Source organism: Pangasianodon hypophthalmus, chromosome 8, assembly GCF_027358585.1.
Source record: "Pangasianodon hypophthalmus isolate fPanHyp1 chromosome 8, fPanHyp1.pri, whole genome shotgun sequence".
NCBI classification, from domain to species: Eukaryota; Metazoa; Chordata; class Actinopteri; order Siluriformes; family Pangasiidae; genus Pangasianodon; species Pangasianodon hypophthalmus.
The window spans coordinates 25018393-25076504 of NC_069717.1; the positions used below are offsets into that span (position 1 = coordinate 25018393).

At 39.4% G+C, this 58112-nt stretch overlaps 4 protein-coding genes across 7 annotated transcripts; 3 read left to right on the forward strand and 1 right to left on the reverse strand.

Moving 5' to 3' along the window:
* The first annotated feature begins 16472 nt into the window (after positions 1-16472).
* On the forward strand, positions 16473-24586 carry kctd9a (potassium channel tetramerization domain containing 9a). The gene is made up of 12 exons (XM_026925926.3): positions 16473-16674; positions 17860-17981; positions 18438-18481; positions 18645-18741; positions 19669-19727; positions 19849-19977; positions 20163-20230; positions 20311-20406; positions 20490-20639; positions 21637-21742; positions 22143-22276; positions 22774-24586. Exons 1-12 carry the CDS (start codon positions 16627-16629, stop codon positions 22888-22890), a joined length of 1170 nt encoding a protein of 389 aa, XP_026781727.1. The 5' UTR covers positions 16473-16626; the 3' UTR covers positions 22891-24586.
* Positions 24587-25655: 1069 nt separating this feature from the next.
* On the forward strand, positions 25656-27201 carry LOC113533115 (progonadoliberin-1). The gene is made up of 4 exons (XM_026924976.3): positions 25656-25823; positions 26713-26830; positions 26947-27039; positions 27126-27201. Exons 2-4 carry the CDS (start codon positions 26714-26716, stop codon positions 27156-27158), a joined length of 243 nt encoding a protein of 80 aa, XP_026780777.1. The 5' UTR covers positions 25656-25823; position 26713; the 3' UTR covers positions 27159-27201.
* Positions 27202-27237: 36 nt separating this feature from the next.
* Positions 27238-47039, reverse strand: LOC113533113 (fibroblast growth factor receptor 1-A). The gene is made up of 13 exons (XM_026924975.3): positions 46803-47039; positions 45130-45276; positions 43009-43181; positions 41749-41872; positions 41084-41274; positions 40621-40765; positions 37196-37330; positions 36975-37064; positions 35638-35810; positions 34755-34878; positions 32655-32845; positions 30600-30744; positions 27238-28992 (listed from the first exon to the last, which is right to left on the reverse strand). Exons 2-13 carry the CDS (start codon positions 45266-45268, stop codon positions 28988-28990), a joined length of 1635 nt encoding a protein of 544 aa, XP_026780776.3. The 5' UTR covers positions 45269-45276; positions 46803-47039; the 3' UTR covers positions 27238-28987.
* A 2224-nt stretch (positions 47040-49263) lies between these two features.
* ankrd39 (ankyrin repeat domain 39) lies at positions 49264-56084 on the forward strand. 4 transcript variants are annotated; one of them, XM_034306325.2, is made up of 5 exons: positions 49264-49598; positions 50154-50282; positions 50367-50470; positions 50810-51013; positions 51222-56084. In XM_034306325.2, the coding sequence occupies exons 2-5, from the start codon at positions 50192-50194 to the stop codon at positions 51369-51371; spliced, it is 549 nt and encodes a 182-aa protein (XP_034162216.1). In that variant the 5' UTR covers positions 49264-49598; positions 50154-50191; the 3' UTR covers positions 51372-56084. The 4 variants fall into 4 exon arrangements, with proteins under 4 accessions (XP_034162216.1, XP_026781432.1, XP_026781430.1 ...); XM_026925631.3 differs by having other exon boundaries at positions 50165-50282; positions 51222-56083; XM_026925629.3 differs by having other exon boundaries at positions 50181-50282; positions 51222-56083.
* The last annotated feature ends 2028 nt before the right edge of the window (positions 56085-58112 follow it).

The window sequence follows — 58112 nt, forward strand, 5'->3', positions numbered from 1 at the left end:
CTAATGCTGTGTTCAACTAAAACTCGTAACTCAGAATTTCCAACCCAAAGATACACACCCTGAACTCGGAATTCCTACTCAGAAAATCAAGCAGGTCTCCTCAACCCCGAGTTCAGGAAGTGACGTCAAATAAACATGGCTGCTAAGTTATACTGTATATACAAGTATTTGTTTTAGAAGAAATCAACATACAGACATAATAGCTTGTTAAATCTATAACACTGACTGTATAGTTTGCTGGTTTGAAGAGATAAATATATGTCACTCATCACAGTTAGCTGGCTAGATTGTTGCTAACAAAAGACGAACACCAAGGTGTCCATGTGATTTCCCGGTTTGTAACTCATGGTCGGAAATGATGTAAGTTTTCTGAGTTTTGACTTCCCACTTGAGTTAAATTGAACGCAGCATTAATCCCACTGGCATCACTATCGGCAGGCATTCAAAAGGTATTGTGGGTAATGTAGGAAACTGTTTAAAAAATGATGTCAATTTCATCCATCCAAGAATTCCATCCATCCATTTTCCAAGGCACAAGGCAGGGGACACCCTGGACAATCAGCCTACAACGCATGTCTTTGGACTGGGGGAGGAAACCAGAGGAAACCCCTGAAGGAAACCCCTGAAGCACAAGGAGAACATGCAAGCTCCTCAAGCGCAGGGCAGTGGCAGGATTCGAACCCCCAACCAGAGGTGCGACGTACTGGACACCATCGAAGATTAAAGATTAACATGCAAGTTGTTCAGGGTGAGCACACACACACACACACAAAAATTGGGCTTATGCGCAAACTGTCATCAGGCAGAGGCGAACATGTTTTGAAGTGAACGCTCGCTCCTGATGAGTGTGAAGACGGCCTTGGCAATCCACTGCAAACGACCGGCGCAGCAATCAGACACAGCCTCGTGAGATGATACAGAGATTCGCTAACACAGAAACAGTAATGTGTGATGAATTAATCAAGTCTTGTGTCGTCCCACTCTCTCCCTCTCCCTCTCTTCCTCTCCCTCTCTCTCTCTCTCTCTCTCTCTCTCTCTGGCTGTCCTCAGCTTCTGCCTACTGCCCGTCTGTCTGCCTGCATCTCTCTTTTTCTCTCCTTTCCTTTCCTTTCCTTTCCTTCTCGCACCATTTGCTCTCACTCTCATCAAAGTCATTTCAGTGTGCATTTATCCTCGTTGTCAAATTTCCCTCAGCCATAAAGAAAGCATGTTTCAATAACACACAAATCTATGATGTGTACTGAGCATGCTCTGATAATAAAGAACAGAAGTTTATTCCTATTTATCGTTAACCTTAAATGTTCTCCAGGTATTTATCAAAGTGTCAGGATTATCACCTGCTATTAAAAGTCACAATGATGGATTTGAGATACAAACACAGTAAAGTGATTATCTGATCGAATGGGCAAAGGTTTTTTTTTTTCCTATTACATTTGCATGGCTTCCTTGAACTTATCTGCTGTAAAGTCTATGTGTCGGCTCAGAACATACAGTATATCTGACAGGAATTGCTTATCATAATCTCATTTATAAAAATTCCATGCTGTTTTTTTTTCTTGCTTTGTTTCTTTTATCAGAATCAAAGGACGATGTTTACTAATGTTTTCTTCAGGCTATAGGAAAGCTCGGTTCATTTAAATGTGTGTGTGTGTGTGTGTGTGTGTGTGTGTGTGTTTTCTTCATGATAAAATGAAAGAGTGATGCAATGGTAGGCTTCTCTAACAGCACAGTTCAGCAGTTATGTGAGCAAAAACCAAGCTGGCTAATGCTAATACAGCAAAAATAAAAAATAAAAAAAGGCTGAGGCTAAAAATTAGTGTGAAAAACAGACCCATAAACATCACAGAAAGATTAAACATGCAATTCTCCCTCTCTCCAACGGCTAAAATAATCATATTGTTGCACTGCTCTTGGTAACTAAGCTCTCTTCATTTTGCATACGATTATGCAAACTAGCTAATTTTCTTCACATCCTCACTGAAGGCAAACCAAAATGAACACAAGGCAAGGCTAAATCATGAACACAAACAGAACACATACGTCAAACTGGATGAGGGACATTTTCCCAGGAGCAGTATAATTCATAGAGCAAGCTAGTATAAAAAACATATAAACATTGTTAACTGAAAGAGACTATATGTTTATATATCTAGGAAACGTTTAAACATGTAATGCAGCTAGCATAAGTCTAAATATTGATACTGCAGCTAGCATAAGTTTAAACATTGATACTGTAGCTAGCATAAGTATAAATAATGCTAATACAGCTAGCATAAGTTCAAACATTGATACTGTAGCTAGCATAAGTTTTAACATTGATACTGCAGCTAGCATAAGTTCAAACATTGATACTGCAACTAGCGTAAGTTTAAACATTGATACTGTAGCTGGCATAAGTTTAAATATTGATAATACAGCTAGCATAAATTCAAACATTGATACTGTAGCTAGCATAAGTTCAAACATTGATACTGTAGCTACCATATGTTTAAAAATTGCTAATGCAGCGAATATAAGTTCAAACATTGATACTGTAGCTAGCATATGTTTAAAAATTGCTAATGCAGCGAATATAAGTTTAAACATTGCCAATGCAGCTAATACAAGTTTTTAATTTAACCACAATATTCATATAGTAACTATGATGAAACACTAAAAAAAAGAATTAATGATAGCTGTAACATTATGCCACTCGATTTTTGTCAGTTATAGCAAGAAGTTGTAGCAGTTTCAAAGGGCTTGATGCCTTTCATCAGCACAGTTACGGGTTCAGGCTGTGATCAGTGATATGTGATAAAGCTCTATCATAGTGTCGAATAAGTCAAATAAATAATACAAATACAATTAAAAATGTGAAAATAAAAGCATAAAAAATGACAAAGCCTCCAAAATATACGTTGTAGAGCCAAGTGCTTTTGAGGATGGAGAGTAAAAATAGTACTTCCACCTGGACACAATTTCCGTAGCATGGTTACATAACTGTGCTTAGTGAAGAAGAAGCTCTTGAATGTGATTAATTAATAATGTAGCTCTACATCTAGCACTCTTCATCTAACAGTTCTTCAGTTTGTCTCTTTGGAATAACCATTTAAAGAACCCTCTGAGAGAAGACTTCTCTTTCAGGAAAAAGTAGAAGACTGTTAACCCTTTCATGCTTAGTGTCCACACTTATGGACAATCAATTTTAGGCTCTTTTTTATGTTTTAGGAAAATATAAGATGTAAATCTACTTTTAATTACTTGACAGCATGAATGTAAATTAACATAAACTTCTGTAGCTCTCTAGACTGTTTGTTGTTCTCAGTCTTTATTAACTTTCTACATAAAATTTAAAAAAATATAAAATAAATAACAGAAAAATTAAAGTGTTAGTTTAAAAAAAAAATTAAATCTTAATTAGTGTTGTTTTTGGGAAGACGAGCTTGCTTCACACAACAGTCTTCAGCATTACATATTTTAAGACCTGAAAGTTAAAAAATTTTGGACAAGATAAGATTTATTTTTTAATATGAGTAATACAAAATTCATACATCATGCAATTTGTAGTAAAACAAAAAAAAAAAGAGAAAATATAAAAGAATCTGGATATGCATATACATAATTGATGCTAAAACCATTAAGCTTTAAAGAACCAGTGAGGAAATATTATTTACATATGTGTATTTGTTGATTACAGTTTTAATTTTATGTCCCTTTTGTGATATGTCCTTCCACTTTTTTGTCCATGTTTTCTGCTCGGATTGAAGAAAATGCCCAAGATGTTGTCTTCAGCGGATACAACACTTGCTGCTCTTAATTATTATCAAAACTCTGATTTTACTTTGATATTTCCTGGTATTTTTGTTGCTGTTTTATTAGAAGCAGTCTACCCTGTATTAATAAATGTGTAGCATATTTAAAAGCAATATTAAAAGTTTTTATTAATGCGCTTTCACTAATGTATTATCTTTTCTAAATTAACAGTTAATTCACAATGTCTTGTATTTTTTTTGCACCAACTCTGTCGTTGATTATTTCTTCTCTAACAGCATGACCCTTCATGTTTTATTCTTTACTTGTGGCATCATCTATATGAGAATAAATAGAACTATTTTAGTCATACTAAAATGTCGTCTAACACTAAGATGCATCAAGCAGTTTCTTGTTTCTACTGTTCTTTCTTTGGGCCCTTGTTATAAGAACTTAGTCTGGCTGTGATATTAAATATTCATCAGAAGTCTGTGACACTGCATGGGGTGCCGCATTCAGCCGATTTGCTGAAATCCCAATTAGTCAGTTGGGATATGAAATGAGGTTGTTTTTTTTATAACGAATGGTCTAAAAAAGGATATTTTGGACTAATGACTGGATTTGTTTTGAGTCTACAATTGACCTATAACCCCCCAAGAGCTCTTTTTTCTAACTATAGACCATATTCTGGAAAAAGTTTGCTATTGATTGCTGCATGTCATGAAAGGGTAATGTCATCTCTCATCTCTCACACATTCACTCATAAAAAATGTCATTGTCAAAAATGACAATTTCCTTGCTTTCCACAGTTTCAGCTAATCCATTTAGGGCTTTCTACTGTGTCTCACCTGACAGGCTGAATTTAACATTTCTTATCTTGAGTGTATTCTCAGGAGAGAGACATGACCTGGGGATTTAGTTCTCTGCCCAGAATACCAATCCAGGCATTACAAATGCCAAAAGCAATCTGCTGAATTTGAAAATCTCCCGTTGCCTTCAATCCTCATGGTTCAAACCATACCCACTTATTAAACTGACATTTATTTTGAACCTCCCTGTGCAAAAATGATTTTTTACATGACGCTGTAGAAGTGTAAAGGTGTGGAGCGCATTTTGTGAGCTTGGTATTATAAGGTTCTCTTCTGGTTTTTGAGATATCAGATATCATCTCAACTCGGGTAATCCTAGGATAATAATGCCTCTTGCTTTTGCCCTTCACTTTTAGAACGAGTGCAATATAAATAATATAAATAATGATATAAACCTTGCAGGAGGGAACTATTGTCAGAGCTGCTGCTATAGAAAATTAACCAACACCTTCTGACCAATCAGTGCTGTGGTATGACAGCTTTTAAAAAATGGGTAAAACAAAACTAGGATTAGATGCACCATGTTTAAATCAATAATCTAATATTAGAAGTAGAAATCCCAGTAGGTGGGATAGGAATATGAAGAGAGAGTTATAGTGTCGTATAGTATTAATAGCATTATTTAATATCTTGGCCGTGTTGTTGATTAGGAGCAGCCCGTTCTTGACAGATGTTTTGGAAAATGAAGATAAGAGAAGGAGAGACGAACTGGGATCATTTATCTCTGGAGGCATTCATCTGTAGCTGACGGTTTGCACATTGGATAAGATGGATGGAATTATTTGGCTTGTAAGATTAGGGATGAATTCTTGAAGATGGTTAAACGTCAGCCTATTGTAATTTATTTGAACCACTGTGCAAAATACTGGACTTAGTCTCAGTTTTACAAGTAAATCTTTATTTATCTTGCAAAATCCCCAGATGACACTGCTATTGTGACTAGCATTCAGATTTTTGGAAAGGAGTGTATTTGTTCACTGAGATTTCAAGGTTGAACGCTTCACAGGGTTATCCATTAGGGCTGTATAGAAACTGTCACACGGAAATATGGCTCAGAATTTGGATTCCGCGCAAGCTATGTCAATACTTCCTTGTAAATATACTTGAAAAATATGCTCCATGACCTTGCAAATGACCACTACAATCACGCAGGCCCTGGCTGAGTTCCCACCACGAGGTGTGTGACACCACACCTTCCAATTTTATTGCCCCCCTTTCCACGCTTACTCTATATAAAAGCAATAAAAGGAAAATAAAGGCCCTTTGATTTACGATGTGCATGGTGGAAGAGAAAACAAATCTTCCAAAACATACAGTTTTATGGTCGTGGGCTGTTTATGGGTATTACATGAACTATGTTTTGTGTATTAATAATAACAATGACGCAGCTTATTTGTCGAAATTCTAAAGAAAGAGGATTTTGTAAGAAAATCTAATACTGTTAGATTTAGAAACTGTTAGAAACTCAGCCCTCACCCTACTATAAACTCAGCCCTTCACCCTACTGTAAATATTTGTAACATTCCATGCTGCATTGGTTGGTGTTAATTCTTATGAATTTATAATAGTGAGACTATGTACTAATTTCCGGTTCTGATAAAATCCTTGCAGGAATCTCTACAGCCTTAATACATCTACAGCCTTAATGAGTGCCAGAGTTGTAGGACATTGTGCATTAAAGTCAATAATAATAAAGGAATAAAGTCAATAGCAATAAAATCAATAACAATAAAGGAATAAAACACTATGAGACATGCTGTTATAGGAAAATATAACACATAAATTAGCTATTAAAATTTTTTTTATTTACTAAAGAAAGGCATGTTGTACTTTTTTAAATCATTTTGTACTTACATTTAATCAAGGATTGAAAAATACTTATAAGTATTATTTTGCTGCATTTATACTTTAATTGAGTTATTGAAAATTAATACATGTACTCTTACGTTATTATCTTTCCAAGAAAAAAAGCATACATTTTACTCTTTACATTTTTATTTAAACTTGTATGTCATACTCAAAGGTTTCTTCTTCTCTCCTAAAGCCAGTGACTGTATGCTATACATAGAATACTGATTTTATTTACATTTCAGCTTAAAGCATTCAATCAAGTTCATCAGTGAAGAAAAAAGATCAAGAATAGTTGACAATTCTTCAACTGCAGTGAGCGTCTCTTGCTGGACCATGTAGTTAGCGCTATAGCTAGCCGTGTGTGTTTGATTATGGAGAAGCCACCAGACTGCAGTGTGGAACGTGAGGATGAGCGCCCCGGCCCTATCTCATGTGCTGGACTAAACAAAGTGTCGCATTAAAACGGTGTCTCCTTTGCCTCCCTGAAGGCATGAACTCCATCTCATTTGAAAAAGCACGCTGAGGGAAGTTTCGCTAAATTTGCTAACATTAACTGGCTTTATTTAAATAAGTTAGTCTGTTTTCTTTGCTAATGGCGGGTTAAACAAGTTAACTATTCCAGTAGCTAATATAATTGGCTAGGCAGCAAGTCAGATACTAGTTAATGGTAAATATTGGATATTTACATGATATTTTACGTTTGATTAACTCATTAGCAGAATAAGTAGGATTAGTCATGCATATGACCAGCAAGCTTGAGATTGAATAATGTTTTCAGGCAAAATGGCGAAGTTGCTTTTCGCATGAAAACATGACATTAACTTAATTTCATGAGCTAAAAAGCTACTTTTTACTTTCTAATACTTAAGTATGACATTTATGCCCCTACGGTCTTAGCTATAGTCAGGGACAAACTGTCTTGTCTTATATCACCGATTGACTAGCGACTGCTGTAGTATTTCTTTCTTTACCTTTTTCTGACAGATGGGAGATGTGTGAGCAGTGTAGATTTTCTCTCAGCTCCCATCCCTAAGGCAAGGTGAGATACCTGAAATATTGATCGTTGTCTCTAGCTGACAGGGCAAACAGGCCTGACAGGGAAGATGAGACATAGAAAAGATCCAAACATTGTTTAATGTGAATGAGTGAATAATAGCCAATGTATTAGCCTTAATTACTGTCATTTCAGCAGTTGATTACCAGGTTGCAAACCAGCTTGTGTTAACATTTTACTAGCAAATTATAGTTGTTTGTTGTTTTCAGAAAGGTTAGGCCCAAACCTTTCTGAACAGCATTGATTTTTTTTATAGTGTTGACCTTTACACAGTGCTCAAAAAAATCATACATTTTTCATTCACCGTCAGTAAGCTCTTTATCCTGCAAGGCAGGGAGGGATGCTGGATGCTGGATGGGACGCCAGTCCATTATAGCGCATCACACGCACACATACACACACATTTTCACACTCATTCACACTTATACAGGCATTTTACAGTCACCAATCCATGTACCAGCATGTTTTACGGAGGAAAACAGACAACCCAGAGGAAACATGTGGGATGGGGTGTAACACAATGCCACTATCTATATCAGGTTAAGTGTTTCAAATATCCATATCTTATCTGTATTCAGATTTAAACCTGAAGTGGGTGTGGTCTAAACTGAAAGATTTTTTTTTCTTTCCTTTTCCCTTCCACTATACCACTAGAAACCCTGTAAAACTCAGAGGTAGAAAGCATTTTCAGCATGGTGTGTGATTTCTGCCTGTGGCAGTTCCTCAACCTCAACTACATCACTCAAGTTCATAATTCATCTCAGCTGTAGATGTGGACTGGTTTTTAATGCAGTTAGTATTTCTGTTTGTACATGTCCGCAATACAGGATGTCCCAAAAGTTTATATTACATTTTTTTTCAGATAAACTTTAAGAATGCCTTTGAGAAAAGATGAACGTATTGAAATCATTCTAACGGCTGGATCGGGAAGCTGTCGCAAGTTTGCGATGGACTTTAACAGGAAACATGACAAGCACATCACACACAACACTGTTGCCAAACTTATTAACAAATTCATAAAGACTGGAAGTGTTGCAGACCAACTGAGAAGTGGACGTCGACGAACATCCACTGACGAAGGCACAACCAACGTGGTGCTGGCAAACATAGTCCCATGTGTATGGAGACTTTTGGGACACTCTGTATTTTCGAATGAATTGATTGGTATTTTAATGATGCCTTTAACAATCGTTACTTTTATTTCTGACAAATATAAACAAAATTAGTAGCTTAATTTAAACTAAGGATGAATGAACAAACACTGTAAATGCATTATGCAGGTTATTATGTTAATAAACGTCTTTCTTTGTCTTATGAGCTTCATTTCAGACCGCTCACTTGGCCCTCATGAAAGTAAAATTCTCATATTCAAGCAGCATTTTTGGCCTGATGCACACCTCCAGACTCAACTAAATGATGTGTGAACCTGTGAAAAAAAGAAATCGTTTGCCTCCCATTTCTATCTGTATTTGTATCTGTTCACACCAAATATTCAAGTATTCATATTGCCTAAAGTAGACTTGCACAACAACAGTAAATTGAGATCATGATCGAACCCCAGACCCTGGACCCACCCCACCCTGCCTCAAAGATCAACACTTATAACAATTTGTTGTGTATGATCACAATGACATTGTTTGCAAGACATTTTGAATATATTTTTAAAAACAGTGATGCAATGTTTGTCAAAAACCTTTTGAATAAGTGATCATGGTCTGGTGCCCTTTCTGATATCACTTTCTCTCTGTCTGTCTTTCCTATCTCTCCATTTATTTCCTCTATCATGTATTCTCCTTCTCCTCTCTCTCTGTCTTTCTCTGGACATGTACCCAATTTCCACACTTCTCACCTAACTGAGTCGTTGCATCTATTATTTATCCACTTTGTTTTATTTCACAGAGTCCTAAAAAAGGAAGCAGCGGCCTCCCTGATGCTTTATTCATAAAGCTGTGGTTTGCTATCATCGATGTTTCTAGTCATGGAAGACCAGCTGCTGGATTGGGGGCTGCCCCACATGCCATTTCACACTCTCTGAATATTGTAGAGAAGCTGCACTGTGACTTTTCCCATCAGCTGCCTAATATTGTTGCTTTATCTGATTAAAAAGTCAATGAGGTGTTTGACTTTTATCGCTTTGTTTCAGCCGTACACATACAGTTGCCTAGTAACAACTTATACCAGACGGCACACACTCCAAACACCTGGTTAACACTCCACGCTTCGCCCGCTAGAATCCTCCATGTTGCATAAATGATAAGGCAGTGAGAACATACTTCGAGCTCTATCATGAAACTCCAGGACGTATGTCTGTCTATAGAGTGTTTCATTACTGTTTTTAGCATTAACATTTCCTCATAATGTCAACAAAATCATGTTAATGACGCTAAAATGATTTTTCACTTGGCGGAAAAAAGTCTAGCTTAAGCAATTGCCAAGCCAATTTGAATTGTTTGTTCTTGTAGAAAATGTAAGGATGGAACCGAATCTGAATTCATTATTTGGAATGACCAGATAATGGATTCTAAACATATATAAATACTACGCTTTTTTTTTTTTTTTTTTATTTCATGCAGGTTTTGTTCAGTATAACTAGCAAGACTCATTCTGATTACATAAAACACCATATGTTTATGCGTGTGTATGTGTGTGTGACTATCTGTGTGACTTCTTGTATATGCAGAAATTGATATCAAAATGTTCCCAAGTGAATTTGGTGTGCTCTAGGGAGCAAGGAGGTATTATTGCTGCAATACGGTTTCTCGCTCACAATCTTTCTCATCTCCCAGAGACAAATTGAAAGAAGCAGAGACATTTCAGTTTTATGACTGTAGTCGAAAAGAGATCTCTCACACCAGCTGTCAAACTCAATCTTTATCAAAGTAACAGTTATTGGTTTTGGCATTTTCTCTCCAATATATTAACTAGGGGTATGACATGATGACATTCCATGCTAAAGTACTGATAATTAAGTCCCAAAAATATCATCTCGTGTGCTCTGCATGTAGATTTTGGTGAAAATCAAAGTCTTTTTTTAAAAAGAAAAACATTCAAGCAGTTTCTACAAGTGACTACATGCAGAGATTGTCATTTATCTTCATTCTTTTAATGATAATATAAAAATATGAAAAGCAGATACTGTGAAATCCTGTAAAGTGTAGTCTTGGGTGAAACAATTCAACTCTAATATCAACCCACACACTTTCAATAGGCTCTCTAAACTCGCTAGAACACTCTTGTTGAATAGTGATTTTGTGTTGGCCAGAGTAGACCTAAATTAAAGGCCCCATGTTTAACCAGACACAGACGAGGCTGAGACACATGCCATCTTGTGAGCTACAACCTGACTCCAGTACAGCAGGGCATCAAGAGCCCAATCCAGATGTTCTTCTGACTGAAGGCTTCTTAGCGAGCCCTCTTCTCAGTGCTGAGTTGAATGGATTATTCAGAATGGCTGTTAACCCCTCCACATTGTTTGGCATGGTCTGGGTTTATAAGATCCCTTGCCATTCAAAAGCTCTCTCCGTAAGCCCTGACATCAAGATGAAAACCATATCATTTGCAGAAAGTGTGTTCACCAGATGCTCGCTTAATAAGATAACCAATCAACAACTCGGGTCTCTTTTTAATCTAGAATCTAGGCCAGTATCTCTTGAGATGCTGTAAAACTCCATTGCACGATCCTCTGCGCAACACACAGTCTTCCATAACACACGGAAGCAAGAGAGATAGTCCTTATTCAGAATTTATTAGTAATCAGCACAAGGAAACAGGCAGAGGTCCTAAAATGTGCAAATAAAGCATTGCACGGATTCCAGAAATGAATAGACTAAGGGAGGCAAAAATTGGCAGAAAAAAAAAACCACACACAGAACAAAGAAGGTTAAATAGCAGAAGGCAAATCAGGGCTTTGCAAAGAAGAACAGAATCAAAACTGTTTAAACACAACAAGAAAGACCACAAATTTATTAAAAATTAATTAGAACTAATTCCAAATAAGGAAATTAGATGGCCAAGTAGGTCAAAAAAATAAATAAAATAAGGCATGCTGAACTTGGGAAGCCATGAGAGTAAAAACATTGGGTTTTTAAACTTGCTAGGTGAAACGTTCTCTGAGTTATCTCATTGAAATACTGCGCTTTTTAGTCCATTGATCATTTGAATACCTGTTTTCCAACACTAATCATGGCATAAAGAAGAACTCCTCTTTAAATACAGTGAAATGCCACAGCTGGCAATATGAACATGCATTTTTGTTAATATACAGCTACTGTATAATACAATCAGTTCAAGAATTATTGGAACCATTCATTAAAACCAGCAGACCAGCAAATACATCATTTATATTTTTGTATAAAAAAATAATTCTCATGAGAATTTTTTTCACACCTAAACAGTTATCATGAAGGAATTCTGTGTTTTTTTGTTTTTTTTTTAGCTCAATGTTCAGTTTGCTCAATGCCCAAAAAGGTCTGTTGTTGTCTTTACCAGGTAACAGGCTTGGCATAAACTGGGCACCTCTAAGGCAGATTTATGGTATAATGTAGGTATCATTTATGGAAAGAAGATTTGTTAACTCTAAATCTGGTTACCTCTGCCAAAAGGCTGCGCTATAGATGGGTCTTCCAACATGATAATTAACCAAACCATAACAAAGAAATGGTTAAAAGAACACAATATCAGAGTTTTGCAATGATCATCTAAAAACCTCTGGATTTTAACCTGTGATCTGAAATGAAGAGAGAGGTCCACATGCAAACACCAACAATATTAGAAAGCTTAAAATGCTCTGCATGGAGGAATTCAATATCCCTCTACGAGTGTCTTAAACCTTCACAGACATTGAGGAAGAGACGCAATGCTTTTATTCTCTTTAAGGGAGAGTTCACTAGATATTCATTGTGGGGTGCCAATAATTTTGAACACAGTTTTTTTTTTCCCTGAAAATACTAAATACTTGAAGACACAATTTATTTTTTAAGTAATGTTTAAGTGTTTAAATAAAACTATACAGCCTCCTCATATTTTCATAATATAACTCACTGAATGTGTTCATATATTCATTTTTGCTCATTTACATAAAGGGTTTTATTTACATTTAATGATTTTAGAACTGAAAGTAGATGGAGTGAGTAGGTTAAGTTATTTGAAAGTTTTTTCGGATGAAACATGCCTTCTTAAGACTAGCAGTGTGATAGTATGATGAATTCTCCGCAACCCAGTGTTTGACCAATATATACAAACATTGTCATTTTTTGCTAACAGGATTGTTCTAAGCCTTAATATGCTTATTATATAAGCTCAAAAGAGCATAGAATTGCAGTTTTCTCTGATTTTTATCTGGTATATTTGTTCTCACCGTGAGAACACAATCGGCACAGTGAAGCACGGTGATGGAAGGATCATTCTGATAGTTACCCTTGGCCTCTTGGTTGCTTCTCTGGCTAATGCTCTCTTCACCTGTTCACTCGTTTGTTTTGGTATGCTCTCTAGCAAACTCTGAGTATACTGAGATCATGTGACACTTAAATTACACACTGGTGAACTCCATTAAACCAATTATCTGACTTCTGATTGCAACTCGCTTCACCAGGATGAATTTATGGGGTTCACAACAATGGGGGGTTTAATACTTATGCAATCACCACTTATTTTATTTGTAAAATATGAATTTTTTCCTCCCACTTCAAAATAAACAGGTATTTGTAGATTTCTAACATGTTATCATACCTCTAGTTTTGATTACAGGACTTCCAAATGGTCCTTAAATATGTTCCAGTGTTTCTCATATCCTTTAAAGGTTTTATTCGCTTATATTGAAGCTATGCTCTATCTCCCCACTCAGGTAGATAACATGTCATATTTTGGTATGTGTATTTATTTAATATAAAAGTTTGTTTAAGAAGAAGACCTGGTTTTATTGGAATAGATTCATTAGATTCAGCCAGGGCCATTTCAGTGTTTGGCTGAGCGTGGGAGCCATGGGGAGGGAGGGCCATCAACATGCCAGGAATTCACGTATGCACCCTTATCTGCTCTGATAATTGCTATAAACTGTTTCGAAAAGCATTATGAAGCAGATGTTCCAAGATGAATTTTTTTATTACGGTAATTTCTACACGAATATTGAATTCATGCAAAATCAAATGTTGTTCCAGGTTGTTCTAAACTCTAAGCTCATTTATGCCAATGGAAAAAAAAAAGTGATAAATGATTCATGAAGACAATTTACTCCATGCTGAGTTACCATGGTCTTAAAGGAAGAGTTAATCAACAATGCAGTGTTTTGCGGTTTAACAAACGATTTTTAAGACCGTTTGAGAGATTCAGCACTAAACACAGCTTGCAAACAGGTCAGTCAGAAGCCTTTCTCCCTCCTGGACTCTGTATCAAAAACAAAGTGCACACCATTTGTCCATGGATCACCTTATCTAATTTATTCTTCAAGAACATAATACTCAGCCCTCGTTACCCAAACATGGAGACATGTACAATGGGAAACTTCCCTACATCTGGTGGCCAAATTGTCAACAATGTACACTGAGATGTGTGATTATCGGCTCCCTGTGTTTGCAGACCATGTGAGCTGTTACAGACATGAACTGACATTTTGAAAAACAGCATTTTTTTGGCAGAAGATAAGATTATGGTCACTATGTAAGACTCACTCAGCTGTAAACAGGATATTATCACTCGTTGCCTGTTTAAAGTCTTTCATTAACTCTAATTCAGTTTGTCAAAAAAGGGGAAAAAAGCCAGCGTGAGTGCAAACAGTCTTGTTTGACATTTAATTAGGTTATTAGTTGTGGCTTATCTGGACCATGTTATTAGGCCAAATGGCCATGGGTAATGGGGAACTACACCTGGAGGCAGAAGTGCAGTCGTGGGTGGAATTGTGTAAAAATGGCAGCACTTTAAAGTCTCATGATTTACATCATGCTTTGAAAATATTAGAGTTTAATGATTTATGCAGAAATGAATTTTCCTCTATCATATTATTATGCAATCAGTTTCTTTCTTCATTTGAGCAATAAATTCATAATCTGTGTTTTATTACTTTTGTATCACTAAACCCGTAGACTTGCAGTGCTGGAAGTGATCAATTAGATGCCGTTTACCTTTATTTATTTAACAATACCCCGGCATTTTGTATTCACATACGCTTTCATGAAAACTCTAGCCTAGCTGTAAACTTCATAATGATTTATGGGCCGTTTAAAAAAAAATCAGCCTATGCACAAAGACTATGTGGACAAAATGCAATGTTTAACTAAGCAAAGATAACACGTTTTTCTTCCTTTGGCAATGAATAACAAAAATGGGATGTTTCACTGAGAATTTATGGTGAGACTGAACAGTACCCTAAGCCTTTTCTAGTTCTTTATATCCTCTTCCCTGTATGTGTTAAAGCCTTTCCTGCTCTAAAACACTTCATTTAACTCATCAAGTCTGTTTCAAGCCCTTCATGAGGATAAAATAGGCTGTGCAATATGAGCAGGAAGGTTTGGAAATATCATTTTCCCATCTGCCATCTAGTGGAGAAAACCCCCGTTTTGCTAGATGTCTATTAGTACTAAGGAAGTTGACTGGGTAATTATATCATTATTATACCATTATTATATTTTTCTATACAGAGCTGTTGAATTCTCAAATCTGTTTGGTCAGAAAGCGTTGATTAATTTTCTATAACAGCAGTAGTTCCAGCTGCAATGTTTATATTAATGTACTCATTCTAACATGTTATCAGTCTAATGGTAATAATAAATAGATTTTTTTGTAGAACATGTAAAGTCCTCTGTCTTGACGACTTAACTGTGCTGGAAAACTTACTGACTGTTACAAATCAAGCACATAACAAGCCAGTTTTTTTTTTTTTTTTTTTTGTCTTATTAACTTCAAGAGAGCAAAAAAGGTGAGGCTGGTGAGGTAACTATTGTTTATAGCTCCTATAATAACTGAACAAGTGATAACAGAAACAGAATTATTTAGCAGATGTTCCACGATATTAGATGCAGGGGCACCGCTATGATTTTTGGGCCCCCTGACAAATTTCTACAGCCTTGACTCCCCAATTATCTGATGAAAGTATGGGCTTGTGCTGGGCCCCCTATCTGACCAGGGCCCTTAGAATCGTCCCAGCCTTCCCCCCTGTTACGGCGCCCCTGATTAAATGTAACTATAAATGGATAAAAAAGCCAATATGTCATTCATTAATACATTTTTTAAAAATGTCAAAATTGCTGTGGTGTAAGAGGAATAAACCCTTTTGGGACGTGCTGTTAGTGGAAAAGAATCAGTTTCGGGGTAACAGTAACTCAAGCATCACTCCACCATGTAGCTGATTATTTTCCTACAACAACACACCCCCCAAAGTGTTTTATTCCTTACTTATGCCTGAAAATCTTCATAGCTGTTACTGAGTCATGCTCTCGTAAGTCATTCAACATATTCAGTGTCTTGTTTTTATTAGATGTAGGGATGCTGCTATGATTTTTGGGCCCCCTGACAAATCCCTACTCCGGGCTCCAAGCCCTGGCCCCCAATTATCTGATGAAAGTATGGGGATCTGCTGGGCCCCCTGTCTGACCAGGGCCCTTAGAATCGTATATACCTATGTTTATACCTATGTTTCACTCTTCAAGAAAAAAAAAGGACTCATAACTTGGGTTGGTTTTCTTAATGGTGCCTTTACCCCAATCAGGCTTATTATTTTAATATTCTTCTTCTTTGAACTTCTTCTCCCACGCTTCTCATTTGCCATTAAATATTCACGCAGCATTGCGAAACAGAGGAGCAACCCTCTGAAGCACCACTCCCACACTGAATACACTATTTCCCTTGCAAATTCCTCATGAGTGAAGTTATCCCACAATTGTCTCTGATTGGTTAGCGTAGCACTTCCGGCAGCGTGATGGTGCATTGTGATTGGTGCACCGTTTACCTTGGTAACAATGCGAGCGCGCTGATTGGACAGCCGCTTCGTAATCGGAATACAATGTAGGTTGTTGCTGTGAAATTTTCGTCTTCACTTTAACAGGGATGAGTTTGCAGTAGTGAGCTCAGAGATAAGAAATTGTCTGTGAATTGTAAAAGTAGCAGTGTAAATCATTATATTTCACGCAAATAATGCGAAGGGTTACGCTTTTTGTCAATGGGACCTCCAAAAACGGCAAGGTGAGTTAGCTGGAAGTTTCAGTTCATTCGTAGCGGTGGCTCTCTGTTAGCTTAGCTAAGCTAGCACGTCTGTGTCTGGTTATGTACATACTGAAACGCACCGGCTTTTTTAAAATTATTTCTATTATAGGTGTGAATACGGTTTATTTTTTCCAGTTCGCCTGTTTGGGAAAATGACCCGCTGAATGCTGGCTAAAGTAATGGCACCTTCAGTGGCTAACTGGCTGTCATGTGATGATGATGAAGCCTGTCAGCGTAACTAATGCGCGTGACTTTTCAAAATGACTCCAAAATGTCTCCACTGTCTTCCAAATTAAACCAGCTAAAACCAGTTACATGTCTGCTTTTTTGTTCTGTCTGGTTCATACCTGTTAGCTAGCTAGACTATAGGCGAGAACTCATTTTTGTCAAATCTCGCGAGATGTAAATATATACATATATTGCCCGAGATTCACGTTACTATAGCAACAAATTCCTTTCATTTATATGGTTTACGCCTTGATGCATACTTCTATACTAAATAGTACTCTTCTACTAGAGTGCAGATGCTCCATATTTGTTTAACATTTTTGGAAGGAGTCTCCAGTGTCAGTGCTTTGTAACACTCAACTTTAAGTCTTCAGGATGGAAGGCTTCGAGGGTTTTTCTTTTTGTTCTAACCTAAAGAGAGAAAAGAGAGGCTGATGTTTACAGAGAACAGATGTTTATAGCCAATGTAACGTATGTGATAACAGGAACTAACTTGTTTTGCGTACAATGTTTTGTTCTTTAATAAATAAAAAGTGTTATGGTTTGACATGCTGTTTTAGGAAAACTTCGGGGTGATAACATCAACTCGCTTCTCATTGATTACTACCACGTCGTTGATTATTTTCCTGTAACATCCTGTCCTGTCGTCTTTCACTCCTTACGTACAGTACAGCGCTGTCTTAAGAAAGGAAATCAAATGACTTATTTATCAAAGCGAGCTAAAATTCAGCTGGAAGGGATTCTTATATCATTAGCTTTTTCAACTTTGTTATAACAATAATGTTTCACATCCATAGCTACAATTACTTCAAGGTAAGAACAATTTTTGGACAAAACCCTTGAAGGCGTCGTGAGATTTAAGTTTATCTGTGCAGCTCGGACTGATGACGTTATCCTCCTCTTTGTTTTTGATGCAAACTTCTCTCTTTCCCACAGGTTGTAGCAGTGTACGGGACTCTGTCTGATCTCTTATCCGTTGCCAGCAATAAACTGGGAATCAGGGCCACTAATCTGTACAATGGGAAGGGCGGCCTGATCGATGACATCGCCCTAATTAGGTAAGAACCTTAGCTGGAAGACTAACCAAACTTTTCTGCTCTCCTCATAAGGTTAAAGAAAAAAAAAAGTCCTAATCTTCGTAATTTTTTACACTACAGCTCTGTATATCTGTTTTTTTTAAACATATTCTATTTATGCATATTCATATTCTACATTTTCATTCCTCTAAAGGCTGCTAAACCTTTTTACATAATAGTCTACTAGTTTTTAATTTTATTTTATTATATTCTGTTTTTATTATGTATCATTGTTGCACTGTGGGATGAGGCACTAAGGAAAAACATTTCACTACATCACATGTATGTGACAAAAAGAACCTTGAAGCTTATCATCTGCTCTACTTCTTAACAGATATGACTGTATTATAAGCTTATAAATAAATTTTAACTTCTGAGAGTTTCGTTTGTCAGCTAAACCTGAACAGTGTGTGTTTTTATTGTTATTTTGCTTTACAGAGATGATGATGTGTTGTACGTGTCAGAGGGAGATGCCTTCGTGGGTAAGTCGTTGTGATTAATGTCTCCTGTTCCTGTTTTAATCATCTTCCTCCTTTTGTATAACCCTGAAACCACAACGGGTCCACTGAAAGCACTCAAAGTGCCATTTATAGAATTGTTGTCCTAATGTCTGGATGTTCTTGTTTATGTGTTTGTACATTTCAGATCCTCAGAGTGAGGGAAGGGCTGCTGATGACCGCTCAGGTTCCCAGAGCGACTGGCTGACTCTGAATATCGGCGGGCGGCTCTTCACAACCACACGGTACAGAGTTTATTCCTAACAATATGTAAGGAATTTTTTTAAAAAACAGCAGGATGTGCTGTTATAGGAACAATGGGGTAGTATGATGTGGCCCAGTGCAAAGCGCAGTTGCGGTTACCAGCCCAGAGTTGATTATTTTCCAATAACAGCATGCCCCGAAGTATTCTTCTCATACCGTTTCAAATTTTTTTTTATTAAACAGCGTCATACTTGTCTTTCATTTGTAGTTACAGTTTAATGTTGAGGAATGTCTTCTTAAAAGTAATAAGACAGAAAAATGCAGCTTGTGTCAGTAGACTTTTCTATGGCAGATTAAAGTTACAGCTTTACCTGTAGCTGTTATGAAGTGCTGACACTGGAGACTCCTTCCAAAAATGTTAAATAAATATCTCCTCATAGAAAGTTTCACCATATCATTGATTTTTCTTTTTTCTTTGTTGAATAACAACTTTCTATCTACAAGTTCCAATGAATTAGCTGTTAGTGTAGAAACAATAATGTATTAGAATGTGCTCATTTATATAAACCTGTGATAGAAAATTAATCAACACCTTCTGACCAATCAGATTTGAGAATTAAGCAGCGTTGTTGTATAACAGATTCAGATTTAGAATAAGATTCACATAAGCTGGAAAGATAGACGCAGTTAGATAGAGATTAACGTTGGGACTCAATGATTGAGGATAAAAAGCCCAAAGCAAAAAAAAAAGTCCTCCTTGATAAATAATTTTGGATCTGACTGTCAGTTTTCGGTAATTCGGCCGCAGATAAGCCCCAGATATGTCACAATGATGAGATTTTGCAAGAAACAGAGAATTGTGTTTCTGTGTCAGTTCCTCCACTGGGTAATAATCTAAAGGCCTTTATATAGTGCTTGAGGTTTATTGCTAATAATGTTACTGTGTTGATCCATTTTGCTCACTTCAGGAGTACGCTTGTGAGTAAGGAGCCTGACAGCATGCTGGCCCACATGTTTAGAGGGAACGGTAAGGCTTTCATACACACTTCATTAAGCCCCTTGTATGGAATTATCAATTTATTATATTATTTTATGGAGTTCACACACATACAGTTGTCACTGTGCTTCGCTCCTCTGCGCTGTTGTAGATGTGTGGGGTAACAAGCGAGATGAGCGAGGCGCTTACCTCATCGACCGCAGTCCTGAGTACTTTGAGCCCATCCTGAACTACCTGCGACACGGCCAGCTTATTGTCAATGAAGGAATTAACTTACTAGGTAAGTGTGTGTGTTCTGAATACTGAATCATGTCATAAACCTATTTTTGTTGGGATTGGTGTCTTCTGCTCCATGTGATGCCATGTGATGCACTAGTCATAGTTGTTTAAATGGTGGTGCTGATGCATTGAGTATTTTTTGTGTTGTTAATTCGGAATGTGTTTTTGTGTGTGTGTGTCTCACAGGTGTACTGGAAGAAGCTCGTTTCTTTGGAATCGAGCAACTCGCTGAGCAGATAGAAGTTGCCATTAAGGTAAAGACATAATCTGGATGATCGAGAGCCTTGTCAGTTCGTCTCTTTGAGTGTGTATTTATGAGTTTGCATCCTCACAGAACTCCCATCCCCCCGAGGACCACTCGCCCATCTCTCGGAAAGAGTTCGTACGGTTTCTGCTCGCCACGCCGACCAAGTCAGAGCTGCGCTGTCAGGTACAGGCATTTCCACCAGGTTGTGTGTAACAACCTTAGAAAGAATTGTCTAAGCCGCCTTTCCATCTCTCGTGTACACCCAGGGGCTGAATTTCAGCGGGGCAGACCTGTCTCGACTGGACCTGCGCTACATCAATTTCAAGATGGCCAACTTGAGCCGCTGCAACCTCACCTGCGCCAACCTGTGCTGCTCGAACCTGGAGAGGGCTGACCTCTCTGGGGCCAACCTGGATGTACGTATCTCGCTTTAGTTTAACTTAGCCTTGAAACCACACCCTGTTCATTATTTCTTTTTTTCTTAGATGTGCTAGTGCAAGTCATGAATAATTAATGAGTGTGTGTGACTTCATCCAATCACAGCACACCAAGTGCTCGTGCCTTAAGCCAAAGGTTTCTGATGTTCATTTAAAGGTGCAAGAGTCAGGTTGTTATTCCTTAGGTGTGCAAATAACCATGGAAGATGGAAGTCATGGCCTTAGCAAAAGTGTATTAAGTTGCTGAGGAAAAACTGAATGGAAAATGTTTGGAAAAGTGAAATCCAATCTGGAATTGTTGTTTGTGTTTGGATGCACCTCCTGTCAGTCATTTTACTGATGCTATACGAGCCGCCGTAGATCCTGGGGATGGAACTTTGTGAATATGGAAGAGAATCATTCATCTTACCCACCTGACCTGTTAGAGACCTTATCTTGGGGAATAAAAAAAGCTAACCTTACCTAATGCACCTTTGAATGGCAAACCTTCACAATGTAAATATGAGCATATGACTAAATTCAAGGGTGAATCCTAACCTTTAACAGATTATATAGCTGTCATTCTTTTCTCATTTTACTATTTAATACTATAGTTTGCTCACTTGCTAACATCTCAGAGGACAGAACCAGCACACTTGCATTGCGATGACTTGCTCTGTGATTGAATAAAGCTATTCACATATTCCCAACAATTTCCCATCTCCCATTTTTCATCCTGAGAAAAAAACATATAGGGTTATTCTGTGTCTAAAAAAGGCACTGTGCATCATGGGTACCCTATAGTCACTAGGCTTTATTGAGTCCACGAGTCAGTGTTTGTTCTCCACTGCATGGCAGACCTTCAGTTTAGTGAACTGAACTCTTAACAATGCCAGACTTGGGTTGTTACACACACACACCACACTCTCATTGTTCCTGTCTGATCTGTGTAATGTGTTAAATTGCCTGACTGTTCAGTGTATTTTTTTTTTTTCAGGGTGCAAACCTGCAGGGCGTTAAGATGCTGTGCTCTAATGCCGAGGGAGCCTCACTGAGAGGCTGTAACTTCGAAGATCCATCAGGACTCAAAGCCAACTTGGAGGGTATATACATTTTTACAGCATGTACCTTTCTTTCAAAATGAGCTTGACATTATTCTTTACTTGTGCGTCCTGAGTCCTGGACTGTTAATGAGTTAGAAGTGTTTGGGGCCAAAATGTTATGTTGAGTCACTTCCCCTTATTCCCAAATCTGATTGTGTGTTTCTGGAGGCAAAATCAAACCCTAGTAAACACTCAGGAAATACTGCAGAGCCTGATCATGTCTACATGCTCTGGTTGCCTACATACTATATTAATATTTCTACAAAAATGGTGCTCTATGGATATTACATAAGGCATAAAACATGACCGGATGTGCTGTGATGGGAAAATACCCCCGAAGACAGCGCTGTGATATAACTGGTCTTATTTTAAGTGTCATAATTCAGTGTGTATGTGGTAGGTGCCAATCTGAAGGGTGTGGATATGGAGGGCAGTCAGATGACGGGGATAAACCTGCGCGTGGCTACGCTGAAGAACGCCAAGCTGAAGAATTGTAACCTGCGAGGAGCAACGCTAGCAGGCACTGATCTGGAGGTGAGGGGTGCTTAAACAAGCCCGGAATATTGAAGTGTGGGGAGAAATCAAATCAGTTTGCAAAATCATTTACAAATAAAGACGTAAAAGTTGTGATTGCATAAGTATTCATCCCCAATGCTGTGAAACCCCTAAATTAGTTCTGTTGCAACCAGTTGCTATCTGGCTCATCCCATATTCATCCCCTCTTTACCTCTTTTTATAAATTTATTACAATATATAATGTAATATATTCCTTTAGCAGCTATTTGTTAATAATAACTTATTCTAGAATAATAAATTCTACAAAATAAGTGTAGTTGTTTAAATTAAATCATGTAACGTAACATAACAGTTCTTAGTTATTAACACTCTTTGATACCTACTGTAGGTGTTAGTATTTTGTTATTCATACTTACTTAAAATTGTATTAAAATCTGGGCCATGGCTCATGGCATTATCTACCTGAATAGCAGCTTCATCTTTATAAACTTTGCATCCTTATTTTTTCACGTCAGAACTGTGATTTATCCGGCTGTGACCTCCAAGAAGCCAACCTCCGTGGTTCGAACGTGAAGGGAGCCATCTTCGAGGAGATGTTGACTCCGCTGCACATGTCCCAGAGCGTGAGATAGCCAATCACGTGGCTCCCGCCTGGGCAGCCTTTCGCAGCTGCTCCGTTACGAATGTTAACCGCTCCCATTGGACCCATATGCAATATCGGCATTCCATGTCCTCACCCCACAGCTTTACTCTCTTGCACTAGTGCACATGCAGGGTGTTTATTTAGCACAGGTCTCTTGTAGGATTACAAGTACACATACATCATTGTCCATTTTGACCAATTTGTTATACCAAACCTTATGTTTATGTATGTGTATTTATATTTATGTTGGATTTAATCCACAATAAGTGTTGGCTTCCCGTATCAGTGCTAATGCGCTGCTGCTGAAAATCCTGTGTAGTCTGGAGGCTTCAATTATATCTGGGGATACGGATCCCAAGTGAGTGAAGTTTAGTGAATGTATACGTTTCTTATCATTAGATGTGGAAGTCACGAAGGTGAATGCAACCAAATACGTGTTATATTTGAGTTTATAACTCTGTCTCAGAGGGTTGGGGTGTAAACAGTAGCCTCTTAAGAATATGTGTGCAGAAGCCTGGGAAAACCCTTTACGTGGTGAAACTGGATTTCTTTGATTTCTTCAGTCTCAGCGACTCAGTTTTTCCAGGCCGACACACAAATATGAAGAGGTTTCTGCTATGGTAATTGCAGGAATTGCTAGAGTTTGACTCTGAAATCTGAAGGAGGAGTTACTTTTAAAGCTCTTGTGCTTTGCTTTAGCTTTTCCGCACCATATCGTATCACGTATGCATGCTTAACACGACAAACGTATTGCTACCCATATACCATATATAATAGCTGACAAGCTTATCAAACTATTTTAAGGTTAGGTATAAAATTACATATGCAATATAAATGTATGTTTATTAGCTCCCTGTGTGCACTGTTCAAACAGAAACAGGATTTTTATTTCAGATCTACCTCCCACACAAAACTGACTTTCGCTCTCGTCAGTCCTTTGGATTTCTTTCAAATCCTCATGAGAAGGCTTGAATAGATAGAAATGGGGATGTTGAATGAAAGACGGTTTACCAAAATGCAGTCGTGCCTAACACAGTGGGTTTTTTTTTTTGTTTGTTTTTTTAAAAAGATTGTGTACAACCAGTAGCAAAATCACACTGGTTTGAATTCGTTCATTGTATTATTGTGCGATTGTTCATCATCAAACATCTCACGATTCCTTTTTGTTATTCATTTTTTGGAAATTGTTTGACACCAAAAAGGGTTAAAAGGGTGCTTTACTTCATCCAGTGCTTCCCTATGCATTAGTGTATATATACAAGCTGTCGTTCCCTACTTAGCACTTTTATGTATCGCTTCTTTGTTGTAGTACAACATAACAGCCCCCATTTCATGTGTTGCCTGTATCATTAATATCGACCCAGATTATTGCTGCGTGGTCAAACACTTGACCGGTTCAGCTGGAAATAATTTCTGACATGAGCTTAAAGCTAATGATATACAATATGCTGTTATGTCTCTTAGATGTAATCATAGGTACTTATTAAATGAAGGCAATCAGAAGCAGACTTTTGCACTTTTGAGTGCGATTCTCTGATTATCAGACCCTCACAGAAAGGGCACACGCTATTTATTTATGTATGTAAGCAGGCTGTGTTTATGTAAGGTGTAAGAGAAGAGACGTCTTCTCCTCTCGCCTCACTGTTACGGAACTATATTTCCATAAACAGACTGTTATAAACAAATCGAGTTGTTCTGTGTGGTTGATTTTGTTGCATTTATTTCATATTGTACACACATTTTAGAAGACATCTGCACAAGACCTAGGGATGCTTTACCACCATGCGGACCCATTCAGGAAATGTTTTAGCAAATTTATGGATTTTCTGTTTTCAATGTGAAAGAGACTCGAGACGCTAAATGCACAGCTCTGCAACAAATGTGAGCCAGGGTCTATCTGAATCCTGGTTGCGTGCATGTGTTGCTTTCTTCTGATCCCATAACTCTACCTGCTGAAGTAGGAGTTTGGAGGTAATCGGGTGGTGAATTGATGGGATCAAGTGGTGAAATAGTACTTGATTAAAAAAAGGGGGGGGGGGGGGGGGGGGGGGTGTACAGGCATCTCTCGAGCTTTTTGGCTCTAGGGACCTCTGTAACTAACCTAAATTTCACACTCCCTCAGTACCGAATTATTTTATAAACAATATTATTCAATTTATCATTCAAATAGTAGCTTTATGATTTAAATGATACAATAATATTCTGACTATTAATTAGCGCTTTAGAGTTTTTATTCCTGATCTTTCCACTAATGTAATACATTACATCCAATTTTACATTATTTTTACGTTATTGAGCTCTGTGACCAGTAAAGCAGGCTTATAACTAAGAATTCAATAATAAAAATAATAACTTTGAAAAAGGTGGGTTGTAAGTCTCCCCCCCACCACCACCACACACACACACACACACACACACACACACACACACACACACACACACACACACACACACACACCGGCCGTCCAACTTTGAGAACCACTGTTTTAATCTTTAGTGGATCTTTAGTGAGCAATCTTTCACTTATTGGCTACTCAGGCACCCAAAACAGCAAAGTGTGCCAATACTTTAATCTTTTTAGCTTAGCTTTTGAAAGCATTAGTGACACTTAAAGCTCACTAAATCCCCCTTCTCATCTTTTAATACACACACATGGCGTTCACCGACTTAACAGATTAATGTGTGTAAATAAGTGGTAAAGATGCTCAGCAGGGGAGTGTCTGAGTGTCCTCTCATTCTGCTCTTAGTGTCCTGTAGTGCAGAGTTGGACAAAGGTGTGTGTGTGTGTGTGTGTGAGAGAGCGAGAGAGAGAGGGAGAAGCTGGAGTGCTATAAGAGGCCTGCTGTTGAGAGCAAATGCATCAGATTGTAGAGCTCATCACTGTGAAGAGCAGAAGAACTGTCTGCAGGGTGACTGATCAAGGTAGGCACATGCAAGTTATGGAACATCTTTTGTTAATATTTTCAGACTTGTGTTCGGTTTTCAGTGAGCACGAGAAATGATTTTCTGAGAGGAAGTAGCCAAGTGCTGTGTGTAATGGAATGGATGAGTAACCTGAATGTAACCCAGATGGATTAAACAGTGACAGAGAAAGAGAGGGAGGGAGATAGAAACAGGTTAAGACAGAAAGAGAGAGGAACAGAAGCAAAGAGAAACAGTAAGAGAGAAAAAGAAATGAGAGAGACAAAAATGAGAAGAGAGAGAAAAATAGAGAGCGACAAAAACATAAGCATAGAGAACGATGCAGAAACAGAGAGTGAGAGAAAGAAAGAGAAAGGAGAGATGCAGATAGAGGGACAAAAATAGGTAGAGACAGAAAGAGAGAGAGACATTAACAAACAGGGTGAAACAGAGAGTGAGAGACAATCTCTGAGAACGTCTCTCCAGGGTCGCTGGTTCGATCCTGAGCTTGGATTACTGTCTATGTGGAGTTTCACGTTCTCCCCTTGTCCATGTGGGTTTGCTCTGGGTTCTCCGGTTTCCTCCCACCTTCCAGTAACATGCCAGTGGGTAGACTGGCTCTGCTAAAGTGTGAATGAGTGTATGTCCTGCGATCTACTTGCAACCCATTCCTGCTTCATGCACAGTGTTCCCAGGATTGGCTCCAGATCTACTGCACCCCTGACCAGGATAAAGTGCTTACCGAAGAAGAATAAATGAATGTTGTAATATATCACAATATAGTTCTGTTCAGCCTTCTGACTCACCTCACGGGGTGTGAATCCAGGATTTACTGCTCAACTTTTACTGGATAATACTATTTTTGTGCCTAAGGTAGCTATGAAAGCTGTCTGTTTTCCTATTTCTTTAGGATGTGTGTAAAGCGAGCACTCTGGTGGATGGTGGTGTGTGTTGTGGTGCTGCAGGTGAGCTCTCAGCACTGGTCTCATGGCCTCAATCCTGGAGGAAAGCGTGCAGCGTTACAGGAGGTAAAGTCCACTAAACTAAACGATGTCTAAACTAAATGATAGCGTTCTGCTACGCTGAGCTAGAAAAGCTATACACTTTGTTCCTTTTAAATATGTGTTTGACTTTTTTTTTTCAGACTGTTGAAGAAATGCCAAGGACCTCTGGCTACGTGTGCGATTATGTAGACGTTTCACCTCGGAATAAACTCTACAGACTGAAAGATCTGTTGGTGCGCAGCTCATAGTTTTCTTTTTGCTCATAAACAGACTAACTGAAGCCAGTGTCTTGATGATTATCTTTTGTCTTCTCTTATAGACCAGCGTTGCTGAGAGAGAAATTGGACAGTAAGATGAATAACAAAACTGATCTTCAATAAAATGCTTCGCCTTTATGTTGTGTGGGTTTTTTTAACTACCAAAACACATCCACTTTTTATGTACTGCTTTTAAGTAGCTCATTGTTATTCACACCATCTCTTGAACAATACAATTATATTGTAATAATAAAGTGTTAATAAAATGTGTTATAATTAAGTAATACCACATGCACAAGCATGCTGTTGTACTGAATATCAGCACCGCTGTGATTCGGCAGCAGGTAATCAAGGTGGGAGTTAGGACTGGGACTCTCATGCAGGCGTGAGCAGACAGTCATTATTTCTCATCCCCCTGTTGTCTTCATCCTAATCCTTATGTCCATCCCTATCCTCGCTCCATCCCCATCTTCATCCGCATCCTCATTCCCATACTCATCCCTATCCTCACTCCATCCATATCCCCATCACAACCCCATCCTCATTCCCATCACCGTCTGCATCCCCATTCCCAAACTCATCCCTTTCCTCACTCCATCCATATCCCCATCATCATCCCCATCTTCATCACATCCCTATCTCCATCCTTATCCTCATCTTCAACCCCATCCCCATCCTCATGCCTAACCTCATCACCAGCATATTCTTCATTTTCATTCTCATCTCCATAATTCTCTTTTCTGCTGACACAAGTGATCATATGTATGTGATATTAACAAGGACAGGGATGTGAGGGATGTTGTAAGATGTTCCTAGTCATTTTGCACCAGCATGTATCATCTGAGCCATCACTGTGATTAAGTATTAACTCATTGTATTGAATTCCAAAACGACATGGAAAAGACTTTCCTGAAGCTGTTATAATTCATGTTACGTTTAGAATTAGAAAAGACTTCCAAATAGAAAAGTGGAAGTACTTTCTAAACCAAAAATTTTCTGAACATATCAATAACAACTTCATAATAGATGTCATGGCTGAGTATTTTTAAATATAAAAATTATATCTACATTCTATACAGCACGTTTTATATAAATAACATTATTTTGTGTTTGTGAGCCTATTGAAAAATGGGAATTGATGGGAAGCACAGGTAGCTGGCATTGCATCCTGACTGTGGCTGAGTGTGTGTGTGTGTGTGTGTGTGTGTGTCATGCCATGATGCTCCTGCAGCCTAATATGCAAGAGTGGTTTCTTTCTGGTAGATTCTGGAATGAGAATAAAAATAGATTGTGGTTTGCCACAAGAAGGATTTGTTTTTTTCTGGCTCTTTCGATTCACATCCTACAAAATGCTCTTCTTCAATTGGAATTCTTCTACGTTGAGCTATGGCCAAGAAACTTGAAATGGCTCTGGGACCTCAGCAATATGAAATACAAATATCTCTGCAATGCCGCAGCAGACCAGCGCCAAATTTAACCACTTAACTTGCTCTTTGCCTGAAACTCCAAAGCATGAAATTTTATCTGAATGTAGTGCAGTTATTGGACTATTGAATCAAACGAGACTGGCCATGTTGCTCTACAACAGTCAGGATGGGAGAAATACTGTACATGGCAGACCCCACGTCTCCTGGCTTTTTATTCTGGAAGCCTGTTTTGCTGAGGGCCCACTAGATGGAGTCAAGAGACCACAGATAAGTGTAGAAATGCTGAGAAAATGGCTGTAATTTGTTCACAGCTCACAAGGACACAGTTAAATTAAATCCACCTAATTTGCTGGCCATAAAATTTGCCATTTTATTTTAAAATACTACTTTGACTTCTTCTTCTTCTCTCTTTGTTGATGGCAGCAGGTTTTGTGAAGGTGATACCAGATACACAGGCTGGGCAGTGTTAAATGTTGATGGATCAACTGTCTTCTGGGTCACCCTAGGGTGGAAGAACACAAGTTGCAGAGTTAATAATGCTACAAAGATACATTACAAAAACCCTATCAGATCCCAATCTAACATATATATACAGTTAGGTCTGGAATTATTTGGACTATGACAGAGTTTTTGTGATTTTGCCTTTATATACCACCACAATGGATTTGAAATAAAACAATCAAGATGTGATCGAAGTGTAGACTTTCAGCTTTATTTTAAGAGGTTCCATAAAAATATGGCATTTACCATTTAGGAATTACAGCCATTTTCAACAAAGTACCTCCACTTTCAGGGGCTCAAAGGTATTTGGACAAAGTGACAATTGTAAATATAACCATAATTTTAATACTTGGATGAAAATCCTTTGCAGTCAATGACTGCCTGAAGTCTGGTGCCCATGTTTTCAAAACTCAAATTCTGAGTTTCCTCCCTGGAGATGCTTTGCCAGGCCTTCACTGCAGCCACCTTCAGGTGCTGCTTGTTTGTGGGTCTTTCTGCCTTCAGTCTTGTCTTCAGTAAGTGAAAAGCATGCTCTATTGGGTTGAGATCAGGTGACTGACTTGGCCATTGAAGAATATTCCATTTCTTTGCCTTCAAAAAGTCTTGAGTTGCTTTCGCAGTATGTTTAGGGTCATTATCCACCTGCACTGTGAAGCTTTGTTTCTTCAGTTTTGTAGCATTTGGCTGAATGTGAGCAGAAAGTATAGCCCTATACACCTGAGAATTCATCTCGCTACTTCTGTCAGCAGTCACATCATCAATAAACACCAGTGAGCCCATTCCACTGGCAGCCATACATGCCCATGCCATAACACTGCCTCCACCATGTTTGACACATGATGTGGTATACTTTGGATCATGAGCTGGTCCTTTCTTTCACCATACTTTTTTCTTCCCATCACTCTGGTACAAGTTAATCTTGGTTTCATCAGTCCAAAGAATCTTATTCCCGAACATGGGAGGCTTTTTTAGATGTTTTCTGGCAAAGTCTAATCTGGTTTTCCTGTTCTTGAATGTTACCAGTGGTTTGCACCTTGTTGTAAACTCTCTGTATTTACATTCATGAAGGTGTCTCTTGATTGTAGATTTTGACAATGATATGCCTACCTTCTCCAGAGTATTCTTGACTTCTGTAGATGTTGTGAAGGGGTTTTTCCTTCACCAAGGGAAGGATTCTGCAATCATCCACCTTAGTTGTCTTCCAAGGTCTTCCAGGCCTTTCGATGTTGTTGAGCTCACCAGTGCCTTCTTTCTTTTTAAGAATGTACCCAACTGTTGATTTGGCCACACCTAAGGTTTCTGCTATCTCTCTTATAGATTTAAGCCTAATAATGGCCTCCTTCACTTGCATTGAGATCTGCTTGGACTTTGGCACCACAGAACCCAGTGGGTGTGTGTCTGTCTGTCTCTGGCTCACAGCCCCTACTGAAAGGGGCTGTGTAAGTAGCTTAAACACAGTGGCTTCTGGTTGTATCCTGCCAATTGCAACAAATCCTGAATGTGTATTTAATTACAGGTGAGACTGGAGTGGTGTAGCTGAACGTTACCCTTTGTGCGAATGTGAGAGGGAAAAAACAAAAAATAAAGCACCAAAAGAACCATAGATACCTTCACAGACAGTCAGCCATGCAGAGTGATAGGAATGGCCGACAGAGTTGCCAGCCAAGCATATGTACTCCCCAGCATCCTCTAAAGACACATTCTTGAGCTGCAGCACCTCCATCTCCTTATCCATGGTTTTGAGCACTGATGTCTACAGAAAAAATCATAGGATAAGGCACCAGAATAAGTAAATCCACATGACTGTTCTTTAAAGAATAAACAGTTTGCAGCTCCAATGATGACCCTGCTGATTAACTGCTGATTAGATGATTACGTTAGGATAGGTTAGCTTCAACTTTATTTTTATTGTCAGAGAACGAGTACAGAGACATTGAAATGCCGTTAGCATCCCACCAGTAGTGCAAATAGCAAATAAAATGAGGTAAAAAGGTTATGGTGCAAAATAAGTTAACAGTGTACAGTGGTAAACAGTATGGTGCATACCAGTAATGCAAATGGCAATTCAATTAAATGGAATGAATAAGAATTATGGTGCATGTAGTTGAAATAGACAGTATACAGGTAGTGGTAAGCAGCATGATGCATGCAATATGATGCAGTGTGTACATACAGTGGATAAAATGTAGATGTGCAAAATGGCAATATGTGCAAATAACAGCCTGAATATAAGTAATAGTAATAATAACAATGACAGATAGTGCAGTAAAGTGCAAGTACTTGCAAATAATTGCAGAGAACAGTAGTGTTTAATTTTAATGTGTAGTGAGTCTTTTTGTGCGATAATGCAGACTTCTGTAGTGTTTTCCTGATGGGAGACGCACAAACAGTTCATGGTGGGGATGGGAGATGTCCTTGATAAAACCTCTCGCTCTCTGCTAGCAATGCTTTTGGTAAATGTCTGAAATGTTGGGCAACTGTGTTCCAATGATGTGCTGGGCAGATTTCACTACCTGCTGTAGTGACTTCTGGTCAGACACTGTGCAGTCGTTGTACCATACTGTGGTGCAGTTTGTAAGGATGCTCTCAATGGTACAGTGATAGAAGTTCGCCATGATCTGAGGAGCAAGGTGACCTTTCTTCAGTCTTCTCAAAAAGTATAGGCTTTTTGAGAAGAGAGGAGGTGTTGAGGTTCCAGGAAAGGTCAGCAGAGATGTGGTCATCCAGAAACTTAAGGCTTTTGACCCGCTCTACCTCTGACCCATTAACAAGGATAGGGGTGTGTTTGTGGCTCATTGAGGACTTCTGGTAGTCCACAATCAGTTCTTTGGTTTTCTGTGTGTTAAGGTTGAGGTTGTTATTGGCACACCATGTTACCAGATGATGCACCTCTTCCCTGTAGGCTGTCTCGTCCTCATCTCTGATCAGGCCGAACAACGTAGTGTCATTTGCGAACTTGATTACTGAGTTGGAGCTGTGCACACGTATGCAGTCGGAGGTGAAGAGGGAGTAGAGGAGAGGACTCAGCATGCAGCCTTGTGGTACGCCGGTGTTTAGGACGATAGTGGAGGAGGAGTTGTTGCCAACTTTAACAGACTGGGTTCTGTTGGTCAAAAAGTCCAGAGTCCAGTTGCGGAGAGCGGGACTGATACCAAGACTGGAGAGTTTGGTGATCAGCTTGGATGGAATGGACAGCATTAGCATATGGGAGCATAGCGGCTGTGGCCCTACACAATACATTTACAGTGTTCATTTATTAATCCATATCTGCTTTATCCTGGTTAGCTGGAACACTAGTGTACATGAAAAGAAAGAATGAAAGACTCAGAGACAAGTTACTGCTGAAAGGGGAAAAAAACACACACCTGATAAAGGTTAAGGTAAAGTGAAAAAGCCTCTGAAGACAAGCAAGCAAAACTAATTAGACAGAGTGTAAGAAATTTAAACTTATTAGGAGGGCACAGGGAAATCATAAGGTGGAGATGTTCAAATACTCCCATGGCATTTTTCCATGGCACCTTTTAAAGGCGGGAGGAAAAAGAGGATAGGGTGATGTGTTAGAGGTGTTTTCTAACTGCCTGTTAGCCTCTTTCTCTGTTTATCCATCTGTATTTTGGCTTTTTATCTCCCTGCGGCTTACGTATACAACAGCTTAATGTTTACCTTTAAGACTCTGACGTAGGGCAGACCATCTTCTCCCACTTTGCGGCCATTGATCTCGATGTGTTTCAGCCACTGGATGTGTGCTGGAGAGTCACTATAGACTTTGCACTCAAACTCCACATCGCTGCCCACCACTGCTGTACGATTAGCAGGCAAGCCAGCTTGGAGGATGGGCCTGTAAGGTGAACGCTCTGAAGCACACACACAAGGGTGAAAAACTGAGAGTCTTTTCAACAACCATCACTTTTGTGTTCTAATGACACATTATTTTAGCTAATCTTTTATCATGTTAAAACGCTAATTCATCATTAGAAAATCCTTCTGCAATTATGTTATCAGAGTTGAAAATCATTGTGGTGTTTTAAGGAAGCAATAAACTGGAATTATTTGGGCTTGAATATCTGGAGAACCAGCATTTGTTGGTTCGATTATGGTCTCCAAATGGGCAGAAAGAGCTTTCTCCAGAAACATGTCAGTCCATTGTTGTTTTGAGAAATAAAGGCTATTCCATGTAAAAAAAAAATTCCCATGAAACAGAAGATATCTTACAAAGGTATATACTACTCCTTTCACAGCACAGCACATACTAGCTCTAATCAGAATAGAAAAAGAAGTGGGTGGCCCCAGTGCACAACTTTGCAGGAGGATACAAATATCAGTCTCTAATCTGAGAAACAGATGCCTCACAGGTTCTCAACTGACAGATTTATAAAATAGTACCTGCAAAACTCCAGTCTTAGTTTCAACAGTGAAGAGGTGACTTCAGGATGCTGTTTGAGTTGTGTGCATCACAGAGAACAAAGTAACATCAGTATGAATGCCAGGACCCAAGGTTTCCCAGCAGAACATTGCCCAGGGCATCACACTGCCTCCACCATCTTGCCTTCTTCCCATTGTGCATCCTGGAGCCATCTCTTCCCCAGGTAAGTGGCTACACAGCCCCATACACAGCAAGCTACAGTGTACTGTGTGTTCTGACACCTTTCTGTCATAGCCAGCATCAATTTTTTCAGCAATTTGTGCTACAGTAGGTCTTTTGTGGGATTGGACCAGACGGGCTAGCCTTCACTCCCCACCCGCATCACTGAGCCTTGGGTGACCATGACCCTGTCGCCGGTTCACCAGTTGTCCTTCCTAGACCACTTTTGGTAGGTACTAACCACTGCATGCTGGGAACACCCCACAATACCTGCCGTTTTGGAGATGCTCTGACCTAGTCGTCTAGCCATCAAAATTTGGCCCTTGTCAAAGTCGCTCAGATCCTTATTGATCCTGACTGAACTGACTGTTCACTTGCTTCCTAATGTATCCCACCCCTTGACAGGTGCCATTGTAACAAGATAATCATGTTATTCCCTTCACCTGACAGTAGTTTTAATGTTATGGCTGATCGGTGTACATATATAATTTAATATATATAAACTGCAAAGTGAAAAACACACACACATACAGTTAGGTCCAGAAGTATTTGGACAATGACGGAGTTTTTGTGATTTTGCCTTTATACACCACCACAATGGATTTGAAATAAAACAATCAAGATGTGATCAAAGTGTAGACTTTCAGCTTTATTTTAAGAGGTTCCACAAAAATATGGCATTTACCATTTAGGAATTACAGCAATTTTAAGCAAAGTACTTCCATTTTCAGGGGCTCAAAGGTATTTGGACAATTGACTGACAGGAAGCTGGCCTTCTTGACTGACAAGAAGACCTAACTGTGTATATATATATGTATTATGTATGTATTATATTATATATATATATATACATCGATCAGCCATAACACTGATCTATTATCCACACAGTACACAACTACACATGCTACAGTGACACCGTCATTCAAAATGCCTTTGCACTGAGTGTGCCAGTGAAAACTGTAGACAATCTAACAACCTTCTGGTACACAGCTTGTGCTGAAGCAGAGGCTGCTAATAAACCGCAGCGTCTGGAGCACCAGTATGCCAGCATGGGTTCAGAGTGCCTGTTTTCACTCTCAGTGAGTATTTTGGTGCCACAAATGAATCTCAAAAAGCGACTTAAGTTGTAAAAGAAAGGAATAAGCAGGGATATCAAAGGTGAAGAAAACAGGTAAACTCACCAACAACCTCCAGCTGATAGGTGTGGTTGATGCTGCCGTACTTATTTTCCACCACACAGGTGTAGTTGCCGCTGTCTGAGGGCACCACTGAGTCCATTATGATCGCCCATAAGCTCTCTCGCACCTGCGAACATTAAGCCATTCATTTTATTTTTTCCACTGCTAATTACTTGTACCTTTAATCTGTGCAAATGGGATGAATGTAAAACTTTTATAGACCTTATCTTACTGTGACAAACATCAACAGCAGAAATATGCAAAGGATAGAATGTTACACATGATCAGGAACTAAAAACATGCTGTTAAAACATAAGAAGATAAATATGTTTACCAGGCGGAATCTGGCAATACACCTTGATGCCATCACGCCAAATACCGATGAAGCCTAATTAGTGTCATGCACCTAAATTATCCAATGGAAAATAATTATTTCTACAGATGCAGAACCCTATTAAAGTGTCAAAAATATTTCTTATTTTATGGTATTATTACAGCTCCACTATACAATGTCTGTATTGTTATTTGATTGGCCACTGCAAACATCAGTTCTTGTTTCCAAGTTCTTATTAGGGAGAAACCTTTGGAGCATTTTGGAGTGTTCTGTTTGAATGGGAGTTATAGCAGCTTCGGCTGCAGGGTCCCAGATGTGGTCTGATGTATCAAATTGTAGCTTTAGCTTCCAGGTCAGACATACTACAGAGTTCTGCCCTGAAACCTGTATATTAAAAAAACCCACTGTGTCTCTGTGTGGGGACAGGTGTTAACTTTCAACCGGTGCTGATGTGGACACAGTAAATAAAAAAAAAACAAAAAAAACATTCACACACTTTCAGATCATTTTAAGGAATAATTTGAAATGATGACAATTTCATGATGTTCTCACCTTAAAGCCTCCTATGCGCTGGTCTTTCTTAAACTCCTTGCCATTCTTCAGCCACTTGAGCGTGGGTGTCGGGTTTCCGATGGCCAGGCAGCGGAATCTGACGGTTCTGCTGGCTGGAACCGCGTGCAGCTTCTTCTCCATCTTATCAGGATGAGCCCACTCCGGAGCCTTTGCTGAAATGAGGAGGGGTGGTAAGGAAGGGGAAATACTGACATAAAAGCAAAAGAAATGGTCAAGAATGTGAATGATTTTAGAAGCGGGCAAACTTCATGTTTGCAGTCACTGAGAGTCGTCTGACGCATATTCAGTGATAAGGCAGAGTTACTGAGTTGCCACTCTGGGGTTTATTATTTTCTAGTAACAGCATGTCCTGAAGGGTTTGACTTCTCTTATACCACAGCAATTTGCTACTGCTAACAATGTTCTTATTTTTATCCATTTACACTTACTGTGGCAGGTGGGGGCGTGGTTTAACAGGAGTCTGCAGCGGGAATGTTGGCAAATGAGTGAATTAATGTGGCACGTCTGATACCGGATTATATGTGCTACATATATAAACAAAGGTTTCTCTCTCTCTCTCTCTCTCGCGCACGCGCAGATAAGTCTGTCTCTGGTACAGATGCAGAAACAACAGCAGCAGTGTGGCAAGACAGCTTTTTAAAGCTTTGTCATGTTACTGGTCATGTTACAGAGAATGCGGAAAGCCCTCTGTCCTGAAGACTTTCCAGTGTCAGAAAACTTGCTGACTGTTACAAAGCGCTCACACTAAAGAATCTTTCCAAAAAATGCTAAATAAATGTCTCCTCACAGAAAGCTTCACTATATCAACAATTACAAATTTATGTGGAATGTCAACTATACAACTCCTTGTATAAGTTATTACTTTAGAAACAATATTGTATTGGAGCAAGCACATTAATATAAACCTGCAATTTGCCTTGCAGTTGGTGCTATAGTCAGAGCTGCTGTTATAGAACCTTTTGACCAGTCAGAATTGAGACTTCAGCAACACTGTTGCATAACAAGCACATAATTCATAGATAGTGTATTAAGCCAAAATCAAAGTAGGAAGAGTGCTAATATATTTGTAGCAGCAGCAGCACAGGATTTACAATGTGTATTGAGCATCCCTCAACACATCAAGATTAATCCACAAAAATCCTCTGCCAAGAGGACCAGTCCAAGTTTCTACAATTACATCATTACTTGCCTTACTGAAAAATACTTCATGCAAAGAGCTTGAAGTATCGCCCCGGCTCACTAAATCAGCTTTAGGGTTCATTCATGTTACCGTGTATATATATTTATGGGTCTACAGAGGTGACAGACACACTCACGTGATAGCCCTTGGCTGCTAGAGTATAACGTCTGGCTGCTGGACTGCTTCGCTTCCTCTGAAGCAGACTCATCATCTTCAAACACAAATGCTGAGAAATAAAAAAAGAAAACACACAGCTCAGAAAGTGTTCAACAGCTAGACAAGCTTATGAGGTCTTGTTATACCACAAAACTAGCAGGCCTGAGTCGGCTAGTTCTACTCCCTCGATCTCCAGCTGACCATTGCGTTGACGATTGTGTTCCCCATCAGCAACGTCCTTGGTCCAGCTCACCTCCTGAAGCTCTTTAGTCCTACACTTCAGATCTAGGTTATCTCTCTCATTCAGGGTAGATGTAGTAGGTTCTAGCAGGGCAACTGCACACAACACACACAGGACAAATAAAATGGTATACAAAGAGGATTGGAAAAGAACTGGATGACAGGAAAACTATTCCACTTTTCCACTGTAGAGCCAAAAGTTTCTGAACAAACCATAATGATGGAATTTACATACGAGTACAGTTAAGTGTGGATAGATTTATACCATGCTCAGCTAAGTTTTTTGGAATAGTTAGCCTGATCTTTGAAAAAAATTTAGACACCTGCACCAATTAACATTTTAACAAATGCCACATATTTATTTTTAACACAGCACGGCATTCCTGATAGATGCATCAAATTGTCTCATTAATGTGGTTATTGTATATACATCACAGATGGTGTATTAAATCAATTCAATTCAATTCAATTCATTTTTATTTGTATAGCGCTTTTTACAAAGGTCATTGTCTCAAAGCAGCTTTACACAAACAAAAGTAAAGTGAAGTGTGTGTGTGTGCCGTCTCTGATGAGCAAGCAGGGCGACGGTGGCAAGGAAAAACTCCCTGAGATGGTGATAGGAAGAAACCTTGAGAGGAACCAGGCTCAACAGAGAACCCATCCTCATATGGGTTTACACTGTAGTGTGCGTGTGTGTGAGCACCATGTGTGTTGGTGTAGTCCATGGAAAACAGCTGAAGCGTTTTCGTGGCAGTATGAAGCATTGCCGGTGGACAGGTCCAGAGTGAAGGGGGGGAGGTCTGGATCACCGGCAGCTCAGGAGTGTAGCTCGGCAGAAGGAGAAGGAAAGTGGTTAGGTACACTCACAGTCACCGTGTGGAGATAAAACTCAACATCCACGAGTCCCCCAGATCTACTCCTTTGATAAAAACACTAGTCGCTAAATGCTAGGTTAAATAAATAAGTCTTCAACCTCGACTTAAACACTGAGACCGTGTCTGCTTCACGTACATTAACTGGGAGACTATTCCATAATTTTGGGGCTTGGTAAGAGAAAGCTCTGCCCCCTGCCGTGGTTTTGGCAACGCGTGGTACTGATAGACAGCCTGCATCCTTAGAGCGAAGTAGGCGCGGCGGAACGTAAGGTACTAACATATCGCTTAAATACTGCGGAGCGAGACCGTTTAATGCTTTATAGGTTAGGAGTAATATTTTAAAATCGATGCGGAATCTTACTGGGAGCCAGTGTAATGTAGATAAGACTGGCGTGATATGCTCATACTTCCTAGTCCTAGTCAGGACCCTCGCTGCTGCGTTCTGAACTATCTGAAGCTTATTTATGCATCTAGATGAGCATCCAGATAGTAAAGCATTACAGTAATCTAATCTGGACGTGATAAATGCATGGACTAGTTTTTCAGCATCACTTAGCGAAAGTATATTTCTAATCTTAGCAATATTTCTGAGGTGGAAAAATGCTAACCTGCTTACATTATCTACATGCGCCTCAAAATCAAAGCAGGAAGATGGCCAATATATTCATAGCAGCATCACAGCATTTAAAATATAGTAAGAACCCATCAACACATCAAGACTAATCTACCAAAAGTGAGCCTAAGTGCATTCTGCATTACTGCTATATGAGAAATGTCCGGCTGAAATACTTCAGGACTGCCAAGAGGACCAGTACACGTTTCTACAATTACACTGTTATTTGCCTGACTGAAAAATACTTCATGCAAAGAGCTTTGCAAATGGAACCCATAGATACCAACAGATGCTGGGTTTCTTCTCTGGTTATGCTCTGCCAGGCTTTTACTGTAGCTGTCTTCAGCTCCGGCTTGTTCCTGGGGCATATTGCCTTTAGTTTTACCTTCAGCAAGTGAAAAACATGCTGGACCCAAGTCTGGTGATTGACTTGGCCATTGAAGAACATTCCACTTCTTTGCCTTAAAAAAGTCTTGGGTTGCACCCATCCAATGAGTTTTGAAGTATTTGTCTAAATTTGAGCCAATACTATCGCCCTATACACTTCAGAATTATTACTGCTGCTTTTGTCAGCAGTAACATCAATAAATACAAGGTAACCAGTTCCACTGGCAGCCAGTTCCACATCTTATGCCCACGCCATAAGATGAGGTGGTATACTTAGGATAATGAGCAGTTCTTTCCCTTTTCCATAATATTCTCTTCCTGTCATTCTGGTACAAGTTGATCTTTGTCTCATTTGTCCATATGATGTTGTTCCAGGACTGGACTGGCTTTTTTAGATGTTTTTGGCAAATTCTAATCCTGTCTTCCTGTTGTTGATGTTTACCAACAGTTTACATCTTGTAGTAAACCCTCTGTACTTACTCTGGTGGAGCCTTCTCTTAATTGTTGACTTTGACACAGGTGCTGCTCACAAGAGGCATGAACATGCATCCTTGGAGATCGGATCAGATAAGTCCAGGTGTTAACGGGGTCAAATACATCTCAAAGACGCACTGTGATCCAATCATTCAAACCACATTCAGAGGTGGTCTGGGACACTATGGCCATATCAAATTTGCAGAGTGAATGCAAATCCTGGACAGCACTGAAGGACCAACTAATCGACTGTGTCATTGCCCTAGCCAGAGAATATGTAATCATCATTTTTTGGAAATCGTGCTGAACAGTAGAGCTCTCTGCCACTAGGCCAATAGATAAACACAATGCTATAACAGCAGAGATGAAAGCAGATGCTTTTTAGAGCTTCATTCATCATCACATCTCTCATTCATCTATAAGTTTGAAACAGCCCATACAGGTACATGAAATAGGAGTCACAGGACATTTTTGCCTGTAAAGAAAGAAAAGATCTATGAAATCCGATCACAAGTGGTCACAGGAGATGCATTCATAATGCCAGGTGTGAACAGCTATGCATCACGGCTGTGATCCACTCACCCAGGACGCATGTTAATGCCAAGTGTGAGTGTGGCCACAGACACGTCTACCTCCTGGAGGGTGTTCTTGATCTGGCCATTTGTTGTGAAGGGTTTATTTCTTCATCAGGGAAACAACTCTGCCATCCAAGACACATTTATATAGGCAATGTTATTTTCCATTTCCTATATAATGCCCTATACAGTAATCAGACAGTTCCGGAATAGCACTAGACCTGGTGCTAACAGATGATAGCAATTAACTGTATTCTTTAGAGGTCTCATGCCTACAACACTGAGATGGCATGTGGTTGTATCCTGGGAATTGTAACAAATCCAGAATAGTTATTTAATCACAGACTATGATGGTGAGACCAGAGTGGTGTGGCTGAACATGACACTTTGTATGAACTGGTCACAGAATGCAAGAACTGAAAAACTGAAGAAAAAAAAAAGCACCAAAAGAACTGTAGATACCTTCATATACAGTCAGCCATGCAGAGTGATGGGAATGGCCGATAGAGTTGCCAGCCAAGCACGTGTACACCCCAGCGTCCTCTAAAGACACATTCTTGAGCTGCAGCACCTCCATCTCCTTATCCATTGTTTTTCCGCCTGCCGTCTAGAGACAAAAACATAGAATAAAGCAGGAGAACAGTGGAAATAAAGAAAAATATGAAAACAATGGATTGATCATGGAAGAAAACAGACATTCACATCACTTTGAGCCATTCTTTACAGTGATAACTCTGTGGATAAAACTACATTCATGGATAGCTCCACGAATTACTCTCCTCAAGGAAAAAAGAAACCATTTTTTAAATCTAAAACCTGCTGCTACATTTTTTGCCCAGTATGCTTTGCATTCTTCTATAAAACATTTACCAAATGAGGTATAGAGCAACTTTGCTACTTAAGTATACAACAGGTAAATGTTTACCTTTAAGACTCTGACGTAGGGCAGACCATCTTCTCCCACTTTGCGGCCATTGATTTCGATGTGTTTGAGCCACTGGATGTGTGCTGGAGGGTCACTGTAGACTTTGCACTCAAACTGCACATCACTGCCCACCACTGCTGTACGATTAGCAGGCAGACCGGCTTGGAGGATGGGTCTGTGTGGCAAACGCTCTGAAAAACACACACAGGTGGAAAAACAAACTTTAACAACAATAATGACTTTTAATGACATCAGATTACAGTCTGCCCTAATGCTTCTAGGGCAACTTGAGAACTTGTTCTACTCAGTGGTTAAAGCTGGGCTGAGGGAGGAGATGACTGCAAGTGCTTATATAAATGACACTGAATTATAAGGGGTGTACGAGTGAAATAAAGTGGAAAAAATGTGTGCATGCATGTGTATAACTGAATATGTATAGTTATTCTTCTAATTTAAGATGATCACTCTTGGACCACACTGGGCACACACACATTTGCATTTGATTAAATCCGCTTGATGTAATGTCTAGGAATTTGACCTTTTCTTTGGACGTTTTCTTTTCTCTAAATAGACAAAATTGATCTGGTGATTTAAAAGCTACGGACAGGACTTCACAAGAGTAAACAAGCAGGGATATCAAACGTGAAGGAAACAAGTAAACTCACCAACAACCTCCAGCTGATAGGTGTGGTTGATGCTGCCGTACTTATTTTCCACCACACAGGTGTAGTTGCCGCTGTCTGAGGGCACCACTGAGTCCATTATGATTGCCCACAAACTTTCTCGCACCTGCATGAAAAGAAAGTCATTTATTTCTTATTTGTGCTCACAGTGTATTATGCAAGTGGTGCAACTGAAAAGCATTTGCCCTATCGTGGGGAGGTTGAGAGTTTGAATCATGGCAATGCCACAGCTATCCATGCCTGACGGAATTGGCAAATGACCAAAAAATATAGTGGAAAATGTAGGGAAAAAAAAAAACCACACACACGGTCTGCCTCACATCTTTTCAACATATGCTTAAAGTAATAACAGCAAAGCTAGGGCTTTGTGAAATTGATTTTTCAAAAATCTTAAACAATTTAATCTTCCAGATCCAATAGCCTAAAAAGACAAGAAAATGAGCATTTCAACCAATTTAGGTACAAGGAGAATAAAAAAATGCAGTAATGCTTTGCAATGCAGTAATGCACTAATGCACAGTAAACAATAAAAAACAGTACATTTTCGATATAATTCTTCAACAAATCTGTAATACACTGTCTAGTATCCAGCATTTTCTCTGTTTGTGCTGCTGCTTAAAGTCTTCAAATGCTTCTGAGCTATGCAGAAGAGCAAGAAACCAGCGTAGGTTTCGCTGTCTTGTGAATTCTGACATGCTTTTCTGCTCACCACGGTTGTAAAGAGTGGTTTATTTGAGACCACTTTAGCTGTTCTCCCCTGACCTCTCTCATCAACAAGGCATTATTTCCTTCAGAAATGCTACTCACTATGTGTTTTTTGTAAACCAGCCCATCTGGCACTAACAACCATGCCACAGTCAAAGTCACCGGGATCATATTTTTCCCCATTCTGATGTTTGATGCGAACATTAACCAAAGCTCTTGACCTGTATCTGCATGATTTTATGCATTGTGTTGCTGCCACATGGCTCACTGGATAAATCCATGAATGAGCTGAAGCTTCCAGGTCACATGTACTACAGAGTTCTGCTCTGAAGCCGTGTACATTTAAAAAACTCATTGTGTCTGTGTGTAGGGACAGGTGATAATTTTCAAACGACCCTGGAGTGGAACTTAACAACAGCAGACACAACACATTAAAATTAAACAAACATTCACAAACTTTCAGATAATTTGAAATGACAGACATAGATGATGACAAATAAAAGCACTCTTTCAGTACACTATGCACTCTGTTCTCACCCTGAAGCCTCCTATTCGCTGATCTTTCTTAAACTCCTTGCCGTTCTTCAGCCACTTGAGCGTGGGTGTTGGGTTTCCGATGGCTGGGCAGCGGAATCTGACAGTCCTGCTGGCTGGAACCACGTGGAGCTTCTTCTCCATCTTATCAGGCTGAGCCCATTCTGGCACTGTTGCTAAAAAATGAAGAGAATGGATGGAAAGGTGAAGGAGATAAGGAAGTAAAACCAAAAGAAAATTCACAAGAATTTGAATGCAAAGGGTGATTGCAAGCAAAGCCCACAGACAGAAGAGAGACAGAGAAAAAATTGTGGAGGCAACAGGATCTCAGGCAAAGTAAGCATGGTGACCCCAGTAGGGCCCAGTTAAGGTGTCTCGTGCTTGTTGAACACACCACTAATCCTGACAAGATTCACCCTGGAAACTTCACTCTGGGGTCAATCCATGTAAAATCACTGGAGGCCTCCTGACTGCCCATCTCAGTTTTGATTCATAATTTCTGGAAATAATGTCACTATTCCCAATAAATAGTGTGCAAAATTTCAGTCTTGAATCTGCATTAGCTTCTGAGCTATAGAGGCTTTAATAAAGGGGGTGTGGCCCTGTAAAAACGAGTGCGACAGAAAAAGTTACAAAGTTCCATAAGTCATTACTTTTGAACCATGCATGCTAGATGCATGAAATTATCTGAGACTGTTGTCTAGTATAGGATGTCTATTCTAAAATAGACGTTCCACAGTTGCACATTTGCCAATTTATGGCCTTCTGAAATTATTTAAAAAGGTCTTTTGGCCCTCTATATCTCCACACTAAAGCACGTCAGATCTTTCAAATTTTCATATCTATTACTCATGTTATGGTTCTTTTTTTTTTTAGCAAGCAGGCATATGTCTTTAAAAAAAGCTAAAATTTCTGAGGTGTTAAAAATGAAAAAAATTCATGCCTACATTTTGAATGCATACTGCCCATGTATGACAAGGTCCACCATAAAAAAATATACCACTTGAAAGAGCAAGGAGATGAACAAAATATGATTTTCACAAAAATTTGTACACTAAAATCTGAGCTGTAACAATAACTGATTAAGGCACTATAATACAAGACGACAATGGAAAAACCTCGCTTTTATGATTCTCTTCTACTCTTTCGAGAGCTGAAATCCTCCTCCATGGCTTAGCTGATCCTCTAGAGTCCATGATGAGATTAAATTAGATCACATGTCCATGTTTTTCGGAAAAAGGAGCTTGACAGGAATGAATGTGCTCCTCATACTCACTTCAAGCCATTTGCAATGAATTTCTGACATGCTCAGAAGTCAGGTTAATTATATCAGATCACGACAGGAAGGTTTTTTTCCCCTGTAATTGTCACAAACGTCTAAAGGCACAGTGGTGCTGTACTGACTATTGACGGTGTGAGCAGTCATGCTGGATATGATGACATATGCTTATCTCTTGGTTAACTACTTCTTCCTGACTTTCAGATTAGGAATTCCAAGCTGAAGAAGGGGAGGTTTGTTTGTTTTTTTTTCCCTAGTCAGAACTCAGACATTCCAAGATACAAGCTTTAGTCAAGCAGATATTATTCACATTAGGTGGTAAACGCAAGCAGGAGAAAAGCTTCAACAGGCTTCTGATTCCTAGCTATCAAGTCTATTCGGCTTCCATCAGGGAATTAAAGAAGTGAATACAGGAGTACTGAAAGCAAAAAAGTGGACATGCTGAGTATCCGGAGGAAAGGTTTAGGAAACAATGAGTTAAGATCAAAAGCTGTGTTGACATACACCACATAAAATAACTAAAGAGGCTGCAACTGCTGAAAAGCTAGGGTTTAATTACCTTTCCCAAAACAAAATGCAGGCCTTAATTAATGATTTAAAATCATTGTTTTTTCTGAAAAAAGCATTTTTTAAAATAAAATGGTCTACTCTTATCTTTACAAGATTTAGACAACCTTCCATTTAGATTTTGAAGTGGTCATTTAGTATAACTGTTCGACTATGGACAGCTTTAGTGAAAACCAACAAAAAACACAGTGCTCTCAAGAACACAGTGAACTCAAGAACTGATAAAGTCAGGCGTATGTATAAAGGGGTTCCTTGTTTTATGTACTGAAGTTTCTCACCTTGCTCTGGGCTGGCCGGCCTGGTGTGGCCCTGCAGAGGCTGGGTTAGAAGAACTGAGAACAGCAGCAGCATGACCTTCATCATGTTCTTCATCATGCTCCTGTACTGCAGAGCTCGTTGCCTGGGGCAGCTCTCCATACACTCAGCTAGGACATCACACACAGTATTAGACACTAAATATTCCACATAATTCATAAGAGAACTGCGCTTTGACCAGGGTAAAATGGTCAATGAAAGTGAGTGAGTGACTTGCTGGCACTGTGTAAGCTGAAGAAGAGAAAATGCACTAGGCTCCATTTTAAGTATGGAATAAAACACTCAGGGGTGTGCTGTTTTAGGAAAATAATCAACCAGAAAAATCTGTTCCAACCAATTTGGCACAACTTATGTTGAAAAGTCCCAGCATCTGAAGTCGACAGTGGAACATACACTATATGGCCAAAAGTACATAGACACCTGACCATCACACCCATATGTGGTTCTTCCCCAAACTGTTGCCAAGCTAGAAGCTCACAATTGTATAGAATGTCTTTGTAAGCTGTAGCATTATAATTTCCCTTCACTGCAACTAAGAGGAGTAAACATGTTCCAGCATGACAATGCACCTGTGCACAAAGCAAGCTCCGTGAAGACATGTGCTGCGTCTCAATTCGCCAATTTATGCTATGCACTAAAAGTATGTACTCTTTTGTGAAGAAAAAAGTACATACTTTGAATAATAGTATGCAAGCACTGGGACATACTAACACGTCACATAACGGAAGAGAATGCTGTCACCGTAAACAAACTCCTGTACTATTAAAATTTAATTTACCATTCCCTTCATTTATTTTTCCCACATTTCATTTACACCTCTTTAAAATGTGTTCTAAGCAAACCGTCACAAAACTCCTCCTCCCTCACGCAAGGAGTTTGAGCAATATTAGCTGAAAAAGTGTCCACAGAACCACATTTTGAAAATCTAACGGAAATAATGGATCATCCGGGTACCTCTGGGATACTCATTTCAACATATTATGATTTGGGACACACCAATTAGAATCTCGGATACTATTTAGGAAGGATAGTAGGCGAATTGCGACACAGCAATGTTTTGCCAGGGTTGGTGTAGAAGAACTCGAGCGTCCTGGACAGATGCCTGACCTCAACCCCACTAAACACCTTTAGGATGAACTGAAATGCTGACTGCACCGCAGACCTTCACACCCGACATCACAAGTGGCTGAATGAGCACAAATCCCCACAGCCACGCTCCAGAATCCAGTGGAAAGCCTTCCCTGAAGAGTGGAGGTCATTATAACAGCAAGCACATAGGGGTGTGATGGTCAGGTGTTCACAAACATTTGGCAATATAGTGTGTGGGTGTAAAAGATGGTCAAATTCGTTCTGTTAGTTCCATAATTAAATTTAAAAAACAAATAAGTAGGATAGAAAATATTGTAATCATGTCTAAGGTCAGCTACTCTTCATCCCTACATTATACAGGTTACTAAACTCACAGGGACTCTCCTCCATAGCACACGAGCAGATGAGGTAAATACATTAAGTAGCCTAGTAAATAATTTCAACTTTTTTTTCGCCTGAACATAACAGTTTTTGTCCTGATTATTTATTTATTTATGTATTACCTAGCACTTTTAATTATCTTAAACATGTCGCCTGAGGTACTCACCTTTTACTCTGAGCTAAAACTCTGAGGTGAGACAGAGAAAGCGAAAAACTCTCACGTTCGCGTTCACCACTTCTTTATTAATTATTTATTTATCTATTGATTTATCTACTTATTTAGTTTTGCTTTGCTTCTTCTGTATAAGGCTTTTTTTTTAAAAGAAAAAAAAAGGAAAACTCCAGAGTCCGTGTGTCTCCCCTACGACACTGAGAAGACGAGACGCCAACGCGCGCGCACACACGCACGCACATACGCACGCATACACGCGCTCGCGCTTTTGTACTGGCTTTGATGTGATTTGTCTACACCCCCAAACTCCACCCCCCAGATCAGCCCTGGCAGAACCGCAGTACTTCCAGCTTTTCTACTGGCCCAGGAGTTGCACTGTGGGATTGTAATTTTAAGAGGCGCACTAATCTTGTTTTTTTTTTTTCTAAATAATTCAGATAGCATCTGGTTCGGCCTAGAGGGACTGGGATGAGCATTGGGATCCCACAGGAAGCAACAAGATAATCATACAAGCAGAATTTTTTCATAAGAGCAATCAGATATGAAGCTCCGATCCAGGCCTAAAGCACATCATGTGGCACATCATCCTTCCATTCATCCATTCTCTTTACCGATTATCCTACACAGGGTCACGGGGAGCCTGGCGCCTATCCCAGGGAACTTGGGGCATAAGGCATGGGACAGCCTGGACAAGGTGCCAACCCATCGCAGGGCACAGTCTCGCACACACACACACACACACACACACGTTCACACATTGGACAATTTGGAAATGCCAATCAGCCTACAACGCATGTCTTTGGACTGGGGAGGAAACCAGAGTACCCGGAGGAAACCCCTGAAGCACGGGGAGAACATGCAAACTCCATGCACACAGGGCGGCGGCAAAGAATCCAGTTTTTAAGTGTTTACAGGTTTCTGATTTAATAAATAAATAACTTCTGGTTTAAGTCATGCCCATATAGGGTTTTAAATCCAGATGCAGATACGAATATTTGGAGTACTAACCAGATACACAGAGGCAGATGGGGCATTGCGTCACACCTCTGTTGCCCTATTGCTTGATTGAGGGTGCTAATAGTTATTATTACTATTTCTCTAAAAATAAAAAAATTAATTAGTCTTTTACAGCAATCTTCTTGTTGTCACAAGTGCTGCGACTTTATTTTGTGTAAGTGTTTTATTAAGGAAAAAAAAAAAAAAGAATCCACTTTTCACCTACTGGTTCTAAGTAGCACATGTTTTATTCACCCCATCTGTTTAAAAAGACAGAATTATGTTTACTAGCCTTAATAAAGTCTAAATGTTAGAAAACGTTTATAATGTTCTATAACAGCAGCTCTGACAGTAGTGCTGGCTGTAATTCATGTCACAGGCTTATATTAATGCACTCACTATAATACCTTATTGTTTCTACAGTAACAGCTCATACACAGGTACTTGTAGGATGGACACTCCACATAATCTAAACCTAATAATAAATGGATTTTAACAAAAGAAAAGTGTATAATTAAACCTTTATGGAAGGAGTCACCAGTGTCAGTGGAAAGTCTTCAGATTTCCTGTACGTAGCTACGATAGTGTAAGTAACTACATTGTTTCATGGACATTACGCAACATTACGTGTAACCATTAATGATTAAATGATGTATGATGTATCTTCTTTAATAAATAAAAAAAATGCTAGCATTGGCAAATTAAGAGGAATAAAACGCTTGAGGATGTACTGTTACAGGAAAATAATCAACGTTGTGGTAGTAACAGTAACTTCGCTTCCCACAGGGCCACATCACACCATCTCATCTTTGATTATTTTCCTATAACAGCATGCCCCAAGTCTTTAACAGAGCATTAAGAATCTCTCTTTATTTCATCAGTAAAATAGTTACCTCTTTAATTTTACTATAAAACATACCAGGAAGGATGAGTTACAGGATTAAGAGGTTTTACCAGTGTGTATGAAAACATGCTCTGTACTAAAAACTCAAAATATATGTATATTGAATACTGTAAAATTAACCATTTATCCCACTCTGTCAATGTTGCCAGGAGATCATATAAAAATTTAACTCTGTTCATGAACAGCATGAAGAACATTTGCAATATTTTTCATCATCAGGACACCGAGACAGTGTTTAGAATGAATAATGTGTGTTTATATGTCTATTTTACTGGGGAAAAACTGAGATAAAAGCATAATTGTGGTCTCAAATTTATTACTTAGGGATTGCCATTTTTTTTTTTACAATTATTATTATTTATTATGATGAATACTTTAGGTCAGATTGGTGAAGCTTTTATTTTTTGCAAACTTTTATTTTGCTTTATATGCTTTAGACGAAACAGCCATGATTTTCACTCTGGCCGAGGCTGAATTCCAAACGCCTTCCATACCTCATATAGAGTGCACTACATAGGACACACAACTGATTATATTACTCCCTATGTAGTGCACTGACGAAGGGTTTACAGAGTCAATCGGGATTACACCTCGGTTTGTTTACTTGGAGATATTTTCCCCAGTAACTGTGTCAATTTTAGCTCATTTAAAAAAATATAAGCTTCTGACCGGCGGAGCTAAGAATAAATTCGGTTAAATTTCAGTTTTAGAAATTAGCTAGGTTGCTAATTAGGTGCAAAGTTATAGTTATAGTTATAGTTAACGTGAGTTGTGAGCTGTGCTAACGACTGCTAGCTGCACGTGCAAGTCAAGTAGCTAGTTATCGCTAGCTAAAAGCTAATAACAGCATGATGACTAAAATATTTCATATGAATTCGCTTTAGTGACAGGTAATTTAATCATTTTCTAGCGTATACTACAAAGTTTTTATACAAATTTTTCTGTAATGTCTTATAAGTGGTGTGTCCAGGTTTAGCCACTGGGGGGCAAAATGGGGGGGCAAGAGCTCACTAAGAGGGGGGGGCCCTCGTCATTGTACAGTACAGAGGGAAAAACTGCATTTGTATGATATCTGATTTGTTTATTGGTGTAACCTTAACGGCTACATAATGACATGACCGTATTTGCTTCATAGTTGCCTCTTCATAATACCTACCTTACTACCACAGGTCAGACTTGGTAAAGCTTATTTCAAGGGTGGCAGCTGCCACTCTTGTGGCCACGCCCCTTTTTGAACACACAGACTGACAGTCATGTAAATCTGCCCCTACTTTCAATTTGTAAATTTGCAAAGCGGAAGAAAATGTAACCACGAGACCAAGAAAACACATTTTTTTCATATTCTGTACAACTGAAACCCCCTCCTTCCTCTGTGATACTTGCACACCTCCTGTCTTTTAACACTCATCACTAAACTCATGCCTTATATATCTTAATTAATCCAGTGTTTTAACAGCACATTTGTTCGGCAGAAGAATTCAGCATGGCATCCCATGGGAATCAGTGTTCCTGCAGCGCTCACCGCTCGACCCCAAGCGTCCATCAAACTCTAGACGAGATGGATTTTGAGAGAGGTGACATTTAAAGCCTCTTACGTCCTTTAGGCTACTTAATGATCTGCAAAATTTACATACGTTGGTGTGCACTCTTTTTCACAGGCATATGGTCAGCAGCTCTGGACGGCGATTTGGAGCGGGTCCGGTCATTTTTGAAAAAAGGAACAGATCCGAACATGAAGGACCAGGCTGGATACACCGCTCTGGTCAGCAGTAACCCCATTTTGTATCTCCCAGCTTATTATTCAATAAATCTATAAAGTGCTTTGCTGGCTTCTTCCTTATTCCATATTTGGAAATATATTATTTGGTTTGCATGTCGATGTTTAGACTGGTATTTATTTAGTCAATGACTTTTTCAGTGCATGATGATTGCTATAACTTTGTTAACCAGTGAACTGATATGATCAAACAGGATCTAGTCCACTTTGACTGAACAGATACTCTTCTTGCAAGTGGCCACTTGTGTGACGTTGTTGAGTCCAGAGGGCAAGTCAACAAGGGTACATTAACACACTATTGTACCTCACTGATTTGTGTTGCAGCACTACGCCAGTCGAGCAGCTCACCTGCCGGTGTGTGAGCTTCTCCTGGATCATGGCGCCTGTGCCAATTCTCAGACACACGGTGGCGCCACTGCTCTGCACAGAGCCGCCTACTGTGGCCACATCAGCATCGTCAAACTGCTGCTGAAACATAGAGCTGATCCTGGCTTAATTGACGATGATGGATCAACACCTCTGCATAAGGTAAAACATTATCGAAGTCTATGGTGGGGATTAATCATTAACAAACACAAAAATACTTAAGTATTCTTAAGTGTATAAGCAGAGGGTTACTTACAGACAAGCAGAACATCAAGACTAAAAGGTATGCTAATGTATAATGTACAGGCAGTTAAACTAAACTGACTGGTTGTGTTACATTTGTGTGTGTCTGTGTGTGACTTGTGCACAGGCTGCTGAGCAGGGCCATCTGGAGACGTGTGTGTTGTTAGTGAGCAAATATCCCAACCTGAGAACCATAAAGGATAAAAAATCACGCTTACCTGTAGATCTCAGTCCAGACCACAACACCTTCTTAGAGTTACTGAAGCCTCCACAATGATCTCCACTGCGATTCCCCAAAGGAGACCTGAATCTCTGAAAGTGCCACTTAAGCTAAAGGACACTGTGCAGATTTTGGTCAAAGTCTCCGTAACTCCATCCATCCTCGTCCTCATCAGTCATCATCCCTAAGCTCATCTACATCCTTGTCATCTACATTCCCATCGTCATCTTCATCCTCCACCCATTCTCAACATCCCCGTCATCATCTCCATTCTCACCCCATCCTCATTCCATCCTCATTCCATCCTTATCTTCATAATCATCTCCATCATCATTCCTTTCCTGATTGAAATTCTCATCCCTATCCTTACTCCATCCTCATCCTTATCCCTATCCCTATCCTTACTCCATCCCCATCCACATCCCCATCCTCATCTCCATAATCATCTCCATCCTCATTCCCTTCCTGATTGAAATTCTCATCCCTATCCTTACTCCATCCTCATCCTTATCCCTATCCCTATCCTTACTCCATCCCCATCCACATCCCCATCCTCATCTCCATAATCATCTCCATCCTCATTCCCATCCTGATCCAAATTCTCATCCCAGTCTTTACTTCATCCTCATCCTTATCCTTATCCCTATCCTTACTCCATCCTCATGAGCATCTTCATCCTTATCCCTATCCTCATCACCATTCTCAACCGCCTCCTCATCTCCATAATTCTCTTCTTTTTGCTGATACAGGTGATTATAAGTGCTATAAACAGGACAGTGGTTTGAGGTGAATTATGTTTCACAGCATCTAAAAATGTTCATGTGATGTTTTAGGATGTTCAGCCCAGACAGGATGTGACTTAAGTCATAAGTCAATAAATAAAGTCGAACATTCATTTCCACATTATACTGGCAGTATTGTAATGCCACAAGTATTAGTGTTCAAGCTGCCAGCAGATGGCACCAGTGCTTTTGTGACGTTCTGGTCATTTCTGAACCGTCACTGTGATTGAGTCCTAACTCTTAAAAAATACAGCTGCATATGTACACATCTCCTTGTACTGAATTCCAAGACTCACAACTTTACTGGAGCTTTTATTTTATTTTTTTTATATAATACTATAATTTAATATAAGTTCAGTCCAAATAGAAAAGATGAAGTACATTTGTAGCCTCTTTTTTTTTTTAAAAGCCAACTATTCTGGACATGTCAATAAACCTGTTAATGACTATATTTTTTAATATAATAAATTATTGCTATTCTAAAGAGCAAGTTTTTTTTATATTAAACATTATTTTGCATTTGTAAGCCCTGTCGTGCTTAGACCATTTAAAGCATAAAGAAGTAATGCCTGTTTCTGCCAGGACTGCTCAGCTGTCAGCTTGTAATAACAAAATAAAACTTAGATCAGTTAAGATTGTTTTCTTCAGCCATGAATCTCTCTGATGCTGCCCTGTTGAGCTTATCTAGTTTGATCTATTTTCTTCACCTCATTGAGTTTCTAAAATCAGACAATGAATGGTAATGCCTTCTCCTTGAACCCATCTGTCTTGTTACGTCATTTATTCTGACAGAGGGTGCATTATGTTTACACATTGATGGATATTGTGTATAAAAGGCTCTAGAGTAGCGGGATGTTTGTGAACGGTTGTTGTCGCCATGGAGCATGGGTCAGCATGCAGAAGGCTAAAGAACTCTCTGGGCACAACAATGAATTCAGTGAACTTGTGAGCAGGCAGACAGTGAATATAAAGTAGAGCTGGGCCTAGTATCAGTGTGGTGCGTTAAATGCGATGCTTATTTGTGAACATCATTTTTGCAGTTTTTATGTAGTTTCACTGTGTTAATAACATCACTCCCGAAATCATATATTTTTCTGTTGATTTGACAAATGTTGTAATTCTGAAATCTGTCCAATGTGACCACTCTAGCTGATAATCAGAGTTTATTTCTTCATTCATCTTCATGAACCTCTTTCTTCTGGTCATGGTGGATCTGGGAACACTGAGCATGAGGTGGGAGTACACCTTGGATAGGATGCCAGTATCCCAGGACAGCATTTACACACACATTCGCACACTCTTTCTCACTTAGGGGCAATTTAGAGTTGCCAGTCCACCTAACTTTGGGAGGTGGGAGAAAACCAGAGAACTCGGAGGACACCCATGAAGTACAGGGAGAACACGTGAACCTCCACAAGCAGTAACCTGAGATCTGGATTGGACCGGGAGCCCTAGATCTGTGACAATTCTACCCCCTGCTCCACCATTCCACCCAAGAGAGATCATTTCTGTCCTGTTGCAAAACATACCGTCCACACCTTGTTGTCAGTAGTAACAATATTAAAGTATTTATGTCACTAAAGTAAGGAACATGGTGTGGAGACACCTTACTGTAGAAATCCTTTAAAGAGACTTGGACAGATGCCTGCTGCAGTCTTGCAAAGGAAGAGGGACTTGCGCAAGAGTTCTGTTTAGAGATCTGAGCATACTGGGGTCCAGTTTATAAGTTGTGTGCACATGCCTTTTTGGTTCACGCACTGGTTCAAGATTGAACCCACTGGTCCGTGAAGAATTTCCAGGAAAGCCCCACCATCCCCAGTGCAATATGACTTGCAGTAACCTGTCTCTGGATAAGGTATCATAGCTGCATGTGCAAAGAGCGTATGTGGAGATGAATCAAGATTTCTTTGTAACTCTTTCTTGCCTGACTCTTGGAGTGCTGAAATAAGACAGGGTTGTGCTGCTTACATGTAATTTTAACACTCCATGCTTCCCGTTTTGAAAAAATCTGATTTGGTTTTGGGGAGGCATAAAGATGCAGTGGGTAGCTTTGGACCACCGTCTTCACAGCTCCAGGGTCCTGGATGCTTGATCCTGAGCTGTGTGGAGTGTTGCATGTTTTCCCAGTGTCCCTGTGGGTTTTCCTCTGGGATCGTCAGTTTTCTCCCACCTACCAAAAACATTGTGGTAGGTGGATTGGCGACTCCACCTACCGTCCCCACCTCGCACCCAATGTTCCCAGGATGTGCTTCAGATTTACCACGACCACCACGGATACAGCGGTTGCTGAAGATGAATTAGTGGTTTTGGCCCACTTGCATCTTATGACAACACCAAACTAAAGTGAAAAAAAGCAGAAAGTAGTTCAGTGAAACTAAGACTTTCCTCGTGACTTAAAGTAGGACTAAAATGAATCTGTTAGACAGCCACACAGATATTATGGAATTCAAGAAATGGTTGCATAAGCCGAGCCAACTTTTCTAAGCCAATACTTCTACATTCCTGTCATGTCCTCTGTTGATTTTCAGTGTGCGTGTGTTGCGCAATCACAAGGTCTGTAGTCTGTTAAGTCCCTTAGTAGTACACACTTTTGGCAGAGATGAACACCCCACCGGTCATTCAGCTAATTGTTTTTGCAGGAACAGCACACAGGGTCGATTCTGGGAAGCCACTACTTTCCCATGGGAAACAGCAGGTTATGCACTTTACTATTGCTTATGAGTGTCGAAAACCCCAAACGTGAATCAATTTAAGTACTATCCACAAATTTAGAACTAGCAACAAATCATTTCAGACATTACACATGACTAAGGACGATGCATTTTCACATTACGCTGACTCCAAGACCAAGGAACATAACAGTGCTAAAAGTAGAAGAGATCTCTTAAAACTGTTGCATTTAGACTTTATTGGTGAAAGGACATGAATAACCAATAAAGATCGAATGGAAAGAGTTTAGTTGCTTCACCCTGACTCCTTTTCCTCCTACTCGGCATTATCGACCTGCTATTTTTGAAAAGTCATCACCACACACATTAAAACAAGCAAACTGGTAAAAAGCAAATGAGGTGCTATTAAAAAGACAAAAACATCGCTCCACTCTTCCTTGCTTCACACCACACCACAGAAGCTATTTCCACCTCTTACTTTTACCCAAAGTAAGCATCACCACTAACCACACACATTGTTCGCCCCATTTATGTCTGCTTCACCGGACATGTCCAGAGTAAAAATGGAAACACTCACAGACCTGATTACAAATGTTACCTTAGATTATAGTTTGTGTTCTATATTTGTACATGTAGTATACATATATAATTATTTTCATCCCTCTGACCTGTCATCGCTACATTCTCCTGAGATAAATACCTGAGAGTGCCTGCATAATATAACCTCAAAAATTCTTCACGGTATTATTCGAGATTGTAGATTTAAATGCAAGATTGTGCAACCAATAAAATAATTATACCACAAAGCTGTTGAATGCTTCATTCTGATTGGTCAAAATTATTATTTTTTGTATTGATTAATTTTCTTGGACAGTAATTCTGGCTTGTTCTAATATGTTATTACTTATATAGTAACAGATTACACAGGGACTTGTTTCATAAGACAGATTTTTTTAAAAAATGTGTAAACCCTGACATGGTGAAGATTTCTGTAACTGTTTATTTACATTTTTGGAAGGAGTCTCCAGTGTCAGTGCTTTGTAAGAGTCAATAAGTTTTCCGCCACCGGAATGTCTTCAGGATGAAGGGCTTTGCGGTTTCTTAGTAATGTGACAAGCTGCGTTTTTTTGTTTGTTTGTTTGTTTGTTTGTTTGTTTGAATGACTGTTTGTAGCTACTATAGCATAAGTAACAAGAAGACTTAGCTTGTTTTGTAACATTTTTTAACAAGTGTAATCTGATGGTGTTTAATAAACAAAACGTTTTAATGGTTTGCAATAAAACACTTGGAAAATAATCGGTAACAGTAACTCTGCTTCACAATGGGCCACATCACACCACCTTGTCATTGATTATTTTCCTGTAACAGCACATAATACAAGTTCCTTTACTATAATATTTTCTCCTAAATGCTTTATTTTTAGTACTAAACATTGATGGCTACTAGGAGCTCCTTCCTTGCAACATTTGTATTTCTGGGGGAGGTATTCCCTTAAGAGCCGACCGCAGACCAGGAGCATACTGCCCATTACACAGAGTTTTTGGCTTTCAGAGTTGTGGCACAGGGCGGATGTTTAGCGTACCTGTTCCTGCATAGCTGACAAAATCGTCAGGGTTAAGACTGAGCTGCACTTTTAGCTCAGGAGCGGAAATCAGAGGAGGCGACCGGAGGCCACAGAGGCGGAGGCTTAATGTCTTGGGTGCTCTTTCCTTCTACCATCACACACATCAGTCCTGGATAAACACATTCATCTCAAATATTAATGTCTTCCTTTGCGACGGGACGTTTATATTGATTCCTTAAGAATTCCTTTCCCTTAGGCTAGACTTATACATTCAGCTATGCATCCTGCTCTCTTTTGTGTGTTCTGGACCCACTATTATGCCCTTATGGCTGTGTTAACTGTGTGTGTGTGTGTGTGAGTCAGTGTGTGTGTCTTTCTGTCACCACATCCACAATATTGCCTGGAGTGAATCCAGCTTCCATCTGGAGCTTATTGCAGCTGACGCTACGCAATACCCAGGGTGGGGAACAGCATTCGGAGTGCGCTTTTGGATATGTGTGGATTTGTACACAAGAGACAAAAAAAACCAAGTTTGTGTTAGCGTTTGGTAACTTTCGTAACTCTCGAGCCCTTCATTCTGCAGCGCTTTAACTGACAACAAGCTTAAAACAGATGTCTCCTTAGTTAATCACATTACAGGTGGGTCATGGGAAATGCAGGCACCAGGCATTGCTTCCTGTCTGTGTCTAAGCATGTGTGTGTGTATGTGTGTGTATGCCTTCCTGCCTATATGCCATCATATCCCTGCAGCCTAATATGCTACAGCGGCCTAGCTGATTCGTTTCAGATGGCACCAGCAGCATTAGAGCAGAAATATGGCCGTCTGCCTGATGTGAGGAACAGCACTTGCAGAGACTTTCTGCTGCTCAGCTTTTGCCAGAAAGTCACTAATAAAAACCCCATGCACCTCTGAAGTGAAGTAAGGAGAGACCTAAAAAGGGAAAAGGGGTCTGCTTATTATATATTTTTTTTGATTGTGTGTGTGTGTGTGTTTAAATGGGAGCATATCTTGCTCTTTGAAGTGGTAAATGGCTCTGGCAGCTTGCGTTTAAAGCAGCCCCAGTTAAAAGACCCACGAATGAAGGTTTCCTTGTCATCCAGGAACACAGCCAGTGCTTTGAATTTTTTAAACATGTTTCTTTCTGGAAGATTCTGGAATAAGAACAAAAATGGATTGCGGTTTGCCACAAGAAGGCTTTGTCTATTCTCTGACTCTGAGATTTACATCTTGAAAAAAAAAAAGTTCTGCCATTTGAGTCGTTCTTACTTTGTCAAGAAACTTGAATGGAACGTCCAACACAGTGCCATCTGGTCACCCTAGGTCCAATACGGAACCTCACACGAATTGACCACTTGGGGAAAAGAGGCGCTACTCATTTCTTCGAGTTCGAAAATACTAAAATATGGTGAAATTTTTCCTCCTGATTCTTTGGCCATAAAAATGTGCCTTTTGGACCATTTAGCGCTACCCACTAAAATTTGCAATGCCTGATCATTTGCATAACATTCAAACCCTACTTTTGTGAACAAGTCCAAGGATTTTTGTGTATCTTCACAAAATTGGTGTCTGAACCTCAATAATTTTCAAAAACATTGACATGCCATTCGATCCTTGTGGGGCGGAGCTTAAGTTATTCAAACAGCTGCAAATCATGATTCAAGGTTTGTGTGAATCCATGCAAAGGCATGTTCAAGATAATTTTCTGAGGCCGTGTGCAAAGGTTGGGGCGTGGTCATTAATGAGGAGGGCGGGGTTACGTTCAAATTGATGTTTCCCATGAAA

Bases quoted from the DNA above. Each gene is read 5' to 3' on its own strand.
- kctd9a (XM_026925926.3), top strand. From the start codon at position 16,627: ATGCGAAGGGTTACGCTTTTTGTCAATGGGACCTCCAAAAACGGCAAG. The intron at 20,407-20,489 runs GTACAGGCATTT...GTGTACACCCAG, and splicing joins AGTCAGAGCTGCGCTGTCAG to GGGCTGAATTTCAGCGGGGC. The intron at 20,640-21,636 runs GTACGTATCTCG...TTTTTTTTTCAG, and splicing joins TCTCTGGGGCCAACCTGGAT to GGTGCAAACCTGCAGGGCGT.
- LOC113533115 (XM_026924976.3), top strand. From the start codon at position 26,714: ATGTGTGTAAAGCGAGCACTCTGGTGGATGGTGGTGTGTGTTGTGGTG. The intron at 26,831-26,946 runs GTAAAGTCCACT...TTTTTTTTTCAG, and splicing joins AGCGTGCAGCGTTACAGGAG to ACTGTTGAAGAAATGCCAAG. The intron at 27,040-27,125 runs GTGCGCAGCTCA...CTTCTCTTATAG, and splicing joins ACAGACTGAAAGATCTGTTG to ACCAGCGTTGCTGAGAGAGA.
- LOC113533113 (XM_026924975.3), bottom strand. From the start codon at position 45,268: ATGGAGAGCTGCCCCAGGCAACGAGCTCTGCAGTACAGGAGCATGATG. The intron at 37,065-37,195 runs GTCAGCTGGAGA...TTTATTTCTCAG, and splicing joins ACACAATCGTCAACGCAATG to CATTTGTGTTTGAAGATGAT. The intron at 34,879-35,637 runs GTGAGAACATCA...TAATGTTCGCAG, and splicing joins AGCGCATAGGAGGCTTTAAG to GTGCGAGAGAGCTTATGGGC.
- ankrd39 (XM_034306325.2), top strand. From the start codon at position 50,192: ATGGCATCCCATGGGAATCAGTGTTCCTGCAGCGCTCACCGCTCGACC. The intron at 50,283-50,366 runs GTGACATTTAAA...TCTTTTTCACAG, and splicing joins CGAGATGGATTTTGAGAGAG to GCATATGGTCAGCAGCTCTG. The intron at 51,014-51,221 runs GTAAAACATTAT...ACTTGTGCACAG, and splicing joins GATCAACACCTCTGCATAAG to GCTGCTGAGCAGGGCCATCT.